Here is a 72089-nt window from a genome sequence, read left to right on the forward strand (position 1 = left end):
AAAGGGGTAACAACTCGATCTTCTCTTAGAAATATTTGTAATTATGTTGCATTTATCTCATGCATAGAGCCTAAGAATATTAAAGAAGCATTAAATGATGAACATTGGATTATGGCTATGCAAGAAGAGTTAAATCAATTTGAGAGAAGTAAAGTATGGACATTAGTTGAAAGGCCTAGTAATAAATCTACTGTAGGTACTAGATGGGTATTTAGGAATAAGCTTGATGAGAGTGGTAATATAGTGAGAAACAAGGCTAGACTTGTTGCTCAAGGGTATACTCAAGAAGAGGGCATAGACTATGATGAAACATACGCTCCCGTAGCTAGGATGGAAGCAAATAGAATGTTATTAGCATTTGCATGTTTCAATGAATTTAAATTATATCAAATGGATGTTAAAAGTGCATTTTTAAATGGTTTTATAAAAGAAGAAGTGTATGTGGAACAACCTCCAGGTTTTGAAGATTCAAATTTTTCGGATCATGTTTTAAAATTGAAAAAAGCTCTTTATGGTTTAAAGCAAGCTCCTAGAGCTTGGTATGAAAGATTATCAAATTTTTTAATTGAAAAAGGTTTTTTAAAAGGGAAGGTTGACACTACATTGTTTTTGAAGCATAAAGGTAAAGATTTATTAGTAGTTCAAATTTACGTTGATGATATAATATTTGGTTCTACTAATGATGTTCTTTGCCAAGAATTTTCTAAGCTAATGCAAAGTGAGTTTGAGATGAGCATGATGGGGGAGCTCTCATTTTTCTTGGGACTCCAAATCAAGCAAAGAAATGATGAAATCTTCTTCAATCAAGCTAAGTACGTCAAAGATATGCTCAAGAAGTTTGGACTGGAAAATGGGAAACCTCATGACACTCCAATGAGCTCTTCAACAAAGCTTGACTTAGATAAAGGAGGTAAATGTGTAGATGTTAAATTATATAGGTCAATGATTGGATCTCTACTTTATCTAACTGCAAGTAGACCGGATATTATGTTTAGTGTTTGCTTATGTGCTAGATTTAAATCATGTCCTAAGGAATCACATTTACTAGATGTTAAGAGAATCTTTAGATACCTTAAAGACACTCCTAGTTTAGGACTTTGGTATCCTAGAGACTCTAGCTTTAGCTTGCATGCTTTTTCTGATGCGGATTATGGAGGATGCAAATTAGATAGGAAAAGCACCTCCGGTACTTGTCAATTCCTTGGAAATATGCTAATTTCTTGGTATTCAAAGAAATAAAATTGTGTTGCATTATCTACCACTGAAGCCGAATACATTTCAGCTGGTAGTTGCTGTGCACAAGTTTTATGGATGAAACAACAACTTTTTGATTATGGAATTGAAGTAGGTACCATTCCTATCAAGTGTGACAATACTAGTGCTATTTGTGTCACTAAAAATCCCATCCAACACTCTAGAACTAAGAACATTGAAATAAGACATCACTTCATTAGAGACCATGTCACTAAGGAAGATGTAGTTCTAGAATTTGTTGATACTTTGCACCAATTAGCGGATATCTTTATAAAACCTTTAGACAAGGAACGATTTTGGACACTTAGGAGAGAATTAGGTTTGACCAATCTATCTTCACTGAGTGTTTAAAATAATTTTAGCACTTTTAATAATAAATGAAAAATGCTTATAATAGTAATTTTTTGATTGCATTCATTGCTATTAGTTAGAGGGAGTTTATGATTCTTGATGAAAAATTAATTTTATGTTCAAATATCGTTTAAAGATTAATTGAATTGTTTGAACATGATTAATTTTTAATATATGAGTTGCCAATACCACTAGAGGAAATTAATTTAGCATTTTGGATGTTTAAAATCGGATTTTAGCATTTTGGTGCAGAGGGAATCGATCCCCCCATGAGGGAACCGATTCCCCCTTTGAAGGGGAACCGATTCCCCCCACAGGGGAATCGATACGCCCCTAGGGTTCTGGTTTTAACACGGGCAGAACCCAAAATTTGCTCAAACCCTCTCTTATTCCTTCACGCCGTTTTCTTCCCTCTACTCTCTCAAATCTTCATTCTTGCCTCAAATCAATGTTTTTAATCGGAATTCACTTCAAATATCATCCTCTAAACCTGTTGGAATCATCAAAAACTTGCAAACGTCATCTAATCTCACTCAAATCCGAAATCATTCAAGGTATTTTTCCAAAACTTCTTTTTATCAATTTATGAACATAGAACTAGTTTTAATTAGTTCTAGGTTGAATTTTTGATCGGGCATTGATTATTTAGTGATTAGAAACTAGATATTACAACTAATTTCATCAAAAACACAAGATTTTTTCAAAATTTTCTAAATTTTTGAAATAAATTTTTTTAAAAAAATTATTGTGTTTTGATTAAATTATGTTGTTATTATGAAAACTATACATATATTGTTTCTCAAAACCATATTTTTCAAAAGTTTTTCAAAAACTTTGCCCATTAGGATTGATTTAGAGAACCTTGAAATATTGAGGACTCAATTGAGTTTTGGGATTGATTGAATTGCATACATGTGTTTTCTAAATTGCAGGTTATCAATTCTATTATGATTTCCTAAACCATGTCCAATCCTAAACGCGTTAGGTCTTCATCTAGTCGTTCACACCGTCAACCAAATCCACCTCCAAATCCTCCTTCTATTCCAATTTCTAATCCTAATCCCATTGATCCTAATTTGACTATCCAAAATTCATGTTTCAATCATCCTGGTCCTATAAATCATCGTTTTTGGTATTATCAATATTTCGGCTCTTACAAAATCCGGGAAGAACGTATTCCTTCTCATCAAGCTATGTTAGCTATCAATTTTAAATATCTTTCTCTTTTAAAAGAGTGGAAATTTGATAAACTCTTTGACCTTGAACCCATCGTTTACCATCAACTTGTTCGTATTTTCTATTCTAATGTCGTTTGTGTTAAAAACCATAATGAAACCAAAACCATAGGAATTCATTCCTACCTTCTAGGACAATTCTTATATATTGACTCGGCTTACATAGCCAATACATTCAGATTAGATAATGATGGTATTTCAAATGAAAAATAGGTTTTAGGATCTCGTTATAAAAGAAGGGATAGTGCAAGTGTCCTAGACCTTCATGAACGTTTTCTTCATCTAATAATTTCTTGGTGGTTTTGACCATCTGGAGGTCGTTATTCTACTCTTAGAGCCTTAGATCTTTGGTGGTTACATTGTTTCAAAAACAATATTAAAATCAACCTAACTCAGATTATTTTTGCTGAAATTGTTGAAACCGTAAATCTTGTTCCTAACAAAAAAACTATGTTCATCTCTTGTTTACGGTTGCATTTGGAGTAATCTGCTTTCCAAAGCTGGGCTTAGAGTCGGTCTAGATGTTGTTTTTCCCCTTAAGAAACAAATTAACCTTCTTTCTTTAACGAGAGAGGGATGGATTAAGGATAAGGAAACCGGTGAATGGGTTCGATTTTCTGCAAATACTCCGGGAGCTAGTTTTCACAAGCTCCACCCGAAGCTGACGAAGATCTCGAGCTTGAGCAATTAATGCAAGACATCGATGAAGCCGAAGATGAGCCTGAGCATCCCGAAGAGCAAGCACAACAAACGCATCCAATGCCTCCATATTTCCAATCCTTTATGGAGACATTCGATTTTCGATACGCTACTATGGATTCGCGCTTTACTTCTATAGAGTCCCATTTATCCATAATGAGAGCTCAACAATTAGAAATTCTTTGGGAAATGCGTGCAAATAATGAAGCAACCAACGCACATATTAATGACCTCACTAACGAAATGGCCGCTATGCGAGCTCGTTTTCCTCCTCCTGATCCGGATATGTGATTCAATGTTTTGCTTTGAACTCCAAACTTATTGTTTTAACATTTTGAATATTTTGGAATGTTTGAATTTGTGGATTGATTGACTTTGAATTTTTTGGATTTATGAATGGTTAGAAATTATCTATTTGATGTGATTAAATTTATTCATTATTGCATCATTTACTTCATGATTAGATATATGACCAATTTTGCCATTTCACATTAATTATGAATATTGATTATGAAACTAATGGCTAACGTTTCTCTTGCTTGTGATCTTAGCAGCTTATATTATATATAATCAATTGGCTAACTGATTTCAAAACCTTGTTTAAATTCTTTAAAATGTCTTTTTGATTTAACAAAAAGGGGGAGAAGTGTTAAAGTGTTTTTAAATGATAAATGGGAGAAGTGTTAAAGTAAGGGGGAGTAATTTCAAAACTTGATTTCAAAATCTTAAAATTACTAAAATGTTTTATTATATCAAAAAGGGGGAGATTGTTGAAAACATTTTGATATTTCGATATAACAAATTAAGTTAAATGAATTTTAAGATTTTCCAAATGATTTTCTAAGTATATTCGATATAATTATTCGAATATCAAAACATTACTCCAAATCTTTCAAAGATCATTTTTAATCCTTACTCAAAGTGTAAAATTAAGTTTTAATCTTAAAACAATTTCAAAATAATTTTACAAAGTATTCTGAACCATGTCAAAGCCAGAAATTCCAGATTGCTTAGAGGGAACCGATTCCCCCCCTAAGGGGGTATCGATTCCCCCCTGAATGGTTTGGCTCCGAGAATTCCAGTATGCTCGGAGGGAACCGATTCCCCCCCAGGGGGTACCGATTCCCCCCTTGTATAACGGTCGAAATATTTGAATTATACACTTAGGGAACCGATTCCCCATATGGGGTACCGATTCCCCCCACGCTCCAAGCTGTTTTATTAATTGTTTTCACACTAAAACGGCTATATGATCTTCACTAATCATCCCCAACGTTTAGAAGTGATTCAAGGTGTATTTAAGCAAGCTTAGAAGCCATTGATCAATAGCAAGAAACATCAAGCAATTAGAATCAAAGAGAAAGCATCAAACCTCAAGTTTGAGCATTTCAAGCCTATTTTTCATTCAATGTTCATTTTGCTTTCAAGAACACTTATTGTGCTCAATTGTTTTATTCTTGAGTGTTCCTTCTTTGTTCTAGAATTGTGCAAACATATTTTCCTTGTGAGGTTTTTCTTGTAAGTCTGCAAATTTGTATTTCTCTTTGAGAAAAGAGTGTTCTCAAGAATTGGGGTATATTCTTGATGGAGTTGTAAGGTTATCTCTTTGGCCTCAAAAGGAAGAACAAATTAGTGAATTTGTTGGGAAATCCTTAGTGTGGATAGCTAAGGTAGTGGACGTAGACTTTGGTTGATAAAGTCGAACCGCTCTAAATCGTTGTGCAATTTCTTTCAATTTTCTGCAAAAGCTTCCACCAAAATTTTTATTGCCAATTCACCTCCTCTTGGCCAATTCAGTCAATCGATTAACTCAACACTAATGCAAAGTGAATTCGAAATGAGCATGATGGGGGAGCTCTCATTTTTCTTGGGACTCCAAATCAAGTAAAGAAAAGATGGTATCTTCATCAATCAAGCTAAGTACGTCAAAGATATGCTCAAGAAATTTGGACTGGAAAATGGGAAACCTCATGACACTCCAATGAGCTCTTATACAAAGCTTGACTTTGATGAAGGAGGTAAATGTGTGGATGTTAAATTATATAGGTCAATGATTGGTTCTTTGCTCTATCTAACTACAAGTAGACAAGAAATTATGTTAAGTGTTTGCTTATGTGCTAGATTTCAATCATGTCCTAAGGAATCACATTTACTAGCTGTTAAGAGAATCTTTAGATACCTTAAGGACACTCCTAGTTTAGGACTTTGGTATCCTAGAGACTCTAGCTTTAGCTTGCATGCCTTTTCTGATGCGGATTATGGAGGATGCAAATTAGATAGGAAAAGCATCTCCGGTACTTGCCAATTCCTTGGAAATATGCTGATTTCTTGGTTTTCAAAGAAATAAAATTATGTTGCATTATCTACCACTAAAGCCGAATACATTTCAGCCGGTAGTTGTTGTGCACAAGTTTTATGGATGAAACAATAACTTTTTTATTATGGAATTGAAGTAGGTACCATTCCTATCAAGTGTGACAATACTAGTGCTATTTGTCTCACTAAAAATCTCATCCAACACTCTAGAACTAAGCACATTGAAATAAGACATCACTTCATTATAGACCATGTTACTAAGGAAGATGTAGCTCTAGAATTTGTTGATATTTTGCATCAATTAGCGGATATCTTTACAACACCTTTGGACAAGGAACGTTTTTGGACACTTAGGAGAGAATTAGGTTTAACTGACCTATCTTCACTTAGTGTTTAAAATAATTTTAGCACTTTTAAGACTAAATGAAAAATGCATATAATAGTAATTTCTGATTACATTCATTGCTATTAGTTAGGGGGAGTTTATGATTCTTGATAAAAAAAATTAACTTTATGTTCAAATGTAGTTTAAGGATTAATTTGATTGATTGAACATAATTAAGTTTTGATATATGAGTTGCCAATACCACTAAAGAAGATTAATTTAGCATTTTGAGTGTTTAAAATATAGATTTTTGAATTATAGGGCAGAGGGAATCGATACCCCCTTGAAGGGGAACTGATTCCCCCTTTGAAGGGGAACCGATTCCCCCTAGGGGAATCGATACCCCCTGGGGTTCTGGTTTTATCGAGCAGAACCCTTGTATTTGGCTCAAACCCTCTCTTTTTCTTCCTTTGTCACCGTTCCCCCTCTCTACTCTCTACCTATCTCAATTTTGCCTCAAATCAACGTTTTAATCAGAATTCTCTTCAAATATCATCTTCTAAACCTGTTGGAATTAACAAAATCGTGCAAACTTCATCTAATCTCACTCAAAACCGAATTTCTTCAAGGTATTTTTCTAAAACTTCTATTTCATCAAATTTTGATTTTAGAACTAGTTTTAGTTAGTTCTAGGTTAAACTTTAGATCGGGCATTGATTGTTTATTGATCAGAAACTAGATTTTACAACTAATTTCATCAAAAACACAAGAATTTTCCAATTTTTTTTTGAAATTTTCGAAATAAAAAAAATATTTTTCCAATTATTGTGTTTTGATTGAATTATGTTGTTGTTATGAAAATTATACATATATTGATTTCCAAAAACCTCATTTTTCAATAAGTTTTTCAAAAACACTTTGCCCATTAGGATTAGTTTAAGAGAACCTTGAAATATTGAGAACTCAATTGAGTTTTGGGATTGATTGAATTGCATACATGTGTTTTCTAAATTGAAGGTTATCCATTCTATTCCGATTTCCTAAACCATGTCCAATCCTAAACGTGATAGGTCATCATCTAGTCCCTCAAACCGTCAATCCAACCCACCTCCAAATCCTCCACCTATTCCTGAAATTCCTATTCCTAATCCTGTTGATCCTAATATGACTATCCAAAACTCGTGCTTCAATCATCCTGGTCCTAGAAATCATCGTTTTTGGTATTATCAATATTTTGACTCTTACAAAATTAGAGAAGAACGTATCCCTTCTCGTCAAGCTATGATAGATATCGATTTTAGATATCTACCTCTTTTACAAGAGTGGAAATTTGATAAACTTTGTGATCTTGAACCTATAGTTTACCATCAACTTGTTCGCATATTCTATTCTAATGCTGTTTGTATTAAAAACCGAGCTCAAACCAAAACCATATCAGTTCGTTCCTATATCCTAGGATAATTCATCCATCTTGACTCGGCTTATATAGCTAATGAATTAGGATTAGATAATGATGGTATATCAAAAGAAAAATAGTTTTTAGGTTCTCGTTATAAAATAAGGGATAGTGCGAGTGTCTTAGATCTTCATGATCGTTTTCTTCATCTAATGATTTCTTGGAGGTTTTGACCATCCGGAGGTCGTTACTCTACTCTTCATGCTTTAGATCTTTGGTGGTTACATTGTTTCCAAAACAATATTAAAATAAACCTACCTCAGATTATTTTTGCTAAAATTATTGAAACCGTAAATCTTGTTCCTAATAAGAAACTCTGTTCATCTCTAGTTTACGGTTGCATTCTTAGTAATCTATTTTCTAAAGCCGGGCTTAGAGTAGGTCTAGATGTCATCTTTCCTCTTAAGAAACAAATCAATATTCTTTCCTTAACGAGAGCGGGATGGATAAAGAATAAGGACACAGGTGAATGGGTTCGATCTTCTTAAATTACTCCGGGAGCTAGATCTTCTCAAGCTCCACCAGAAGCTGACGATGATCCCGAGCTTGAACAATTAATGCAAGATATTGACGAAGCCAACGAAGAGCCAGAACAACACGAGGAACAAGCTCAACAAGAAGATCATGTGCCTCCATATTTTCAATCATTTATGGAGACATTTGATTTCCGTTATGCATCCTTGGATTCTCGCTTCACTTCCATAGAATCTCACTTCTCGACTATGGAAGCTCAACAATTGGAAATTCTTCGGGAGATGCGTGCAAACAATGAAGCAACCAACGCTTGTATTAATGAACTCACTCATGAAATGGTAGCTATGCGAGCTCATTTCCCACCTCTCGATCCTCCTACGGATGCTTGAACTTTGATCTTTGCTTTACTTGTTTGGATTGAACTTGGATATTTGCATTATTGTTAAAACATTTTGAATGCTTTTGGATTGTTTATTTTTGGTTGTTTGAACTTATGTTTAATACATTTGATTTGGATTTCATGTTTATTTTGCATCTTTAGACATATATGACCAATTATCCATTACATGTTTATTGATTATGGAACTAATGGCTAACGTTTATCTTGATTGTGTTCTTAGCAGCTTATTTTTATATATATAATCAATTGGCTAAATGATTTCAAAACTTTGTTTAAAATCTTTTACGAGTCTTTTTGATTTAACAAAAAGGGGGAGAAATGTTAAAAGCGTTTTTGAAGAGGAGAAGTGTTAAAGTAAGGGAGAGTAGTATTTTTCAAAATCAGTATTTTTCAAAATCAAAATTCATTTTGAAATTAGAAAATCTTAAAATGTTTTGTTATATCAAAAAGGGAGAGATTGTTGAAAATATTTTGATGTTTCGATATAACAAATTAAATTAAAAGAATTTTTAATTTTGAAAAAGATTTTTCTAAGCATATTCGATATATTAATCGAATATCAAAATATTACTCAAAGTATTTCAAAGTTTATTTTAAATCCTTACTAAAGTGTAAAATTAAGTTTTAATATTAAAATAATTTTAAAACAATTTTACAAAGTATTTCGAACCGTTTCAAAGCAAAAAATTACAGTTTATCCAGAGGGAACCGATTCCCCCCAAGGGGGTACCGATTCCCCCTGAATGGTTTGGCTCTGAGAATTCCAGTATGCTCGGAGGGAACCGATTCCCCCCAGGGGTATCGATTCCCCCTACTGTTCAATGGTCGAAATATTTGAATTTTACACTTAGGGAACCGATTCCCCATGAGGGGAACTGATTCCCCATTAGGGGTACCGATTCCCCCTATGCTCCAAGCTGTTGTATTAATTGTTTTCACACTTAAACAGCTCCAAAAACTTCATTAATGATCCCCAACGTTCAGAAGTGATTCAAGGTGTATTTAAGCAAGCTTAGAAGCTATTGATCAACAACAAGAAACATCAAGCAACTAGAATCAAGAGAGAATCAAAGAGAAAGCATCAAACCTCAAGTTTGAGCATTTCAAGCCTATTTTTCATTCAATATTCATTTTGATTTCAAGAACACTTATTGTGCTCAATTGTATTTATTATTGAGTGTTCTTTCTTTTTTCTAGAATTGTGTAAACATATTTGCCTTATGAGGTTTTTCTTGTGAGTTTGTAAATTTGTAATCTTCTCTTTGAGAAAAGAGTGTTCTCAAGAATTGGGGTATATTCTTGAGGGAGTTGTAAGGTTATTTCTTTGGCCTCAAAAGAAAGAACAAATTAGTGAATTTGTTGGAAAATCCTTAGTGTGGATAGCTAAGGTAGTGGACATAGACTTTGGTTGATAAAGTCAAACCACTCTAAATCGCTGGGCAATTACTTTCAATTTTCTGCAAAAGTTTCCATAAAATTTTAATTGCCAATTCACCCCCCTCTTGGCCGATTTCGTCAATGATTAACTCAACAAAAGGTATTTGAAGTCAATATCTATCATGGCTTGAAGAGAAGGAATACTCTCTTCCCGGATTCTATAGGATTGGAAAGAATTTATGTACCTAGTGTACAATTCTTCTCTACGACGTTCGGGCATATTGAAACAGGATCCTATAAGAGATATAGGTGGAGGATGAATGAGATTTTGAGGTCGGTTAGAACGACTAGACGAAGTCCTAGGGCGTTTAGGATTAGACATGGATAATGAATCAGAATAAGGAATGTAACCTGCAATTTGAAACACATGTATGCACAATAATCAATCCCAAAACTCAATTGAGTATGCAATAATTCAAGGTTCTCTAAACCGAATCCTAATGGGCATAGTTTTGAAAAACTATTTAGAAAATAATATTTGAAAATTATAATATGTATAGTTTTTCATGAAAACAACATAATTGAATAAAAAACATCAAATTTAAAAATTAAATTCAGATTTTCGATTTTTTTTTATTTCAAAAATTCAAAAATTTATTGAAAATTTTTGAGTTTTTTGATGAAATTAGTTGTAAAATCTAGTTTGTAATCATCAAACAATCAATGCCCGATATAATGTTCATCCTAAAACTAATTTAAAACTAGTCCTAAAATCAAGATTCAATAAAATAGGGGTTTTTAGAAAAATACCTTGAAAATTTCAGATTTTGTGAGAATGAGAAGTTGTGTTGCACGATTTGATGATAAAGGCAGGATATAGAGATGAAAAGCTCGAAGACTCCGATTAATTCTTGTTGATTTTGAGAAAAAAATGGATATTTTGGATGAGAGAGGGACAAATGGCGCAATGGAGTGTTTTGAATAGTTTTGAGAAAATGATGAAAATCAAGGTTTTTATCCAAAAACCCGACGGATGCATCGATGCATATTCAAGGCATGAATCGGTGCACCTTCATGGTATATCGATGCACATTCAAGGGATGCATCGATGCACTGTTAACTGTATCGATGCACTAAGCACAAAAATGTCAAAAATATGTTTTAAACACTCAAAATGCTAAATTAATTAGCTCTAGTGGTATTGGCAACTCACATATTGAAAATTAATCATGTTCAATCAATCAAATTAAACCTTAAACTACATTTGAACATAAAGTTAATTTTCACCAAGAATCATAAACTCCCCCTAACTAAAAGCAAAGAATGTAATAAAGAATATTACAAGCATTTTTCATTTTATCTTTAAAAGTGCAAAAATTATTTTAAACACTAAGTGAAGATAGGTCATTTAAACCTAATTCTCTCATAAGTGTCCAAAAACGTTTCTTGTCTAAAGGCTTTGTAAAGATATCTGCTAATTGATACAAATTATCAACAAATTCTAGAACTACATCTTCTTTAGCGACATGGTCTCTAATGAAGTGATGTCTTATTTCAATATGCTTAGTTCTAGAGTGTTGGATGGGATTTTTAGTGAGACAAATAGCACTAGTATTGTCACACTTGATAGGAATGGTACCTACTTCAATTCCATAATCAAAAAGTTGTTGTTTCATCCATAAAACTTGTGCACAACACCTACCGACTGAAATATATTCCGCTTCAGTGGTAGATAATGCAACACAATTTTGTTTCTTTGAAAACTAAGAAATCAACATATTTCCAAGGAATTGGCAAGTACCGGAGGTTCTTTTCCTATCTAATTTGCATCCTCCATAATCCGCATCAGAGAAGGCATGCAACCTAAAACTAGAGTCTCTAGGATACTAAAGTCCTAAATTAGGAGTGTCCTTAAGGTATCTAAAGATTCTCTTAACAACTAGTAAATGTGATTCCTTAGGGCATGATTATTGGAGTATCATGCGGTTTCCCATTTTCCTATAAAATTTAACATCCACACATTTACCGCCTTCATCTATGTCAAACTTTGTTGATGAGCTCATTGGAGTATCATGCGGTTTCCCATTTTCCAATCCAAACTTCTTGAGCATGTCTTTGACGTACTTAGCTTGATTGATGAAGATGTCATCTTTTCTTTGCTTGATTTAGAGTCCCAAGAAAAATAAGAGCTCCCCCATCATGCTCATCTTGAATTCACTTTGCATAAGCTTAGAAAATTCTTGGCAAAGAACATCATTAATAGAACCAAATATTATATCATCAACATAAATTTGAACTACTAATAAATCTTTACCTTTATGCTTTAAACACAATGTAGTGTCAACCTTCCCTTTTGAAAAACCTTTTTCAATTAAAAAGTTTGACAATCTTTCATACCAAGCTCTGGGAGCTTGTTTTAAACCGTAAAGCACTTTTGTCAATTTAAGAACATGATCTGGAAATTTTGAATTTTTAAAACCTGGAGGTTGTTCCACATACACTTCTTCTTTTATAAAACCATTTAAAAATGCACTTTTAACATCCATTTGATATAATTTAAATTCATGAAAGCATGCAAATGCTAATAACATTCTAATTGTTTCCATCCTAGTTACGGGAGTGTATGTTTCATCATAGTCTATGCCTTCTTCTTGAGTATACCCTTGAGCAACAAGTCTAGCCTTGTTTTATACCCATCTAGTACCTACAGTAGATTTATTACTATGCCTTTCAACTAATGTCCAAACATTACTTCTCTCAAATTGATTTAATTATTCTTGCATAGCCATAATCAAATGTTCATCTTTTAATGCTTCTTTAATATTCTTAGGCTCTATGCATGAGATAAATGCAACATAATTACAAATATTTATAAGAGAATATCGAGTTGTTACCCCTTTGGATGGATCACCTATAATTTCACCATCCTTGACATAGTTGTACTCTCTTGGGTAAGATACTTCCCTTTCTTCAATGGTTGGAATCTCGAGAGGATCTTGAGTTTCCTCATCTTTCGTTTCTTCATTTGATAATGGTTCTCCAACGTCATGTCTAACGTCATTTGTATTTATAACACCTACATCATCTTTCAAACAAGAATCCTTCCTCGGAAGGAGATTATCATCGAAAACAACATGTATAGACTCTTCTACAACCAAAGTTCTTTTATTAAATACTCGATAAGCTTTAGAATTTAAGGAATAACCCAGAAAAATTCCTTCATCACTTTTAGCATCAAATTTGTCAAGATTGTCTTTACCGTTGTTTAAAACAAAACATTTACATCCAAAAGGATGAAAATAACTAATGTTAGGCCTTTTATTTTTAAAAAGTTTGTATGGAGTTTTCTTTAAAATAGGCCTAATCATTACTCGATTAATAACATAACAAGCGGTATTTGTGGCTTCCGCCCAAAAATATTTTGGCAAATTGTTCTCACAAAGCATGGTTCTAGCCATTTCTTCTAAAGTTCGATTTTTCCTCTCAACAACTCCATTTTGTTGAGGGGTTCTAGGTGCTGAAAAATTATGGCTAATACCATTTGAATTACAAAATTCAGTAAATCCAAGATTTTCAAATTCAGTTCCATGATCACTCCTAACACTAGTTATAGAGCAACCTTTTTCCATTTTGGATTACTTTTGAAAACATGATGAATTTTTCTAATGCTTCATCTTTAGTACTTAAGAATAGAACCCAAGTATATCTAGAATAGTCATCTACCAAGACAAATGCATATTGTTTTCCACCCAAGCTAGTAGTTCTAGATGGCCCAAAAAGATCTAAGTGGATCAATTGTAATACTCTACTAGTTGATACATCGTTAATGGATTTAAAAGAAACTCGCTTCTGTTTTCCTTTAGCACAAACATCACAGATTTTATCATTATCAAATTTTAATTTAGGCAACCCTCGAACTAAATCACCTTGAATTAGCCGTTGCAAAACGCACATACTAGCATGTCCTAGTCTCCTATGCCATAACCAACTATCATGCTCATCCTTAGCAACTAGGCATAAATTAGTCATATCAATAGAATCTAAATGCACCATGTAAATGTTTCCTATTCTATGACCAACAAGCATAATCCGATTAGATGCAATGTCAATGACTTTACAACCATTAGTTTCAAACATGACATTGAATCCCTTATCACATAATTGACTAATACTCAAAAGATTATGCTTTAACCCATTCACATATAAAACATTTTTAATTTGTATGGAAGAGGTATTACCTATTATACCTATACCTTCAATGTGACCTTTTGAATTATCACCAAAAGTCACTTCTCCTCCATTTTTGGCGTTAAGCTCTATGAATCGGCTTTTGTCCCCGGTCATGTGTCTTGAGCATCCACTATCAAGGTACCATGAGTTTGAATTTGTTTCCCGTGCCTTGTAGCAATGCTCATTTTCCTACAAACATAGATTAATTTCTAATTTTTGGTACCCAAATTCTTTTTGGTCCATATTCATTAGTTTCCAAAATCCTAGTCCCCTTAGGTATCCATTTGTGTAGGATATCCTTATCTTTAGTAGTAATGAGTCCTTTAGGAACCCATATACTTCTAACGATTTTTCCATTAGAGGTTCTTCGGGGACCTCTATGATTGTAGTTTTTAAAACTTTTTCTAACAAAGTTGGATTTTGAATTTTCTCCATTTTCAAAACGTTTTGTTTCAACTTTATCAAAAGAAGCTTTAAGATCATCAATTTTCTTTTGATGATCATCATTGACCTTTGAAAGTAAATTTTGAAAATCCGAATTTTTCTTTTCAAACTCTTCTAGTTTGATTTGTAAATCTTTGATTTTACTTTCAAAATCATTGTTGGTCTTGGATATGAGCTTATTTTCATTTTTGAATTTTGAGACATCATTTTTATATTTTAAAAACAATTTCTCATAATCCGAAGCCAACCCATTATATTCCTCTAATAACTCATCATAAGATAAATCATCTAATTCAAATGAGTTAGATGTTACCTTAGAATCTTCCCCGAATGCCATCAAGCACAAGTTTGCTACTTCTTGTTCCTCTTCATCGGAACCTTCTTCATCGCTCCATGTAGCCATATGAGCCTTGTGCTTATTCTTTGATTGACCATTTCTCTTCAATTGTGGGCAATCATATTTGACATGCCCTAGCTTTTTGCATTCATAGAAAATGATAGGGTCTTTCTTTTTTGGTTCATTTTTGAGGTCTTCATTTCGTTTGAATTTTCTTCCTCGGTAAGGTCTCATCATTTTTCTGAACCGTTTGGCAAACAATGACATTTTCTCGTCATCGTCATCTTCATCCGAATCACTCTCATCTTTTGTGGATTTGAGAGCAACTCCAATGTTTTTCTTCTTCTCCTTCTTCTTTGGTGTCTCGTCAATCTTATCGAGGTCCACCTCATCTTCAAGCATCATTTATGAGTGAGGAGGGAACCGATTAGCTCTTCAAGAGTTAAGGACTTTAGGTTCATAGCCTCGATGATTGTCGTCTTCTTGGATTGCTACGATTTTGGAAGTGAGTAAACTAACTTCCTCACAAGTTTTTCGTTTGGAATGATCTCTCCATATGACTTGAGACCATTGACAATTGTTGAGAATCTATCCGTCATAGCTTTGATATATTCATTTGGTTTCATCCTGAAAATTTCATAGCTATGTGTTAGTAGACTAATTTTATATTCTTTTACCTCGTCGGTGCCTTCATGAGTGACTTGTAGTTTATCACATATTTCTTTGGCGGTTGTATAAGATGAAACTCTTCCATATTCATCTGGTCCAAGAGCACAAAATATGATATGGATGGCTTTGGAGTTGAGCTGGAACATTATTGTCTCTCCTTCACTCCACAATCTTGGATGAGTGAGAGGCTTGATATATCCGTCTTTTACAACATTCCATGCTCCCATGTCACTTGCTTGAATGAAATACATCATCATATTCTTCCAATAGGCATAGTTAGCTCCATTGAAGTTAGGAGGCTTGTTGACGGGCATCGAATCGAGACCGGAGTCGACATTTGAAGTAGAGGCCATTGATGACTTGATAATCGATGTAACTCTTCCCTAATCGACTCAAGAGGCGATTAAACCTTCAAATTAGTGAGGCTCTAATACCAATTGTTGAGTTAATCGATCGATGGAATTGGCCAAGAGGGGGGTGAATTGGCAATTAAAAAGTTGGTGGAAGCTTTTGCAGAAAATTGAAAAGATTTGCACATCGATTTAGAGTGGTTCGACTTTCTCAACCAAAGTCTATGTCCACTACCTTAGCTATCCACACTAAGGATTTTCCAACAAATTCACTAATTTGTTCTTTGTTTTGAGGCCAAAGAGATAATCTTACAACTCCCTCAAGAATATACCCCAATTCTTGAGAACACTCTTTCTCAAAGAGAAGATTACAAATTTTCAAACTTACAAGGAAATCCCCACAATGTAGATTGTTTGTACAATTCTAGAACAAAGAAAAGAAAACTAAAAAATGAATACAATTGAGTACACATAGTGTTCTTGAAAGCAAAATGAATATTGAATGAAAAATAGGCTTGAAATGCTCAAACTTGAGGTTTGATGCTTTCTTTTTGATTCTCTCTTGATTCTTGTTTCTTGTGTTTTATTGTTGTTGATCAATGGCTTCTAAGCTTGTTTAAATACTCCTTCAAATGATTCTGAACGTTGGGGATGATTAGTGGAGTCAATAGAGCCGTTTAAGTGTGAAAAAAATTAATTAAATCAGTTGAGAGCATCAGTGCGTCGATGCATACCCAAGGTGCATCGGTGCATAAAGTGTAAAATTCAAATATTTTGACCGTTGGACCCTTAGTGCATCGGTGCACTAAGAGTGCATCGATGCATAAAATGCATTCGATGTTTCAAAATAGCTTGAGTGCATCGATGCATCAAATGCATTCGATGTTTTCATAAAACTTTGAGTGCATCAATGCATAGTATGTGCATCGATGCATTCGATGTTCAATTTATTCCATGGTGCATCGATGCATGGATTGGTGCATCAGTGCATCACTTTGAAAAATTGATTTTAGGCTTGATTTTGGTTTAAAATATTTTGTGAAAATTGTTTCAAAAATATATTAAGTATAAAACACAATTTTACACATTTAGTAAGGTTTGAATTTGATCTTGAAAAGACTTGGAGTAATTGATTTGATATTCGAATAATTGAGTCGAATATACTTATAAAATCATTTGTAAAATCTTAAAATTCATTTAATGTAATTTGTTATATCGAAACATCAAAATATTTTCAACAAGTTTGATCTGGATTAATCATCCAATAGATCATGATTATTTCAAAATCATGAATAAAATCAAATTTCTTTTTTCACTTTTTATAAATGTGGTACAAATGTTTCTTTTATCTAATTAAGTACCTATATATTTAAAATATCACATATTTGGTACATGGATTTATCAATTTTAGAAATATGGTACATGCGTTTTATTTTTAAACAATTTGGTACATATATTTGTCAAAGTTACACATTTAGTATATGTATTTATTAAATCAATGTCAAACATTTAAAATATGATATGAATTTCACGCCACAATTTGTTATAATTTAAAATAAGTAATTCAATTTAAACTTAATTTATTATTGCCTTTTGAGTTATTTAATACGAGTATTTTGCGTAATTTTTGAAAAACATAAAAACCCAAGTACCACAGTTTTGAAATGTTACAAATTCAGATATCAAGTATTTAATATTTATCAAATAAAAATAACAAATAAGTTCCAAAAAAACACATGTACCATATTTATAAAAAATGACAAATTAATGTACCAAATTGAATATTAACATTCTTTTGGGTTTTGAGTAGCAGTATTGGACCTGGCTCGATCCACTCAAATATTTTTCGAGTACAAATTTCATTACTAAATTTTACTTTTTCTTCTATTTTACTCACTAATTTTAAAAACTTTCAACTTTTCACTGAACTTAATACATTAGATTCTTTTGTCACTCGCCATTAAATAATTAACAGCTTTAAAATGACAACATTTAATATTTTCCCTAAAATGAGATCATTTTTCATTTATATAACAACCCATTTATAATGCCGTTAGTGAAAAAACGGCTGAGTGATAAAAAAATCTAATGTATTAAGTTTAAAGAAAAAATTGAAAATAATTTAAAGTATAGTAGTGAAATAGAAGCGAGAGTAAGGTTTAGTTACTAAATTTGTAATTTACCCATATTTTTAAGTCAGAAGAAAAAGTTTGGCGGGAAAATACTTGCCCTGATAAAGAAGATGGCTACTGATACTGAGCGAAGATCCAACTCAGAAGCAAGCTTATGAACTGAAAATGCCTCCTAAAACCAGAAGGAAGCCTAACCCTTCTTCATCAAAGAAACATAATGTTTCCAACAATCAATCTCAAGTTCAACCCTCCAAGTTCGGCATCCAGCATTTCTTCGAACGCCATTCCCAAAACGCCTTTTTAGCTTCCCAGCACAAGAACAATCACCCTTCTTCTCCTCTCGTACCACCTTCCGCTAACTCTCCCACTAATCCTATATCCCCTCCCAAATCCAGTACCGCTGCTTTGCCTCTCGAAGAAGACCCTGCAAACGGCGTCGTTTCCATCCCGCGAAACCCTAACATCCATTCCGATTCGTCTCCGGCGGTGGAGGTTGCTGATGAGGTGTCGCCTTTGATCACAAAGTCTACCTCTCTCAAGCGCTTCAGTTTTTCCCCTGGAATGGTAAACAGTTTCTCACTCGCCTTCTTTTCCCTTTTCTATTTCTTTTTTCATCATCGTCTGTTGAACCAACGGGAAAAATTGGAGTTGCAGTTGATAAAGCAGAGCCAAGATGATGTAGGGGATGAGGTTACATGGAAGATATCTCCGGTCAACGAACGTCTTCTAACAGTCTCAAAGTACATGCCCGGATTATCTACTTCCTCAAAGAACAACACTTCCACAATACAACAATGCTCTCAGACCAAGGCATGTTTCTCACCTTCCTTTCCTGTTTCTGTGAACCCTTATATTTTGATTGTTCTTATTTATTAACTACAAAAAAACAAGCCAATGCATTTCAGGGTACGAATACGGCTGCTAAGGTTGACAAGTGGCTTTCATCGCCATCCCCCAAAGGCAAAGCTGACAGAAAGCCTTTGCTTCAGGCCAATAGGGTTGGATTGAAAAGATTGAACCCTTTTCAGGATAAAGGGGTCGATGAGAGCAATACAGATGAGAATACTTGTTTGGCTAGTAGACCGACTCCATTCTGCACTCCACCTTCTCTACCTTATTGTCCTAATAAGGTAATTAGGCATTGCATTATAACCATATGTAATGGGGTTATGTAATTTGACTTAACCTTATTTATGTCATAACTGAAATGCAGCTTACCAGTGGTGTTGCATCTCATCACCGGGGTTTGAAGCAGCACAAAAAGGTTTCACAATGTTTTCTTCTCAATATTAATCTCTTTATCTTAGAAAACTTCCAATTCTTTCTTTCACATATGATTATTATATAACAAAAGTGGAGGCTTTCTTAAGACTATATTTTACTTTTATGTATACATGTTGTTGTAGCACAGATTACAAAATATTTGCCACAATTCCTTTTTGCATTTTGTATTCAATTATTCTCCAGTTTTTGTTTTTGTTTTTGTTATATTTAATCTTCATTTGGTTTTTTTCGTTTATAGGCATTGCTTGAACTTCTAGATCAAGTAGAAGATGTCATATCTGTTGAGGATTTTGTACCCATTGAATCTGAGCCATATTTATCTAAAGTGCAAGAGGGACAGTCAAAAGATATTCCTGTAACAGCTAATTCAATAGGTAATGATGTGGTAATGGACACAACAAACAAAGTCTCCGGGACATCTTCTAATGATTATTTCCTAGTATTGGAGGTATGCTTTCTCCTTGCCCCATATTTTAGTAAATTATGCTTGAAGAAAACAGTATGTTCTTTAATACTTCTATTGTTGCTTATATATCTCTGCTGAAGGTATCTGAGAAGCGAACTTCTCCCGAGCCTGGTGGTTCTCTATGCCAATATAAGGTTTTTTCTGTGCCTAAATCACACACTTCTGAATGATTCACTGGATTTTTAAGGGGACTAATAACAGTTGCTTCTCAGGTTCTTCGCTTGGTAAATGAGAAAAGTGGGGAAGAACGTGCTGTTTATTTGTGGGAAGAGTGGTATGTTGTCCAGTCATCTTCCTTTCAACTTCCAATAAGTTTAACGCTATTTCAAAATGACAAAATTAGTTCATTTTATTTCACTAAGATTGATTTCTATCCAGGAAAATGCCAAGTACATCCTTCCAGACATCTTCACTTTCTTACAGATTTATTAGTTAACTTGTCCAAGAAAAGCTCTGTTGTAGATTTAATAGGCTAAGTAGTGGTAAGGCTTTACTAATGTAGCCTAATTTCATGTCTGATCTATGCTCTTGTTCATCCATTTCTAGTGGCATTTCGCATGGTTCTTAATCAGTCTTTCTGTTTTAATGGTTATCACGCACTTGGTCTTTTGATGTAAACCTTAAAGTATTAGTTTGTGCTTTCCCAATGGTTGATTGTCTACTGCTGCTGATATAATGTTTCTCACTGTTCCTTGAAACAATTACCTCAGGTTCTATAGTATTATTGCCCCAGGAGACACTGTCAATGTCATTGGTGAATTTGATGAAGAGGGAAAGTGTAACGTGGATCATGAAAATAATTTTCTTATCATTCATCCAGATTTTCTGGTCTCTGGAACTCGGGTAAGTTTCATGCAGTTAAAACAGATTTGAGTTTTATGCATTTTCTTGTGACTTTTTCCTTGCCTCCTTTTGTAATCATGGCTACTCTTGGCCACCTTTATTATATCAATTTTAGTTGACCAAATCCATGTGGATATTTAAAGCCACTCTTTTTTTTTGCTTTCCAATAAATGAAAAAAAGGTTGCGGGCAGTTTTAGTTGCCCAAGGCGAACTGTTCTAGATGAGAGACTACGAAGCAATGAGCATTCAACTGCAGCTCTTATTGGCACCTTGCTCCACCAAATTTTTCAGGTCTTGTGATTGGAAAAAGCTATTGTAATATGTTATTAAATTTTCTAATAGTTCATATGAAGTACTCCATCAATAAGCTAGTTTTTAAGAATTTCTTAACTGTGTGCATCTCAATTTTCTACAGGCAGGACTTGTGAAGGAGTCCCCTACAGTATGTTATTTGGAAGAATATGCAAGAATAGTGCTTCAGAAGAACATGGAGAGCTTGTATGCATGTGGAGGTGGAGATTTAGATAAATTTCCTTTACTATTTTCCAATATGCCACTGCATGTTAATCTAGGTTCCTCATCATTCCATTGGACTTGTGAAGATCTTATTGATGTTCCATCAAGTCTTGCTTAATGTTCCAATGGCGTATTAGCAGCAGATCTTCTGGATCATTATCTGAAATTCTGTTATCTGGTTTTATGCTTCATTGCAGTAAATGAAAAAGAAATATATAGAACCTTGACTGAAGCTATACCGAAACTAGTAGACTGGATTGTTCTCTTCAAACATTCACAGGTGAGCTGATATTCTCTTTATTGTTACTCTTTCTTGTTGACTACCTGGCTGGTGCATCATTCCAGGTTTTCTTCCATACCCTTAAATTGTAGGGGGTTTGAGGACCCTGCTTCTCATTGCATAAAGGCAGATCTGATTCTGCCCCTTGTCAAGTTTTAGATTTATGGGAGATGGGGGTAGGTGGGTAGATGTGGAAGCCTGGCTGTCTGCTCATGTGGGTTGATGATTACCAGGCTGAAGAGTAGTTGAAATGAATATGCTTTTGTGATTGTATACATACACATATATATGTATGTATGTATATATGCATACCTAAATAGGTCAAGTATATTTCTTGGAGGAGCTTGTACTAGGAACCTTATACTTGCATGTTGTAATGAATTTAAACAAAATATCTTATTTTTTTTGCGTTTGTGATGGATTTCTGTACGATAACTTTGTATTCTTGAGTTAATTTTACTAATGGCAGGAGCCACAAGTTCCCACTGTGGATTTTGGATCTGATCATGGGACAAAAAGGGTTAGCCATTTCGAGGTTAGCATCTTCCTCAACAAATGATTGATTCCTTAATGAATTAGACATATATTGGCATTGGCCCCCCAAAGAAGAAAAACATGCATTTGTGGATGTGCATGCCTTTTGCTTTTTGTCATTTTTAAATGAGTTGTATCGTATGTGAGAAATTGAGAAAATGGGAAAATAAAAAAAAGGAAGAAATTGAGAGAAGAATTTTTTTAATCAAAATTCTTATTGAAAAAAATAGAAACCACAACCTGTTTTTATATGTTATGTATAGGATCTTATCTCTTACGAAACTTAATCCTAATCGTACAACATAAATAAATTATAAATAAATTGAACTTTATCTCCTAAAATAAGTTAAACTTCTAAATGAAATAAAATTCATAATTGTTAGCAATTTCCGCACATTCTATTTATGTATGCTCACTGAGGCAACCTGAAAGCTTTTGTGGATTGAGAATATTCTCGCTACTCTGTTGAAGATATATATGCATTTTCACCTATTTTTGCATTTTTCTTTGGGCTTATGTTTAGTTGCAATTGCTGATTCTGAGCATCCAAAATCATTTTCATTTATACTAAGTCTAAACTCATAAAATGTACACGAGGACTTAATTATGCTTGTAGGTAATCGATATCGAGGAATCAGCATGGGCCCCAAAGTATGGTCTGAAAGGAATGATTGATGTTTCAGTCAGAGTGAAATTCGAGTCAGGTGGAAAAGAAGGTGATGAGATGATCATGCCTCTAGAGTTTAAAACTGGAAAAATGCCTAATGGCCAGGCAAGTAATATGAAAAGCAGCTATGCGTGGATTAAATATTTGAAACATGCATATTGCATGTTCTATGCTACTTTCTTGATCTCATTGTCCTTGGATGCATGCTTGTCATTTATGCAGGCATCTATTGAACACTGTGCCCAAGTGATATTGTACACTCTCCTTATGTCTGAGAGGTATTATAGAATCTTATTCCTTCTGATTCTTTTTTTCCATTGTGTGTTTCGGATGCAGTTATGGTGAGGGGTTGTGCTGAGTAATTGTTCTTTTCTTCACTTTTTACTTGTTAGGTATCTAAAACATATTGATTCTGGTCTTCTGTACTATCTCCAGTCAAATCAGACACAGGTAATGAAGCTACCTTCTGTCCGTAGATCTCTCTTTTCCAATGCCACTAAGCATCTGTTGGTGTTGTGTGTAGGGGATTGTAGTTCGAAGATCTGACTTGGTTGGGCTAATCATGCGTCGTAATGAGCTTGCAAGTGATCTTCTTAAGGCATTAACAACAGAACAATTACCCCCAATGTTACAAGTACGCCTGTTACAAAATAATCAATACCATATGCCTGTAAACATTTTTTGATAGAATGAGAAATTCAATTTATTATTGTAGATTCCTAGCTTGTGCAAAGGCTGTCGGCATCTTGATGTCTGCACCCTTTATCATAAGGTAAACGCATTTCCTTACTGTAGTCCAGGGAGTGAAGTGCTGTCTCAACTGGTATATTACCATCCTGTCAAATTGTTGCATAGAAAGGTCAAAATAGAGAAAATTTAAGCGGGATTTTCATTTATTCTTTTGTGGGTTGTGATTGCTCACTCTGGATACCAAGTTTTTATAATAGGCCAATTTTGTTTAATTTCTGCAGGCATTTGGTGGGGATACTGAAAGTAGCGGATTAGGTGATATATTTGATTCACGTGTACACCATTTTTCAAATGCTCACGGTGTTTTCCTCCGACATTGGGATCAATTGATTGACCTAGAAGCTAAAGAGATGCAGGTGATTGATTACTCCAAAGCAGCACCAGTGATAAACTAATAGTTTTTTGTACTGAACGACCTTTTTTTCTCTCTACTTGTTGCCTATTTCAGCTTGCGAGGAAAGAATTATGGCGTTCTCATAATCTTAAGAATGGGGACTCTACTGGTCGCCTTTCTTCTCTTGTTCTCGATAAACTTCCACAACAGGAACCTCCCAAAGAAAACAGATTCATCTATCATTTTGTGCGTCGACATTCGCCTGCTTCCAATTTATGTGGACCTGATAGAAATTCTAGTGCTGCCACTTCTTTGACCAAAGATTTGGATTGCACGCTTAAAAGTGGAGATTATGTGGTACAATTACTCTTGTCTAACTAGCCTTTAAATCACAAATGTGCTGCTAATATTAGTGTCTTACGGTACGAAATGAGTTTCCCATACTATTCACGTTCAGGTTTCTCTTTAATGAGCTTCCAAGGTTTTATCAAGACTATTCTCTTTCAAATGTTTCCAAGTAATTATCATGTCACGTTAATAAACCATTTTTGATGTTTACTTGCACTATAATTCTGACTTATAGCATTGGTACACAGGTGTCTCATACATTGCTTCTGCTTCTGCTTTGTCATTCCTGTCTTCATGTATTCCTTTTTAAGTTTACATATATCTGATATTGCAATGAATATAAACACGATTGTTACAACCATTTTTGCTTTGCTGGGATGTATTATAGTTTCAGTTTTCTATTAAACCTTCTTGTTGCTACGACTCCAGCACATTCTGAAACACTGTCCATGTTCTTCTGCTATACCTTGGTTGTCATTGACTACACTTGTGGAGAAACCTGGGGAACCATTGACTTTTTCTTCTAATATTTAGGCTTGTGATGGCTATTGACTCTAGAGAGGCTACTACACAGTAAATTTACATGTTTGTAGCTTCTAATATAGAATTATAAACCTTGATCATTTATAGCTCCAATAAATAGTTTTAGCTTCTATCTTTTGATACTTAGCTATTAGCATTGTCCATATGCTATATCTGATAGTTTTTCATTTTTATTGTTTCTTGATTCCGCAATAACTTGCTCTGTGTGGGTGTGTTCCGATAGTGCCAATACATAGCTAACCCTTATTTCTAGGCCCTATTATAGCAGTTAGGTTTTCCCCTAAATGTAATTAGAGTTATACTTCAGGGATGGCAGTTAATCATTTGGTTATCTTTTCTGCTAGAACTATCATGATCTCTTACCAGGTACAGTTTTCATTGTTGGAAAAATTGATATTTACTTCAGTTATAACTTCTTTATGCTCAATCAATGAGCATTTCCTTCTATAAATTGTGTTTTCCAAGAAGTTCTATATATTTTCTTCTATTATCTTTGTTTAGTTATTTTGCTGTTTCTGGTTTTTAGATACTTCGCACTGAATCTGGCCACCAAATTGTTGCAACTGGGGTCATTGCGGATATCAGTCCTGACCGTGTTTCTGTAAGTTTAAAATTTCCTTAAGTACTTCTTTGAAATTGACATATTAGCTGGGAACGCATCCACAAGATGTCATAAGATGCATGCTAAATCGGATCAGAACTTACTTATTGTCCTTAAAACATTCAAAATAAATATGTCTAATGGTTGAGGGGTTGTCTTTGGTGAAAATCAGGTTTCTTTTTCTAAGGGTTTAAGGCTTCCAGGGGGTAATTTTTCTTCGATGAAGGAAAAACTATTCCAGGAGGTCTGGCGAATTGACAAGGATGAAATCATGAACTCCTTTCCAATTATGCGGTAATTTCCATATTACAATTAAATTTTGACCTTTTTATTACTTCTGTTTGTTTATGTTCATTATTTTCCTTGTTATTGCTGAAGGTTCAACCTTATCCAAATGTTTCTAGAAAATGAGCGAAGCTCTCATCTGAGGAAGATGATTGTTGACCTTGCGGTGAATGCTTCTTGCTCACTCATATTGTTTTCTAGTGTAATCTTTGCTTTTCTTCTCCTGTCATCTTTATAAATATTGTTTTGCATAATACAGCCTCCTAGATTTGACAGTGGGTGCATATTCAGTCAAGATCCAGCAATATCTTATATATGGTCTGAGAAGAGCTTAAATAATGATCAGCGTAGAGCTATTCTCAAGGTTTCATTTTCCTGGTTAACAACAGTTTACTGAACAGAAACATTCTCAGTGGACCTAACATTTTCTAGAGAAAGTGCAGTATTACTTATTCTGCAAATCCATTTTTTTCCAGATACTTACTGCAAAGGATTATGCTCTAATTCTAGGAATGCCAGGAACGGGTAAGACATCTACAATGGTACATGCCGTAAAAGCCTTGTTGATGAGAGGTGCATCCATTTTGCTTACGTCCTACACCAACTCTGCAGTTGATAATTTACTCATCAAATTAAAATCTCAGGTCCACTTTATTCTCTAATTGGCTTGTTATGTTTCAAGGGTATTAGGTTTTCCGCATTACAATTCACTGAAGTATGCAATTCCATCAATTAAAACTCTGTACATTTTGAAATCAATGTGCATATAGCATAGCTACACTAGTTGGCAAAATAGGTACACATTTCACGTGTCTGCATGAGAGAAAAATGATTTAGAGAAAGAGAACTGCCATGCCTTCAAGGAAACAAAATAATAGTAAGACTCGTACAAACATGCATCACATACACACACACACAACATACATGTTTTTTTCTTTATTCAAACGTTATTTTGAGACATTGCTAAAAAAGTCTTTTGAATGTTCTTTTTATGTAAAGATCATATTGAAGTTGCAGGAATTCAATTCTTCAGTGTATAAATCGAGTCATCAGCTATCTTATAAGACTCCTTTAACATTTGCATTGCCATTTATGAAAACAAAAATTAGCATTTCAACTTTCTAAGCTTAGAGTATGATGCTTGGGATTTTTTAAGATTGAAAATTAGAGAGAGAATGGGAGAGAGAAAAGTAGAGAGAGAAAAGTTAAAAGGGAAGATAGATTCCGGTGAGGTCTGGAAGGCTTTTGTCGATAATCTCAGCAGGAGAATTTCTCGACGTGTGCTAAGGGAAATTTTTTCGTCACATGGAGTTGTGGAGAGAGTTTTCATCCCAAAAGAAACTAGGAATCCTAAATATAGATTTTTGACTTTTGCATTCGTTCAGTTTGAGAAGGAATCTGGTTTGAAGAGGGCAATAGATATGTTAAACGGTTCACTGATAGATGGAAGAAGGATTACAGTCAGAGTTGCTAAATACAATGATGATCATCCAATGAAAGCGGTAAAGTATAGTCTAGTTAAGTCGGCTACAAATTCGACTACAACAGTACCTATGAAGTTGAAAGATATAGATTTTTCCAGCAGGAGTGTGAGAGATGACAGAACGTATAAAGATGCGTTACTGACTGAAAGTATGAGGAACAATGCAAGGAGGTATAAGGAGTTAGATGTTGAAGGGAGACACAGGGAGATAACAAGGAAGAATGTTCTGGAAATGCATATTCCTTCTGAGAGTTTGAGTTGGGTCAAAAGATCTTTAACGGGGATTATGAAGCTTTCCTTTGATTTTAAGTCAGTTCAGGAGTCTTTTATTAATGATGGTTATGAAGTTCAGATTTTTGGTTGAGGTTATGCCCGGAATTCCTGTGCTATCATTTTCAAATCTCTCGAAGAGATGATGCAGGCATGGATAAAGAAGAAAGATGAAATAGGCTTCTGGTTCGATAGATTGGCCCCTTTGCTAAATGAAGATGGAGTTCCAATGGCTTTTTGCCAGGTTGAGTTAATTGGGGTTCCTCTATTATGCTGGAACGAATCCTTCTTGGAACGAATAGCTGGGAGATGGGGAAATATGGTAGAACTCCATGATTCCACTAAGAACAGGGTTGATCTCATATCTGCGAGAATTTTAATGAGAGTAGCCAGCCATTTTGATGTTCCAGAATTCATTACTCTTGGATCCTATGGTAGATCGTACAGAGTCAATATCAAAGTTGGATCTGATTGTGAAGATTCAAAGCCTTTTTTCAAAAAATTTCTGGTGGACGGAACAGTTGGGGAACACTTCGGTGAGTTGAGGTTTGAGGAAGAGGAAGACAGGGAAATGTCAGAAAATGAGGAAAGTTCAGTCAAATCAGTAGAGAAATTCAGACAAAAGGTTAACTTATGGTTTGATGAGAAAGTTTCTTACTGCTCAATAGAAAATGAAGGGGGAACACACTTTCCAAGTTTTACTAAACATGGGAAGGATAATAAAAGAGGTTTGTCAAGTTCACAGAACATTGTGAATATCAAAGAAGGTGAGTTTGCAGGTTTAGGGATTAGAATTTCAAATAATCCGGCTGTTGGGCCTCAGGCCCAAGCAGATGAAGATGAGATATTTGGGTTGGAGGTTTCTAAAGTAATTCCTTCTAGGCCAGCTTATACAGTTAATAAGTTTGGTAAACTTGTTCAAAATAGAAAAGGTAGGCAGTGTTAAAAAGCAGTTTAAGGGGCTCAGTAACAATTCTGATTCGTATCGCAGTGAGGATACTAAGGCTAAAAAAACTAAGCTTATGATGATAGTTCCTAATTCAGAAATATCAAAAAGCCAATCAAGAGGTCGATCGTTGGTTATGCATAAGAGATCTCTTTCTTCAAAAAGTGAACCTTTAAAGAGGAGGAGAATGCCCAGCTATAGAAGAGTTTATAGAAGAAGTAGAGAGAGGAATTACTGGCATGGGAATGACTAGAATGGAACTATTGTTACAGAGGTTGTTCTAGATTCACAGAAGGCTAAAGATCAGTTCTGCTCATCTGTTTAACAGAATCCTACAACAGCAGAGTCTAATTTACAAGGCAGTGAGGATCCAAATTTAGTCAAAGAAGCTGGTGTTAGAAGTTTGGATGGACAGTCTGAAGAGTGTGTTTCGGAAAGACATTCTTATTCTAATTTTGGTTTAACCAATAGAAGAGTAAAGAGATTATTGCTAAGGGAAGTTTTAGAACAAGTCAATATTTCTACATCTTCTTCAGTATTCTCGGTCCTATTAGACGAAGCAGTAGCTACATGGCAAGTGAGTTAGATTTTGGGGGTTTCTTTCAAGTAGGGGAAGGAATCTTTTATGGAAAAAATTATTAATCTAGAGAAAGACTTTAATATGACCAATTGAGGAGCCCTATTGGGGAATTGAGGTTTTTCAATTATCATTCATGAAGGAAAAATTAGCCATTATTTCATGGAATGTAAGGGGTTTGGGAAAAAAAGAAAAACAGAGAACGGTTCAGAGATTAGTCTTTAATTCTTATCCTTACTTTCTTTAGCTTCAAGAAACTAAAGCTGAGAAGATACAAAGATCTCCAGCTATTGGTTCATCAGGGGGTTATTATATTGTTGGGATGATAATGTATTTGATATGGAAGATCACTGCATTAACAGAAGATTTATTGCTGTTGTGGGTAAATTCAGTTTTAATCAGTTTAGAAGTGTTCTCATTAATGTTTATGGGCCTTCAGTGAAGGAGGAAAAAGAAAGTTTTTTTGAAGAACTTAGTGTGTTCATTTCTGGACAGAATCTGGCTGTGTGTGTTGGAGGGGATTTTAATGTATACTTGAGTGAAGATGAGAAGGTGGGTAGAGCTCAGAACATATTCTCAATGAGGATTTTCTCTTAGTTTATTCAGTCTACTGGTTTAATTAATCTGCCTTTGGATGGGGGCAGGTTCACTTGGTGTAATAACCAAGATGATCCCACTTTTGTTAGATTAGACAGGTTCTTGGTAGATGGTCAATTCTTGGCTACTTTTCCTGAGATTATTCAATCACTTATACCTAAATCTATCTCAGACCATAATGCTATTTATTTACAAAATAGAGGTACTAATTGGGGAAAAAAGCCTTTTAGACTTTTCAATTATCTGATGGAGGAAGAAGGCTTCGAGGATATGGTCAGTCGAACAATTACAGATTGCAAGAAGCAAAGGAGAAAAGCTGGAATTCTAAGTATTTTGAGGAACTCTAAATTAGCTATCAAAAAATGGGCAGGGAAGAAAAACCAGTTTCCGGGAGTTGCAATATCAGATTTAGAGAAGAAAATTCAAAAGCTAGAGGAGGATGCCCAGCATTTGCATGACAGTTCGATTCAGGGGATAGTTGATGAGTTAAATGTTTGTAGATCAAAATTATGGAGACTTAATAGAATTGAGGAGCAAATTTGGCATCAAAATTCTAGAAAGAAGTGGGTTAATGAAGGGGATCGAAATACAAGATACTTTCACACTTGTGTCTCAGTTAAGAGAAAGCAAAATGCATTGAATGTTTTAAAAGTTGATGGGAATATTTCTCATGATCCATATGTTATCAAGACCACGGTTAAAGAACACTTTTTTAAAATATTCAATGATAGGTCTACTTTAGATGTTGAAGATATTGGGCGGACTTTTTCTACAATTTCCCTGGAACAAAGTGTTCTTTTAGAGAAGGAATTTTCCGAGGAGTAAGTTTGGGAGACTTTAAAGTCTTGTGATAGCAACAAAGCTCCGGGGCCTGACGGATTAAATTTGGGATTTTTCAAAAGGTTCTGATTTGTTCTAAAGGGTAACTTTCTGGATTTTTTTCACAAATTCTATTTGGGGAAAGATTGGGAACATGGTATTAATCATATTTTTATCACCCTTATTCCTAAGGGTTCTAACAATGGGAGCCTTGATGATTTTAGACCTATAAGCCTAGTAGGAGTTTACAAGATTTTATCCAAGTGCCTTTCAAGGAGGCTTAGAAGTCGTATAGGAGATATCATCAGCCCGAACAATTTGCTTTTATACCCGGTCGACAAATTTTGAATTCTTCTCTTATTGCTAACGAGGGTATCGATTATTGGAGGAAGAAAGGACTAAAGAGCTGTGTATTTAAGGTTGATTTCAAGAAGGCTTATGATACTGTTGACTGGCCTATTTTGTTCAAGGTGATGGAAAAGATGGGTTTCGGCTCTACTTGGATCAGTTGGATCAAGAGATGCTTTACTACAGCTTCGATTTCGGTGTTAGTCAATGGGGTTCCATCGGAGGAGTTTCCAATGGCCAAGGGCCTTCGACAGGGCTGTTCACTCTCACCCTTATTATTTAATCTAGTAGGGGAATTGTTGAATTTATTAATCCTAAGGGTTGTTTCTAAGGGATTATTTTCGGGTATGACTGTTGGAAAGGAGGAAGGGTCTTTTAATCTTACACACTTGTAATTTGCGGATGACTTAATAATTTTTTGTGGAGCTTTACAGACTCAGATTATGAATGTGAAGAGGGTGCTTAGAGTTTTTGAGGTTATGTCAGGGCTGCAACTAAACCTCAAGAAGAGCAAACTGTTCGGAATTAGTATTTCTCAAGAATAGGTTCAAAGTTAGGCTGATTTCATTGGCTGTGCAGTTGGAAGTTTCCCCTCTAACTATCTAGGCCTTCCCCTAGGTGCTAGTAAGAATTCATCAGTTATTTGGGAACCGGTCGTGCATAATTTTCACACAAAACTAGCAGGTTGGAAGGCAGCTACTCTTTCTTTAGCTAGCAGATTGGTATTGATCAAATCGGTTTTGTGTTCACTACCTACGTACTTCTTGTCAATGTTTAAAATTCCAGCTTCAATTCTTAAGTCTCTAAATTCAATTATGTCTATTTTTTATGGGGAGGGGGCAATGGAATTAAGAAAACACACTGGGTTAATTGGGCTGAAGTGTGTAAATCGAAGAATGAGGGAGGTTTGGGAGTTCGGAATCTCAATTCTATGAACAGAGCACTGCCAGGGAAATGGCCTTGAAGGTTTGCAAATGAGAGAAGTTCTGTTTGGAGGAAATTTATTTGTAGTAAATATAACATTGATCCATCAAGGTTATTGTTTGATAGCAAGATTTCGCCTACTACTTCTTGGCAGTGGAGAACAGTGGTTAATAACTATTTCAAGAAAGACTCCTTTGGTTTTAAGTTTCGTAGTCTTTATAGTTTTCATGTTGGTGATGGTAAGCATATCCATTTTTGGCAAGATATTTGGGTTGCAGATTATCCGTTACAGGTTCTTTTTCCAAGACTGTTTCAGATTGCTTCTAATAAATCTGGCAAGCTTTGTGAGTTTGGGGATTTTCATCCATCGGGTTGGATTTGGGATGTGAAAACAAGAAGGAATTTAAATGATTGGGAGCTGGAACAATGGTGCAATTTGATGAGCATGATTTCTTCTGTTTCTCTGTCTAAGGATTTAAGTGATAACTTGGTTTTGAAAGGCAGTGGGGATAGTGTTTTTACAGTTAGTTCTTGTGTTAAGAGGTGTGTAACAAGTTCAGAAGAGGTTCGGTTTTGGAAGAATATTGTTTGGAGTGGATTGGTACCCACAAGAGTTGAAACATTAATGTGGCAAATTGTGCTTCAAAAACTTGTTGTTAAATCAGAATTGGTTAAAAGAGGAGTTCAAGGCATTGAGGATGATTTATGTCTTCTTTGTAAAAAGGTTGAGGAGCCTTACTCGCATTTATTCTTTACTTGTTCGGTAGTGTGGTCCCTTTGGAACAAATTTTTAAAATTTTGGATGTTCAGTTCTGTTTTTCATGAAGATGCTAAAACTTTTCTCCTAGCTTAGGACGAGTTGAAATCAAATTCGGCTATATGGACATTCATTCCTGGGGCAGTCATTTGGACCATTTGGAAAATCATAAATTTTATTGTTTTTGAAGGGGGGAAGCTTGATCAGACAGAATTATTCTTCTTAGCAAGAGTTAGGCTTGCTACTTGGTTCTTAGCTAAGCATAAGGATATTTCTATTCCTAAGGATTCCTTAATTTTTGACCCTTCAATAGGGGATTCTTATTCATCCTACAATTTCCTGAAGTCTTCTATTATTCCTTGGTTACCTCCTCCTATGGGCTTCATAAAACTGAATGTGGATGCTGCCACTAGCGGTGATTGGAAGAAAAGTGGTATTGGAGGTATTTTAAGGGATCATTCAGGTGCAATACTAGGATCTTTTCAGGACTCTGCGGGTTCGAGACCTCCAACATTGATGAAACTTAAAGCTATTCAAAGGGGTTTTTCTTACTTTGCCTCTATCCAAGGGATGGTTAAAGATCGGCTGATTGTTGAGAGTGATAGCATGGTAGCAGTAGACTGGATTAACAATGTTGATTCTTGCCCAGTTGTGTATGCTTCTATTGTTAGAGATATAGTTGTTAAACTTGGAATTTTTGGGGGTTGTTAGATGGGCTGCAAGGACAGCTAATATGGATGCTGATGCTTTAGCAAAGGCGGGTATAGGCTGAATTTTATGTTATAAGCGCGGTTCGGTTCGGTTTGGTTTTTGGTTATTGTTCGGAAGGGGGTTATTGCTATTTGTAAGGGTTATTTGTCTTATCTTATGTTGGGGTGTAATTCTTATTTTCTTTAATGAAGTTTTTAAGGCACTCTTTTCCTCCTTCCGCTGATTAAGGAGCTTCCATAAAAGCTCCATTAATCAAGAAGGAGATTTTTAATGAGGCCTTCAAATATGCTTGGCATTATTGCTACATCTCCAGACAGACACTAACGTTGGGATACATTTACACTTTTGCCATCCAATTCTACTGTGGCCTCTAAAAGCTAATCAGGAGTATTGACTTATGATGAATAAGCAAGCTTTTATCATCTATGGGATCTGTTTGATGATATTAATGTGATATCCCTGAGATTTCTTTTTCTTCCACCAGTATTATTAAAGTTTATGAAAAACAATTGCAGAGCATTGATTTTGTGCGCATAGGAAGACATGAATCTGTGCATGATGAAATTAAGGGCAATTGCTTTTCAGGTCAGGAAGTATATTATTATCAATGTTGCAGTTGACATGCTACTTAATATCTTCTTTATGTGGTAAGTTGTTTGTGACAGGGATGAACCTAAATAGTGTTGAAGAAATTAAACTGAAATTTGACCAAGTGAAAGTTGTTGCCGTCACTTGCTTGGGCATCACTAGTCCCTTGCTCTCTGGAAAGAAATTTGATGTTTGCATTATCGATGAAGCTGGACAGACAAGCTTGCCAGTATGTACTATATGCATTTTGATAATTCATATTTATGGTATAAAAATTTCATCTAGATTATGATTTATGCTCAATTATACTATATCTGGATTTCAAACCTAAATCATTGTTCAATGATACTATATCTAGATTGCTTACTTAAAGTGGCAGGAAAATGAATAGTGGAACTACAAACAAATGATTTAGCCATTACTTTTTGGGGGAGAATGTAGGTAAAACTGAAAAAACGAAGTAGGGAAAAAGGGCTAAGAGGATCCTAAAGCTACATGATGAAGAATCTGTATATTGAGTTCCGTTGTCCAGTAAAGTATAAATCTAATTGACCCAAAATTGCATCTTAAATTAGACAAGGATGCTTTCATGTAATATATTGTATAAACTACTTTCAGTTTCAAGGTATAAAGGTGTTAGTTTATCTTTATAAAAACAGTAAGTCAAATGTTATGCACACTTTGCTTTCAGTTGATGAAAGATCTGTCCTATCAGGTGTCACTTGGACCCTTGATGTTTGCATCTACATTTGTCCTAGTTGGAGATCACTATCAATTGCCGCCCTTGATTCAGGCATGTATACATTTATCGTCAGCTCTAAGTATTTAATTTACCGAGAAAAACTTGAAGCTCTTTCACAGTGTTAACACCTATTAATTTCCAGAGTATTGAGGCTCGAGAAAAAGGGATGGGAATAAGTTTGTTCTGCAGGCTATCAGAAGCACATCCACAGGCAATTGCACCACTGCAAAGCCAGGTTTCCGCTTAAGATAACTAATTTTTTTTGTATCTCAATTATTTTATTGTTGTATGAATTTATTAAACCTTTTTCCTACAGTACCGTATGTGTCAAAGTATCATGGAACTGTCCAATGCATTGATATATGGCGATCGACTATGTTGTGGTTCTCCTGAAATAGCTAATGCAAAACTGAAGTTCACAAAACCAATCTCTTGTTCACCGTGGCTAAAAACTGTAAGAGTGGTTTTGTAATTTCCTTGTTTGTAAAGCTCTATTTATTTTGTATGTTTCTAAAGTCTATGTGGTTTGTGCCAAGGTTGCTTTTGTGATCAAAATACTTCCACATTCTGTGATACTTGGCATTCGTCCACTTACATTCACTCATGGTTGCAGGTTTTAAATCCATGCAAGCCAGTCATTTTTGTTAATACAGGTTTGATAATAATTTTATTTTACTTACGGTATGTTGTATACTTGCTTGTCTTGAACCCTTACGGTAGCATTTTCCGTGCTTAGATATGTTGGCTGCTTTAGAGGCTAGAGACCAGAGAACTGTGAATAATCCGATGGAAGCTTATATAATTGCAGAGGTAAGATCCACATTTGACTAAACTATTAGTCTGGAACTTATTCTTTTGTTAACATGACTAGTAAGCAACTTGATGCATGGCACGACATTTACTTCTTGGTTCATATAGATAACAGATGGATTAGTTAACAATGGAATTGAAGGCAAAGATATTGGCATCATTACACCTTATAACTCACAGGCAAATCTCATCAGACATGCTGGCAAAGCATCCGTGGAGACTCATACTATTGACAGATACCAGGTTGGACTGAAGCAAAGCCTTTTTTGTATTGTCTTAGTTGCTGATGTTAATTCGTCATCCTAATGACCGCGTTTGTTGCAATTTTTTACCATTATTGTACAGGGAAGAGACAAGGACTGCATACTGGTATCCTTTGTTAGGTCTACTGAGAATCCTAGAGACTGCACTACTTCACTGCTTGCAGACTGGCATAGGATTAACGTTGCTCTAACACGACCCAAGGTATTACAGGTTTTGTAGCTGTTTTTTGTGTTAAATTCTTGTAATCTCATCATATGGTTTATCATTGGTTGTTGAGTACAGAAAAAGTTGATCATGGTGGGGTCATGCAGAACCCTGTCGAAGGTTCCAATGCTTAAGCTTCTTATTGACAAAGTTGATGACCAATCTGGTATTCTGAGTTTGTCCAACGAGGATATCAACCACCAATCGCCGACGCTTCAAAGATGCTCTCAGTCGTCGATCATATAGGTTTTAAAATTTTTGACCCCATACATTTTTCTTGCAAAATGGGCATTTTTAGAGTATTAATTATTTTTGTATATTTTAACTGAGAATAGTTTTTCCCATATCCTCTTTTGTATCATAACGCAAAAATCCGTTTCAAAGAGTTCAGTGAATTAATTCAAGACTGGATTATATAAGAAAATTAAAATGAAAATCTAATTTGAATTAAAAGAAAATATTTGAATTATTATTTGTTATTTATGTTCATGTTAACTATAACACGTGCTTGCAAGCAAGACTGATAGGGGTAAAGGTCTAATTCTAATTAATTGGAGATTAGATAAATTAAAAGGCTAATTATATCTTTATTTCTTTTTTTTTAACTTTTGAAATTTAGTCCCTTTTTAATCTCAAGAATTTAATATTTCAACTTGTTTGAACTAAAAATTAAAGCCCAATCAATAATATTATTAATACATTTATATTAAATAATTTTTAATTTTTAATTTTTAATTTTTAATTAGACAAGTCTCTATTAAAATTAAAAAAATTAACCATCTAAATGGTTATACGAGTATTAATACGTTTTTTGTTCAGCCACTTCACTTTAAAAAAAGTTATTTTTTATAAGTTATTCTAGATCAAGTTTTCGAATTCCGACTAATTAGCATATTGATGCAAAAAATCTTATCATATAGACTGCTAATTATGGATTGAATAAAAAGACTATTTAAATTATTTTGTGACAATAAATTTATAATAATTTATTTCATATATAAAAGAAACATCTTAAAGTCTAAGCATATGCACATTATGTTTTTGGTTGTCAAAATAAAATTCAAAGTGATATGTGTTTATAGATAGGGATAGACATGGGTTGGGTTTAGGCTAACCCGACTCGACCCGAGAATTTTACATCATTCACCCGACCCGATCCGACTCGAAAATATATATCCTATACCCGACCCGAATTCGATCCGATTTTTTGAGATAAAATCTGAACCTGATCCGATCCGAAATAATAAAAAAATATTTTTATTCAATAAAAATAGTGATTTAATTGGAAAAAATAATATATAGAGGGGATTATTGTAATTATTCTTAAATATATATATAAGGTAAAATTATATTTTTTCGGGTCAAGTTGGGTCGGATATTTTCACCATAAACCCAAACTCGACCCAACCAAAACCTAATTTTTTATAATAAAAAAACCCGACCCGATCAGGTCGGGTCAGTCAAAACCCGTCGGGTTCGGGTCCCATACTCATTCCTATTTATAGAGCATATTGATACAAACTTATGATTGTGCGCTTACTAAGGAATTATCACCTTAGGTTTTTCATGAGCACTCTACTCATGTGAGTGTAATATCATTTAACGATATTCAATTTAGTAGAAGTTTGTAATTTTAATGCTCGTTTGTTTTTGTTTATCCACACTCTGGTTTTGGAAAAAATTTAGTTATCTCAGTTTAAAGATATTTATTTTGAGATTATTTTCTGCATAAATAAAATTTATTAGACCACACTCAGGTGTTGAAAAAAAATTGATCTCATTAATGTTTAAAGATGATTAGTTGAAAATAGACATGTTTAGTTAACATTGCATGTAATTACCATAATTGTAACCCCTTAGACCGATGCGGGTAACCCAATCCGATCTGGAGTGTCACATTAGGGCCACCGGAGCGACCCAATGTAAAAATAGCAGAAAATTTAAAACTTTTATTAAAACATGTAACTTATAAAATGATTTATCAGTATGCAGAAATAAAACAGATTTTCAGACTCATATATAAAACAAAATATAATTACATGCCCCCTAATCACATGTATCATACTCTGCAAACAACGCTAGAAGAACTCCCTGACTAAAGTCGATAGCTGCACCGGTACAATTCTTTTAACCTGCAATGGTGAGTAATAGAGTGAGTTACGGAAAGCTCAGTAATACAGAACTACCAGATGATACTGAAAAACGTACAGATACAGATAAACATATATTTCCTTATTGGTTCAAATATCTACAGATTTTTATGCTGAGTGGAGATCTTACTGCTATTTTAGGTGGTAACATACAGTGAGCTTTCAGTTCAGATGGAAATATTTGGGATGTCTAGGTTCATGAGATCAGAATAGATTATCTAGTGTGTTCCCTCAAAACCATTGAAAAGATACAAATCTTTTTAAAACATATTTTTATTTATCAAAAACCAAAGTAATCCCTTCAACCGAACACAACATAATGTGTACGTACCATACAACCCATGCACAACAGTTAGGCCCTAAGCACAAAGCTGAGGAGCCTGCATATATTCTTCCTCCAACAATACCCCCAATAAAACATTTTTTCGTCAATAAATAGAGATATCAGAAATTAAAACAGAATTCATATCATATATCATAACATAATCCAGATCAGAAATCAGAACAGAATTCAGATCAGAAATCATAACCGAATTCAAATCGGAAATCAGATAAAACATTCATGTAATTAGGGAACATACTAGTGTTTACAAATATTATTAGAGATACTGGATAATCTTATCGGGCAGAAAAACACGGATCTTCAGTTTACCGATAGAATGTCGGAAGTTAGAATCACTGTTGAAAGAGTTCATTAACTGACAGAATCATAAGTTATTCAAAATATGATTTATCAGGATCATATCTTATTCGAACATTTTTCGGAAGCTTAACGTAATCATAAGGGTATGTAGAATCCTTTATAATCTTTGTCGATTGATTGGATTATCGAACAACTCCAGATGAATAACTCCCAGAACTAATGCTTGCTGACTGGTCAATTCATTATCCTTCTAGGGTATTTACTTTTTAATACCAAAAATTCTTATCCATAGATCATCTTCGGAATCATCGCTGAATAGATCTTAAGGAAACTAACAGATATTCCAATACTCTTTATTTCGTTTACACGCTTTCACGACATCATGAAATGCTGATGTGCTTGATTTGTAGTTCATGACCCATAAGAACATTACATCATTTATGTTCATTAACGTTTCCAGACTCATCCAAATCACTTATTTAATCCTCAGTCATTGAGGTTACTTATTTCATTTAACAGCCAAGTCTATCCTGGTTACTTCAGAGTTTTCCAAAGTAATTCAGACGTTTTCTAAATTTCGAATACATATTGTACCTTCGTTCAGTTCAGTTCAGTTCAGGTCAGTTCGGTCTTCGTGGCTGATTTGTCGAACAAATATACAATTTTTAGTACTGAATGAGATCTAGAGTTGAGTTGAGTTGAATACTTCCAAAATTATCATCGAGCCAAACTTGAGAAGATGAACACGCATTCAAGTAATATCTATGTCCTTCAGGTACTGACATATCATTAAGATTGATCAACTCACTTAAGTTGTGTTCCATAACTTTTAAAGGTAGTCCAACACCTATGCTTATTTGATTATTTAATTAATCCAAGACATTTACTTAGTATAAGCCATAAGGGTATTTTGGTCATTTTGGTGTTCAATTTTATTCCATTCATTACAGAGCTCAAGGATATCCAATCATTCCTGAGCTTGGTGATATTCTTGGGTCATTTCCATTACAGGGGTATTTTGGTCATTTTACAGATCTGGTGTATTTCAATCTTTTCCTTCCATATGATCTTATTATTTAATTCAAATGTATCATCTTTTCTAGAACTTTCAAACAATTCTGACAAAAGAGCATCCTCGATAATTTATTCTTAACTCGGAGATTTTCAGGTCAATTATCTTCTCAGAAGTTACCAACAAGTTATCAGGAATTTTCTGTACAAAGACAGGATCTTAACAATTAAATCCATAATTTATCGAGTTAAGTACGAATCCTCAAAGTACTTTCTCATTCCAGGTCAACTCGGACTATTTTTACCTCTTAAGGGCATTTTCGTAATTTCTTAACCATATAACTTCGGTATTAACTCTTAACGAAAATAATATAATATAGAGATCCTATGGTTAATTGCTTTCCCGAACATTCTCTGATCTTGAAATGATTACTTAACAGACTTCTAGTATCAAGTGTATGAATTAATTAAAAACCCAAATGAAACCAAACATGTTCATTCATGCATTTACCAATACCAACATTTTCCATAAAACATGAAAAGGTAGTAATGTATTACATCGATTTCCGTAAAATACTGATCAACCATTAAATTTCATTCGAACGCCTTCGATCCTTAATTCAACTTTCAATAATTCCTCAAATTCATAACAATATAAATTTCATAAAAAACGGGGATTAATTCTGAAAAACGGATTGAATCGGATGATAAATCAGTGAAAACAACTTACTGGGTTCGAATTTGGCGAAACGGACCCCAAAAACAGACTTAGGACATCAAAAAAGTCAGGATAGGTATACCTAGAAAAAGTCAACGGCTGATCAACACCAGTCAAAGTTCTGGTCAACGGCTATCAACAGTCAACGGGTCAAGTTGGATAATCGGGTTGGGTCGAGTCGGACCGGGTCGGGTTAGACCGGTCAAATCGGTTTTTTTTCCTGTCCACACACACACCAGACCCTTCCCCACGTGCGGCGTCGTGAGTATCCAAAAATTTCTGGAAAATTTTCTAAAAATTAATTTAAGGCATTTTGAAACACTTACCAAGATCGGTTCACAATTTTGAACGGCGGAGAGCTCGATTCCGAAACATCAAAAAATTTGACTTTCTTACCCCTCCACGCGCCGGCGACGACGGAGACACGGAGTACACCGGTGGACTCGGAACGATGCAATGAACACGATGGTGTGGGAGGTGTTGAAAACAGGTAGCTGGATCGACGTGAATCAACGAAAAACCAATGAAAATAGAGTTAAAACCGACGATACTTGCAACTGAAATTAACGACAAACAACTCCGATTCACGACGAGAGATTTAAGGGGTTTTGTTCATCTTTCGACAACAAACACGATGGTGGTTTCGGTTCGTCGAACGGTGACTAGATCGGAGTTTAAAGTGGGTTGATCGGATGAGAAAAATGGGAAACATTTCTGGGAACTAAGCACGAAAAGAGGTTTATAAATTTTCTCTTAAAGAAAAATGTTTAAACTATGAGTTTAGCCACTGAATTTCCTACCCTTTATAAAACGATCTGGCAACTTTGAAATTTTACAATTTAATCCTTAATTTCGTCCAAAATACCAATTAAATCTAATACTTTATAATTTCTTAAATTTTAGCCCCTAAATTGGGGTATTACAATGATCCTCTCTTTAAAATAATTTCGTCCTCGAAATTCATTCATGTCCCATAATTGCAGAAATGAAACTTCCATCAGTTCTTTCATAGCTTCACATAGCTTTTACAAAAGTACGGATCCTCTATAAATTCTTAACCAGCTGAGTATACATTCTCATCAGAACTTTCCCACAGTCCAAATAAATAATCAGAACAAATTTATCCTTGTAAAATCAATTCAGCCTTGGTTACAAGTATAGGCTCATAAAGCGATAACATATCACAATTTCATTTCTGGAGTTGGTTTCGGAATTTATCAGATGAGTAACTTTCACATGGCTCATGATGAACTTTACAAAATTCAGATAAACATTACTGATATTCCTTTATACATAGGTAGAGCCTTAACGGATAAAACTTAGGTTTGCTCGTTACAGATAGGGACTCAACCTTGGAGTTCTGGCTCAGAGAAGTACGATTGTAGTATAGGGGTATGTACTGATTAGACATTTTTTTGAAATTCGACCGGTCAGTCTATCTTGAAAAATTTGACTCAACCATAGCTCTGATACCACTAAATGTAACCCCCTTAGACCAATGCAAGTAACTCGATCTGATCTGGAGTGTCACATTAGGGCCACCATAGTGACCCACTGTAAAAATAGCGAAAAATTTAAAACTTTTATTAAAACATGTAACTTATAAAATGATTTATTAGTATGCAGAAATAAAACAGATTTTCAGACTCATATATAAAACAAAATATAATTACATGCCCCCTAATCACATGTACCATACTCTGCAAACAACACCGTAAGACCTCCCTGACTAAAGTCGATAGCTGCACCGATACAATTCTTTTAACCTGCAATGGTGAGTAATAGAGTGAGCTTCGGAAAGCTCAATAATACAGAACTACCAGATGATGCTGAAAAACGTACAGATACAAATAAACATATATTTCCTTATTGGTTTAGATATCTACAGATTTTTATGCTGAGCGGAGATCCTACTGCTATTTCAGGTGGTAACATACAGTGAGCTTTCAGTTCCGATGGAAATATTTGGGATGTCTAGGTTCAAGAGATTAGAATAGATTATCTAGTGTGTTCCCTCAAAACCAGTGAAAATATACAAATCTTTTTTAAAAACATATTTTTATTTATCAAAAACCATATTAATCCCTTCAACTGAACACAATATAATGTGTAGGTTCCCCAGAACCATACAACCCCTGCACAACATTTAGGCCCTGAGCACAAAGCCAAGAAGCCTGCATATATTCTTCCTCCAATAATACCCCCAAATAAAACATTTTTCCGACAATAAGCGAAGATATCATAAATCAAAATAGAATTCATATCATATATCAGAACAGAATCCATATCAGAAATCAGAACAAAATTCAGATTAGAAATTAGAACATAATTCAAATCGAAAGTCAGATAAAACATTAATGTAATTAGGGAACACACTAGTGTTTACAAATATTGTTAGAGATACTGGATAATCTTATCGGGAAGAGAAACACGGATCTTCAGTTTACCGATAGAATGTCGAAAGTTAGAATCACTGTTGGGAGAGTTCATTAACTGACAGAATCATCAGTTATTCAAAATATGATTTATCAGGATTATATCTTATTCGGACATTTTTCAGAAGCTTAACGTAATCGTAAGGGTATTCAGAATCCTTTATAATATTTGTCGATTGATTGGATTATCGAACAACTCCAGATGAATAACTCCCAGAACTAATGCTTGTTGACTGGTCAATTCATTGTCCTTCCAGTGTATTTACTTTTTAATACCAAAAATTCTTATCTATAGATCATCTTCGGAATCATCGCTGAATAGATCTTAAGGAAACTAACAGATATTCCAATGCTCTTTATTTTGTTTCCACGCTTCCACGATATCATGAAATGCTGATGTGCTTGATTTGTAGTTCATGACCCATAAGAACATTACATCATATATGTTTATTAATGTTTCCAGACTTATCCAAAACACTTATTTAATCCTCAGTCATTGAGGTTACTTATTTAATTTAATAGTCAAGTCTGTACTGGTTACTTTAGAGTTTTCCAGAGTAATTCAGACGTTTTCTGAATTTCGAATACATATTGTACCTTCGTTCAGTTCAGTTCAGTTCAGGTCAGTTCGGTCTTCGTGGTTGATTTGTCGAACAAATATACAATTTTTAGTACTGAATGAGATCTAGAGTTGAGTTGAGTTGAATACTTCCAAAATTATCATCGAGCCAAACTTGAGAAGATGAACACACATTCAAGTAATATCTATGTCCTTCAGGTACTGACATATCATTAAGATTGATCAACTCACTTAAGCTGTGTTCCATAACTTTTAAAGGTAGTCCAACACCTATGCTTATTTGGATTCTTTAATTAATCCAAGACATTTACTTAGTATATGCCATAAGGGTATTTTGGTCATTTTAGTGTTCACTTTTATTCCATTCATTACAGAGCTCGAGGATATCCAATCATTCTGGTGTATTTCAATTCTTTCCTTCAATACGATCTTATTATTTATTTCAAACGTATCATCTTTTCCAAACCTTTCGAACAATTCTGACAAAAGAGCATCCTCGATAATTTATTCTTAACTCAGAGATTTTCAGGTCAATTATCTTCTCAGAAGTTACCAACAGGTTATTAGGAATTTGGCGCAACAGACCCCAAAAACGGATTCAGGACTTCAAAAAACGTCAGGATAGGTATACCAAAAAAAAGTCAACGGCCGGTCAATACCGACCAAAGTTCTGGTCAACGGTGGTTAACGGCAGTCAATGGCGGTCAACGGTCAACGCGATCAACGGTCAACGGGTCGGGTCGAACAGTCAGGTTGGGTCTGGTCGGACCGGTCAAACCGATTTTTTTTCCTTTCCACACGTGCACCAGATCCTTCCCCACGCGCAGGGGCGGCGCGTGCGGCGTCGTGGAGTGTCCAAATATTTCCGAAAAAATTTCTAAAAGTTAATTTAAGGCATTTTGAGACACTTACCAAGATCGGTTCACAATTTTGAACGGTGGAGAGCTCGATTCCGAAACATCGAAAACTTTGACTTCCTCACCCCTCCACGCACCGACGACGACGGAGACACGGATGACACCGGTGGACTCGGAACGTTGCAAGGAACACGATGGTGTGGGAGGTGTCGAAAACGGGTAGCCGGATCGACGTGAATCAATGAAAAACCAACGAAAATCGAGTTAAAACGACGATACTTTCAACTGAAATTATCGACAAAAGATGCTGATTTACGATGAGAGGTTTAAGGGTTTTGTTCATCTTTCGACAATGAACACGATGGTGGTTTCGGTTCGTCGAACGGTGGCCGGACGGTGAGTAGATAGGAGTTTAAAGTGGGTTGATCGGAGGAGGAAAATGAGAAACATTTCTGGGAACTGAGCAGAAAGGGGTTTATAAATTTTCTCTTAAAAAAAATAGTTAAACTATAAGTTTAGCCACTGAATTTCCAGTACTTTATAAAACGGTTTACCTACTTTACAATTTTACAATTTAATCCTCAATTTCCTCTAAAATACCAATTAAATCTAATATTTTATAATTTCTTAAATTTTAGCCCCTAAATTGAGGTGTTACAATGATACACTCTATGAATGATCTATGTCATTTGAATGTATTAGTATACATGATCATTGATGGGTCTAATCATGATTGATACGATGAAGATCGCTTTGATCCTACATGAATGTTGTTGATAGATGAGATTATTATAAAATACGTATTATATATAATAAAATTTGAGCTGAAAAGGCATGAACGATGATCGTCATTGGTTTGTACAAAAAGGAGAAATTGAAAAGTATTGGGGAATGAGGGTTTTTTTGGAAGTCTAAATAAAAGGAAGGATAGAGGAGGCCGAGAGGGTCACTCCAAAACCATTTGGGTCGAAGCAATCGTAAGAAACGATGGATGTTGAGTAGCGTGGAAGGGATGATTCGGCTAATAGGATTTAGGGATGCTATTACAGTTTGAGGAAGAGAGATGAGATTAAACAAGTAAAATAAAAAATAAGATTACTTAATATACCCACCTCTAGATTTAAGATATATATAATATATTCTTAGAGAAAAACAATTGACATAGAAAAAGAAGAATGATTGGGAAAAGATCTAAATTAGCTTAAATCTATTAATTGAATCTCTGTTTCTTTAGATTTTATGTTGTTTGACGGATACTTTTGAATTTTCTAGAATATGATGAAATTGGCACATGTAAATTTGTTCATAAATTTTTTAAAACTAAAATCGAAATGACATAATGTGTAAATTTTATAGATTAAATTTATATATTTTTTTTAGTTTAAGACATCATCGCCCATTAGTGACTTAACATAGATGAAAAAATCCTTTTTAAAGTCGAGTGACTAAACTAAAAAATTACTAATAATCGGGCGACTGTGTGGATAGTTTACCCAATTATAAAAGTACGAAGAATACAAGGCGCAAGCAACCCTAAAGTAAAGCAAAAGAAGGTTAAATTTGAGCTGGCCAAAAAATAGTTGGCACGAGTAAAAAAAATACATAAATTTCTTTAAATAGTCACTTCAGTTTTATTTTGAGAATAAAAACGGTCTTATATATAGAAATAATTGGTTAACAAATAACTTATTTTATTAATATGAGGTAAGTATAAGATAATATTTGTTCAAAGATAACTCTTAACCATTTGACATTGCATACTTAGACATATATATTCATGGTGTTACCTCAAAGAATAACAATAAATTTTTTACCACCATTGTCGCTTAATTCGTGCGGTTAACAAATAATAAATGCTTCAAAATAAGGGCATTTTTACTCTAAAATAAAATGTTGAGGGTGAAAATACTCTATAAAAAGAATAAGAGTTATAGTGACTATTTAATTAAACATCTAAGACTTCTATCTTAAAATAAAACATTCGAGACTAAAATACTTTAAAAAAACAAAAATTAAAATAACTATTTTGATAAATATTAAAGATAAATTTTGACATTACGCCAAAAATAATTGGAGCTTATCTTTCTTTTATATATATATATATAGAGGACATTATAAACATGTAATAAATAAATGGGTAAATTATTTAAATGATCACTTAATTATAGAATTAGTGTCGATATGACTATTATTTTTAAAATTTCGTTAATATGACCACTTAACTATTTAATTAGTTTCAATATATTCACATAACATTAAAATTTAATAGAAGTGCTTACATGATAATTAATAAAATTAATATAATTACATATGATAACCACCACCACCACCACCACCACTACTACGTCGGCGCAAACAAGTAATAAATGAATGGGTAAACTATTTGAATGATCACTTAATTATAGAGTTGGTGTCGATATGACTATTATTTTTAAAATTTCGTTAATATAACCACTAACTATTTAATTAGTTTCAATATATTCACATAACATTAAAATTTAATAGATGTACTTACATGATAATTAATAAAATTAATATAATTACATATGATAACCACCACCACCACGACGTCGGCGCCGTTACCCCTTCACTCTCCCAGCTGAAACTTACACTGAATTGCTATAATCCACCATGAAATCCCCACCTTTCTTTTGGCTACTATTCTTACCCTCTGTATCTGCGCCTCTTTCCCTGATAACCCTCCTCTTCCTCAAATTATTGCTCCCTTTAGGCCTCCAGAAACCCCCCTTTACCACTCCATCAACTGATGAGCCAACGCCTCCCTAGTACGATTCCTCCGACGAGACGACATCACGGGGAGAGAGTAACTTTGTCGGAGTCAAACGACAGTTGAACCGATCTCTGTTACCTCGAGAAGTTGATCGTTTTGTTCAACAACTGCTTTACGGCCACCCAAATTAATAGGTGAAGCCTCTATAGCACTTTGCACTGAACATGCCATTTCAAATTCCACGAAACCAAAACAAAACCCTCTTGGCTTTGAACTTGAATACCGCCACTCTTAATAGGTTCAAACTTCTTAAATTCATTCTCCAGCACGCTTGGTGTAGCATTCAAAGGTAAACCTTTGATGTAGACAGAAGGGACCTTCGGCTTCCATACCTTGATTATTTCTATTTTCTACAACATTGTTGCTAGAAATTTGTGAATCAGATGTTATTGCAGAAGCAGCCGGTGGTGCAGTTGCTCGTGAGGTTTTGCAGAAGATTTCACAGGGGAATGTTTTGGGATTGATACATGGATTACATTCTCCTTCTTAACCTTTCAGAATAGATGCATATGATTTCTTTGGCACTTCTTCGCTTTTGGAGTTAGAATCAACAACCATCTGTTAATCGTCAAGAATCTCATCAAGAATCTCAATCACTGGCGCTTCCTCTTCTTCGTTAGAACCATCACCGGCGTTTCAGCTGGGAGAGCGAAGGGGTAACGGCACCGGCATGGTGGTGATTATAATTCAGCAGGAGCTGTAATTCTCAAGGACTTGCCGTGTAGAAGTCCCGGTTTAAATGTTTTATTTTTTAATGATTAAAATATTATTTATTCTACTTTTTATAGATTTTCAGATTAAAAAAGTTAAAATTAAGTGGTAACATAACATGTTGATTTATTAACGGGTTGATTTATTATATTAAATTAAAATTAAAATCAAATTAATTAAATGTATGAGTATTGAAAATTAAATATGTGATTATATCAATTTTGTTAAATATCACGTAAATATTCCATTAAATGTTAAATATAAATGATTATATTTAAATCAATTAAATAGTTATATTGATAAAAGTTTAAAACTGATAGTCATACCGATATCAATTTCATAATTAAAGTGATCATTCAAGTGTTTTACCCTAAAAAAAGGTTAGTTATATCCTTGTGCTGCGAGTTAGACTTCGAGTACCAGCAGAAGAAGGAAGCTAATTAAAAAAAAAAATCTGACTTGAATATCCATGGCAGCGGCGTCAACGGCGATTCTGCTCATGGCCCTCCGATCGGAGAGTCGGAAATCCAACGGTTCTGTTCCCCTTTTACTCCCTAAACCCACTTGGGTTGTCAGAACCGAGGTCACTTTTCTTTTCTTTTCTTTTCTCATTCACCGTCTTTCATTTCTCCAATTTCGTGGAAGAAATACAATCACACCAAATTTAAATTTCGTTTTCTGCTGCTAAATAAGGATGTACTTTGCGACTCTCGTAGGGTGACTTGTTGAAAATTTTATCAAGTATTGTTCTTGTTCCTATGTTTTAATTTAATGTTTCTGTTCATGTTCTCTTTAATTTTTTTTGTTCAAAGCTCAAACCCACGTCACGTACATAGTTCGATTCCGTTATCAATTAATTAATTGTGATGAAATCAGTTGCTGAGTTTTGGGAAACAATTAAATGATTATTAATAAAATCTGGGTTGGCGGTGGATGTTAGTTTCTTTTAACTTATGTTTAAAGCATGTTGTTTGTGTCATCAAAGCTGAAATCATGTTTGTGGTAAATTACGCAAGCAAAGGAATGAAAAGTTGGAGGTCAGTTTGGTTCATTGGCTTGTGGTATTTTGCAGTCAAATGTTGGGCGAAAGATAATGAAGAAGCCTGATCCACCATGTGTTGTCTGCAAGGGGAACGGCAGAGTGGATTGCTATAATTGTTACGGAAGAGGTCTTTCTCTCTCCTTCTCCTCCCCTAGATATTTCATTAGGGTTTATCTCCAAACACCATTTTAAGTAAATAAAAAGGGCAAACTACACCAATTACCACCGAACTTTAGGTGATGTATCATTTATACCACCGAACTTTCAATTTTACCAATTATAGTACTAAATTTTGATTTTCATTTCAATCATACCACTAGGCCATTAAATTGTGAGTAGCCGGATCAAAACGATGTCATTTGAGTGAGGTGTCTATGTCAATAGCCGTCAGTCGCACATTATGTTGTTAATGATTTAAGGGTTCAATGGTATAATTGAATATGAAAATCAAATTTTAGTGTTATAATTGACAAAATTGAAATTCAATAGTATAAGCAATACAATACTTAAAGTTTGGTGGTATCTGATGTAATTTACCCTATAAAAATGTATCCAGTTTGTACTTTCTTTTTTACCAGTTCTGTTGCTTCGATCATAATATGCTTCTCTGTTTTGATTTGATTCCCTCTCTTGGATTTTTTGTTTTGTTATAAATTTACTGTAGGAAGGACAAACCATGTTCATGTAGAGATGCTTCCCAAAGGAGAATGGCCAAAATGGTGAGGTATCAATAGATATATTATAGGAACTGCATATTGAGTGGTGGTAGGTAATGGTGCAGCCAGCAGCACAACTGAGCTTATTGAGACTACATGTGCAGGTGCAAGAGTTGTGGTGGCAGTGGCCTCAGCTACTGCTCTCGTTGCCTTGGAACAGGAGAATACAGGTATATAATAGGCTTCAATTTCATGAAGCGAGATGATGATGGCACCCAAGGTACCAAGTATCAGATTAAAGGTGACCGTGATTCACAGAGTACAGCCGATCGGTTGCTTCATCATGAACAGACTGATGATTCAGATAATTAGATATAGAGGAAGGAAACAAACATGCATGACTACAATCAAGTCTGATGAGATTCCCATAGCAAGTTTGTAACCCAAGTAGTGATTGGATGTTGTCCATGACTTCTCATTTGGCTATGCAAGTACTTAAATTGATTAAAAGAAAACATTTACTTTTATTAACACTGGAAATTCCATTACATTTTTTTATTTAAAACCAAATACAACCATATACAAACACATAATCCGAGGAAAAAAATAATAGCATTCGATTGCTGGATTTCATTCATTCCAACTTCTGTGAATACATAAGACTACCTACCTACGCACTGTAACACTCCTTCCGAGTACAAAAGATAATGGTTTGCAGGCAGATTCCCACGCAATTCCATAAAAACGAAATTGCCATTTCCAGAAATCAATCAATGCCCAAGGTTGAATAGGGTTCAAACCCTCCCTGCCAATCATAAATATTTCAATATAAATAAACTCTCAAAACTCAGATTAATTCAGATTAGAATAACTTGAATAGAATTTAGAACATAACAAGCAACAACAAAATACATTTCCATGAAATCCACTAAACTGAAAAGGCATAACTTTGAATCCTTCTAATATATCTTTTATATATTTATTTAAGGTAAGCCTATTGCCCACGATGCAGCAAAGCAGATCCATTCAAAATTAGCTATCGAAAGACATTAAAGCTTATAAAAGAATTTGCAACAGATCAACACTTGTATCAAGAGATGAATCAATTTTGCTTTTCAATTTTCATGTAAAGAACAAAATTTGATTGTTTATGTTATATTATAGATTATATATAAAGGTACTACTTACAGAGCAGTCATCATGAACACGCCATATGGTCTCTCCCAGAAGGTTTGCCACAGAGAGGACTGTCAACTGAGGAAAATAGTTCTGCTCCAACACTGGGATGGTGTTTGTTATGATTACTTCTTGGAAAAGACCACTTGACAACCTCTCTATTGCAGGAGGACTGTGAAACCAGGCAAATGAGTCGATACAATGATGAACATTTACAAATATGATAGGAGATAGCAATTTTTCCTGTTCTTTTTTCTCAAAGAACATACAAACAAAAAGGGTTAGTTACCAAAATCAAGCCATATTGCCTAAATAGCATCTCAAACACAATTCATTAATAAACACAAAACCTTAATAGTTTTGAGCAGAAAAAACCTTCTAAAGCTGCTCCAAGAGTATTTAACAAATTCTAACTTTTAAGAGATGTCCAAAACCTAGCCCAGGTGAAATTGCTTAAACATGTATTTAAGGAAGCAACTTCGGCTAACAAGATTTAAACCCTAATAAAAGAACAACCAATTCCCACATACCTAAAGACAGCATGTGTAGTACACGCATACACTTCCCGGGCCCCCTCTTGATGTAAAAGAGCTGCACCTTTGGCGATTGTTCCTGTGAAAACCACAATTCGATAGTTAACATCTTATGAAGACTCAGTAACTAGCATTCTCATGTTAATGCTGATAAAGCAGAAATAATAAATGGAAAGGCTAATAAATTTTGATTTTTAATATACGGTCGCAGAAAGAAATATGATTTGAAATCACATTCTTCCCAAGAGATAAAGAGAAGAATACCAGCAGTGTCAATCATGTCATCTACCATCACTGCAACCTTTCCTTTCACATCACCTATCAAATTCATGACCTATAAGATCATATTTGTTCGTTAATTTCTAGTTCAATTTGAGAATGCACCATATTACTTAACAACAGAAAAGTGTATCGAGAAAGAGAAGCTTGAAAATAGAAGCAAATATTGGACAAAAGATTGTTATTCTAATCAACTTCAAAATTTTTCCATTTACATACAAGTGCACAGCGACTACTTTACATTATTTAAAATGTTAACCTACTGAGATTATGCATAAGACAACTCTGATAAATTAGATCCCACCTCTGCAACATTATGCCCATGACGCCTTTTATCAACAATAGCAAGAGGTGCATCAGATAATTTTTTGGCAAAAGCACGTGCTCTAGCAACACCACCAACATCAGGCGAGACTACCACCAAATCATCAGAACATATTGTCTTGCTAGCAAGATAATCTAGAATCACAGGCTGGAATTGCAGAGTAATATTTGAAGTGAGCAAAAAGTTTATATTGAAAATGTTGCTGATGTAAAACAGGCCAGTGTCAAGAACTGATACAGGAGTAGCTAAAGAAACAGAATACAAATATGAAAGAAACTCATCATAGCAAGATTACATTAAGGCTTTTCATAAGTACTAAAGTCTAGATTCTTGAATCATACAGTATTTCTGCTAAATACTTATGTCTAATATTGATTAGCACCTCTAAACATAGAACATCAAAGTAGTACAGAGAGCATGTGCAAAAATTACCAGCCCATAAACATGATCTACTGGGATATCAAAGTAACCCATGGATTGCCCTGAGTGAAGATCACAAGCAAGAACACGATTTGCGCCTGCTTCAGTAATCAAATTTGCTACAAGTTTGGCAGCAATAGATTCACGCCCCTGAGTCTGGAAGAACAGTGGATAAAATAACAAATCAAGCAGTATCATGTGCTCAGTGAGGAATGCGTATGCAGAGCAAAGCTATCATCTCAGGCTGTGCCTTTTTCATTTATAGGACACCTAAAGTTTCATAATATTTCTTACTTTCATTTGGATTCAGGGAAATGGTTGAAAGGGAGATTTGAAAGTTCTGAAAAAACAAAGCCATTATGTTGTACTTGAACAACAAACCCACAAGAAAATAATTCAACTAAATTGTTTCCGTACTTTAATTGAATTAGCATTTTTGGAAATAATATGAATAAAACATAATTGGACTACTTGCTATTGTTTAGAACAGTAAGAAAGGATTTAGAATTTTACAATTTAAAACCAAACTAGAGAGAATAATAAATAATAACTCAACTAGAAATCTGGAATTGAATTCCATTTGATCAAGCATTCCATAGTGTAGAAGTGCATAATTTAATTGGTCTTGGTTGAGTTACCTTTCTGTCTGCCCGGGCATAGCCAAAATAGGGAATGACAGCAGTAATGTTCTTAGCAGAAGCCCTCCTACAAGCATCAATCATAATGAGAAGTTCCATAAGATTCTCATTGGCAGGGGGGCAAGTGGGTTGGACCAGGTACACGTCGCAACCTCTCACACTCTCTTGCAACTGGACATAAATCTCACCATCAGCAAAACGTTTTATCTTGATTTTCCCAAGCTCCAGACCCATATAGCGTGCGATTTCCTATCCAATATAGATATAGCAATTACATAACTCATGTTCCTGTATACCTAGATGCTAATTAGATATATAACCTAAGCAATCTGAAAGAAAGAAAGAAAGAAAGAAAGAAAGTGTTTTGAGTTGAATCTAGAACCTGAGAAAGAGCAGGATTAGCAGTGCCAGAAAATATACGGAGCCTCGTGTCGTTTTTGTTGACATCACTTTGGAAATGGGAATTTCGGGACAAGAAGGTTGGCAATGCAGGGTCAGTGGTGAGGAGAGGAAAGTAAGGCTTTCCATTGTCGAATTTCAATGGCTCCACCACATTACATCTCTATAAGAAAGGGAAAGTCAGAGTTTAGGCCCGAAGATTTTGTTAGATAATTAAGGGAAAACAAATAGCAGAAACTCTAAATTGAGAGAAAAAGAGAACTCACGAAGCGGTGCCGGAGAGGGAAGCGGGGGTGGGAGTTAAGGAGAGTAGCGGAGGAGAGTAGCGAATTGGAAGAACAGAGGCCGAGCAGAGACGACGCCATTCATTCACCCTTATATTTAGTCAAATCAAATCCTTTTAGGGTTAGGGTTTCAATTTGAAAGGATCATCATCATCTTCTTCTCATACCATATAATAGTAGCAATAATTCAACAGTCAATTGGTGATTCCGAGTTTAGTTTATAGCAGTCGGTGTGGGTGTTATGGTGCAATGTGCTTGCCTGGGAGATGTTAGAGATTTTAGGTTATCAGTTATCCCAACAACAAAACTAAGATATTTTTTGTTTTGTTTTTGGGAGGGGCATATGTTATTCAATTTAGTCCATTCAGTCTCAAAAGTGTAAGAGTATGCATAAAAATGTAATTTTTTTAAGATTTAGAGGTTGTTTGTTTACTTCAGAATGATTAAGTGTTGAATGATTCAAATTCAGTCTGTATGAATTAGCTCTGAATGTGACATGCTGTTTGATAATTGCTCTGAATCATTCAGAATGTACTTCTAAACTATACTATACTTTTTCTTCATTTAGGTACCTAAATTTTTTTCGATCAATTTAGGTGATTAAGGTTATAAATATTATCATTTTAAGTGTCTCGATCGTAACAGCCATTAAAATATTTCGTTAAATGACACGTCGCATTTATATAATTTTAAAATTTTTTATTTAAAATAAAAATTAAAATGTATTTTTTAATAAATTCCTAAATTTTCAAAAAAACTTACAAAAACTCCAAAAATTTCGAAAACCCTAATTTCAATCCCTATATCCACATCGACCGCCGCTTTTACCATCGTTATCGTTGACCGAATCTATCCTCGACCGCGAGTCCACCTGACAAATAGCCTTACGAAACCCCACCCGACGTTAAACCCGACGAACCAAACTGCTACAAATTACGACACACAAATACTATGGCGGTCATTTCGACAGCAAGGATAGTGACGACCAACAAGAGAGACGACAAGAGTGGCGGCAGCGGTGATCATGTTCAACAAGGGATATTATAAGTTTAGGATTGATTTTAAGGATTTTTAGGGATTTAATACTTTTTGTAATTTTAGAGAAATTATAATTTTTTAAAATACAATAATATTTTAAAGTTTTTTTATTTGTTTAAAAAAATAATCAAAATTATTTGAATGCGACATGTGTCCTTTAATGGACTTTTCAAAACACTTAAAATGGTAACGTTTGTAATATTAGACACCTGAATTGATTGAAAAAAGTTTAACCACCTAAATAAAATTTTTTGTATAGTTTGTGCACTTTTTATACTAAGCATTTTTTAATAGTTTAAGATGATTACAATATAGTATATGCTCATAATGTTTCTTAATTATTGACAAGGCACACTCATCCTATAAAAGTAATTATTCAAACCTAGGACTTCGAATGAGAACGACACTCTTTTCAACTACTGCTACCACTTAACGAATTCACATATAAATGTGTTAAGACACTGAACATTAATTAAGTGCAAGTTTTACATACTTTAAAATATATGGTATATTTGTGAATGTGATAAATTACTAAAATGATTAAATTGTCCTTGTTGGCCAAAGTGAATGAAATGATCTGCGATAATAAAAGAAATCAGTTTGGCGCTTGAGCAAGGATCTTCGATTTAGGGTTAACTCGGCTTACGCCAAATTTCTTGAAGATGACTGGGACATGACAAACAGCATTTGAAACAGTTTGGAGTTTACGAGTTCCTCAAAGAATCAGGTTCTTCATCTGGCTCGTCCTCAAGGAAAAAATAAATGACCAACTATGAGAGTGGCAAGCGTATGTTAACGGATAATTTGGATTGTCCTTGTGGTGCCTCCCTCGAGACGGTTCTCCATGTCTTTTGGGACTATGTTCAAGCCCGCCAGCTGTGGGATAGGGTTATGCCTCCCATATTGAGCCATACCTTCTTTACTAGTGGCCTTCGCCAGTGGATTGTGAATAATCTCAAGGTTACAAAACCTTTGAATAATGATTATCCATCTTGGTCATCCTTGTTTATTTCGATAATGTGACAGTTATGGAAGCAAAGAAACGAGCTCGTCTTCACTAATGTTATACATCCCACTGTTTCAATTCTCCACCGCAACATTAGTTGGACGAAATGTTACGATAGCTTCTCCTTTATCCCTTACAGACATGAGTCACGAATGGTGGATCAATCATGGAGCAAGCCTCCCACAGGTTGGTTGTGTTTAAACTCTGATGGAGTAGTGTCTTCGTCCGCTGGTGAAGGTTCGGTTGGATGTGTTATCAGCGATTCGGATGGAGGTTGGATAGTTGGTTTCAATAAAAATATTGACATAAGTTCGATCCTCCAAGTTGAGCTTTGGGGCATATATGAGGGTCTTATCATTGCTCGGAACTCTGGCCATTCCAGAATCATAGTGCAGTCGGACAACTCTCAGGTGATCAAGATGTTCAAAGAAGAGAATTCTGATCGGAACCAATTTCCACTCATTCGTGCGAGTTTACGTGCTTCTGCATAGGAGCTTCAATTCCAATGGATACCACAGTGCAAAAATAATTTGGTTGATTTTATGACCAAGCTTGCCTCGAATCATCATTTTGACCTAGTGCAATATGTTTCCTGTCTTGTCGAAGTCATGGATCTTCTCGCTTGAGACGCTGCAGCAGTACAGCCGGTTGCTACAATCTAATATTTAGACTAATGTTACTCCCATCTTCAATTAAAAAAAAGAGTTTACATGAGTAAGAAACGTTGCTAGTACTGACGTGATTAAGGAAATGATTAAAATATCCTTATGAGTAGGGGTGTGCAAAAAAATCTAATTCGATCGATTCTATACGTTGATCCAATAATCTAATCTAAAAATTTTAATATTCGATCTATTCTTTAATTTTTAGATAATTCAGATCAAATATATTGGAAAACAGATATTTTGATTAGATGCATAAAATTTAATTTTAGATTATCTAAAAGTTGGATAAAAAATAAACCTTTAGAAGATTTTATCCAAACCGAACTATCCCAACCAACTAGCTCGCCCCTAGCCAAAAATGTACAACGCCCTGGCCTTGAGCCTTATCTTGCAGGATTTGATTATAAATACAACGATCTTTATAAGGTTGAAATGGGTCTTCACTTATCGATATGAAGTTTAAGCATTTGGTTTTTTAGATCTTTAGGCAACAAAAAATTCATTATTAATGCTAATGAATACATAATTTGTACTAGTTACATTTTACGCGTAAACACTTGTAAGAATGTTATTTCTCTCTCTCTCTCTCTCTCTCTCTATTTTGGCCTTACCTTTCATCTTCGTTTATATTATTTTGCCATGCAGGAAGATTGATCAAAACTTCTCCTCTGATCCTTTACCAACATTCATTGGAATGACACATCAATAACTTGTTTTGGGATTATTCCAGTATGTTTTGATAAATATACATAACAGAAATAGAAATATAGAATATGCTGTACAGAGTTACAAAGTATTAAATTGGCATAATGTCAAAATTAGCCTTCAATGTTTACTAAAATGATCATTTGAACTCTATTCTTTTTTTTTTTTAGCATTTTAGCCCCCAACTATGGATGGAAAAAAGATCCTCTATGGATGAAAATCGTTAGTTAACAATGGTAAACGCTCCAAAAAAATGGGTATTTTTACCTTAAAATAAAATATTGAGGGCCAAAATACTCTAATAAAAGGAATAATGGCCAAAATGACTATTCGATCAAATGTTTAGGGTCTTTTGTCCTAAAAAGAAATGTTGGTGGCTAAAATGCTCCAAAAGAGAATATGGACTAAAATGATCATTTTGATAAACATTGGGAGTTAATTTCAGCATTATACCTAAATTAATTTGAGTTTCAAAAAGTTTTCAAATTAAAGTTTACATTCAAATTGGATACGATTTTAGTGATCCAAAATTTTGAATATATGAAATTGAGAGACATTTTATTCTCCTCCTTATTCAACTTGATAATCAAGAAATTGATCCACAGTATAATCCATTGTGTGGATTCTGAGAATTGGTCTGCTTTCAAGCTTGCCCAAAATGGTACACCAGTCTCATATCTCATTTTTGCCGATGGTCTTATCTTATAAGAGAAAGCAAATATGGAACGTGCTAATACTGTTGATGCACCACTGAACAAGAATTGGGTTTTACTCCAGTCATATGGTAAACAAACAGAAAACGTCAATTTTTTTTCTCCGAATACCCTTTCTCTATTAAGGAATGCTCGATGCACAAGATAAAGATTTAGGGAAGTTTAAATCTCGGAAATACCTTGGTGTACCCGTCCATCATTCAGGTAGAGCTAAAGAGGTTTATTGATTCATCATTGATAAGCTACGCAAAAAACTTGATGGGTGGTCAGCTCGTGCATGCGCTTTCTTTTGTTGTTCAGCTAACTCTTGTAAAACCGATTTTAATGAGCATCCCCTCCTATTTGATACAAGTGTGTGAGCTTCTGGCCACTATGTGTGATGAGATCGAGTAGATTGTCCGCAAATTTCTTTGGCTTCAAGAATCTCTCTAGTCAATTGGGAATCATTGAGCCAACATTTTGTGCATGGAGGACTAAGTATTCGGAGAATGCGAAATCAGAACTTTACGTACTTAATGAAGATTTGTAATAATCTGGCTCACTCCCCTAATGCTTTATGGGTGCGTTTCTTCTCAAAAAATATCATATGAACGAATGGTGTCCAGCATTGATTGCTCAGCGAAATTGCTCATCCTTTGGCATTCACTTGTTGGAATCTGACCTATTTTTTATGTGAATATTGTCTGGTCCTTAGGCAATGTTATCTCCATTCACTTTTGGCATGATCTTTGGAGCCCAAACCTTTGTTTAATAAGTAATATGCTACTTTGCCAGCAGACATTGGCGCCACACTGAAGGAAAACGAGATGATTAATAATGACGAAAATTGGGATTAGAACTAGCTTCAACAATTACTCAGCCCGAATGCATTTCCCATTTAGAAACATAGAACCACCAAATGCTTCTTTTGGTACTGATATTTGCTGTTAGAGAGGAGATGCAAAGAGACGTTTCTCGATCAAGAGTGCTATCTTCGCTTTAGATAGCCCGCATTGGGATGTTAAAGATCCTTATTGGCATGTAATCTGGAAGCACAAGGTCCCAGAGGGTATCCGAGATTTTCTTTGATTAACAACGAAGGATAAAGCTCTTACAAATCACAACCGATGTAAGTGTGGAACAGTATCAGAAATGCAAGTAAAATGGCTTCCACCTGGTCCTTGTTGGAAGCATGAATGAACACTCGGTAATTTATAACTTGCACACTATTATTAATACTAAACAAAATATGAATACAACACTAGCTTCAACTAGTTTACAAACACAACCCACTATTAAAGCTTTTCTAAGCTTCACTATCTCTCGTATTTTTCGCTCACATTCATATATTCATCCTAAACTAAGCTAGAACACATATATATAAGATCAATCAACTGCCTAAATTTGCCACTTATTTCTTCCAGTGATTATCTCCAAGTTAGCAACTTAATTGATAAGCCTTGCATGTGCTGCTGCCAAGTCAATTGGTTTGTTGTTGCGACTCTTTAATTCATTTTCTATTTGCCACGTTGAGCTGCTACATTTAATTTCTAAGCTTTGCCGCCTTAATCTTAATCTTTCGTATGCTGCCACGTTAAACTTTATTATGCATCTTATCAAGAGTAAAAACTGTTGCATAACACTTATTACCTTTCTTTCAATTTGCTTAATTTCAAGGAGCTTTTTGTTTCCATGTGGGCTGCCGACATATAATCAAGTTTATTTTCTAACCCTCCCCTCAAACCTGATTTTCCATTTCAAGCTTTTTTTCCATTTTCATCTTCAATTGTTTCTTCATATGTTATAAGATCACTCTTTGCAAATAGACTGAAAAGCGAGATAATTTGTAATTTGTAATCATTGTACCTTTTGGTATTCTTGTCTCCCTTATAGATCTTTAAACTTCTGTTCGAAGTACGTCAGAACTTTCTGTTTTGCTACTACTGCTATTGTTGTTGCTTGATGACAGTGATTTAGTTGAATTTTGTTGAAGACTTTGATCATCGTCTTGTTCATCTTGATCAATAAGATTGTCATCATCTTTATCTTCATAAAAAAAGTCCTTCAACTTTCTTTTCTTTTTTACTCCATTTCCAGTATTCTACCTCATCGAACTCAACATCTCTTAAATTATTACCTTATTGGTAAGAGTATCATATAACATATAAGCTTTTCTTCTTTCATCATAACATATAAAAAAATACATTTTCTCCTTTGTCATCAAGCTTCTTTCTTGTTTGTTTTGGAATGTGGGCGTATGCGATGCACCCAAAAATCTTGAGGTGTCCAACTCTTGGTTTCTGACCATTCCATGCTTCGTTTGGTGTCATATGCTTCACACATTATGTTGGACATTGGTTCAACCGGTAAACTGCACATCGTACTGTTTCGGCCCAAATATTTCTTGGTAGATGCTTACCTTTTATCATGCTACTTACCATGTCAAGGATTGTGCGATTCTTTCTTTCAACTACTCCATTTTGTTGGGGTGTATATCTAATTGTCAGCTGATGGATGATGTCATACTCTTTATAGAAGTCCTCAAATAAATTTGATGTATACCCGCCTTCTCCATTTGATCTAAGTATCTTCAAATATTAGTTGTTTTGCTTTTCTGCCATTGCTTTAAACTCTTTCCATTTTTCCAACGCTTCTGATTTTTCTTTCAAGATGTAAATCCAACATTTTATGCTAAAATCATCAATAAAAGTTAGGTAATACCTGTTACCGTCAAGCGATGGTACGTTTAAAGGACCAGCTATATATGTATGTACTATCTCCAATGGCCTTCAGGCATGCCAAGATCTACCAACTTCAGAGCTTTGTTTGTGTTGCTTTCCTTTAATACAAGCCTCACATAGTTGATTTGGAGGGTTAATCTCTGGCAACCCTTTCACCATATTTGTTCTCGATAATAGTTTCAAGCCTGAAAATCCAAGATGTCCATATTATAGATGCCACAACCATGAATCATCTTTGATCGCGATCTTCATGCACCTGACTTCTCCCGACTTGATATCAATGGTAAAGAGGCGATTATGAGTCATATGAACTTGGGCAATCAATTCTCCATCTTTATTTTTGATGGCAAGCGAGCGATTCTTCATATGCAGTTCATATCATTTTTCAAGAAGTTGTCCAAGGCTAATGATATTGCTTTTCAAAGCCGGTACATAATACACATTTGAGATGTATTTATTTTCACCATTTCTCTGAGTAATCATGACATCACATTTTCCTTTGACTTCTGCATGCGAGTCGTTACCAAATATTACTCGTCTATGGATTGTTTCATTTAACTTCACGAACAACTCCTTTCGATCACACATATGGTTGCTGACACAATTATCGATGTACCAAATATAATTCTTGAATTCTTCATTTTCCTTGTAAGTGAGGAATATATGAGATTTTTCAATTTTTTCTTCTTCAACAACTGCTACGTTTTTTCTTTCTTCTTGTTTAGGAGCTAATCGACACTCATAACTATAGTGACCATACTTTTTGCAATTATAACATTGTACCTGTGATTTATTTCCTTATCAACATCTACCTCTGCATCGACCTTTAATTCATCGTCCATGACCTAATATCTGGTAGTGGTGTCATATGATCAATGTCATAACCATTTTTTGAGAATATTTTTATTTTAAAAACAATTATGACTTTATTACAAAAATTTTAGGATTTTGAATTATTTTGAATTGGAGCCTCCATCGACCTTTGGATTAGGTAGGTTGAATACCTAAAAACACCTTTTAAAATATTTAAAGGACATAAATCGGTCTCGTTTACCAAAAACTCAATTTAAAGGGTCCGAGATTCGATTACGCGTGGGGAAGAAAAGTCACCACAACTGCGCCCAATATTGGTACCAAATCGCTTATACATTGTCGATGAAGTAGAATTAGGAAATCGAATATAAAGTTATAATATGATCTATTTATTAGAGTTTAATTAATTTACTTCGAATTATTTATTAGGTAAAATCCTTTTATTCGAAAAAAATATCGAGATTCGCACATCCTCCAATGGGAAGGCTACCTCTTCTATTTCTTGTGTGCGAAAGAATATTTCTCCTTGAATTGTTAAAAATATTAAATTGATATCGAAATCTACATGAAATAATTTATTACTTTTTACCTAAAAACGTAAATTGTCAATAAAATAAAAATATTACTATCATTTAATAAAACTTTTCGATTTATTTCAAAATTACCATTCGTTCGAATGTTGTATGAACACTACCTCTATAAGATGGTTCTTTTCACACACATTCTACGTCGAGTGTTTCTTGAAAATGCTCAAATTAGCTGCTAAAAATTTAATCTAATATAAAACACTAATACAAGATTAATTCATGCTAATATAATATATAAGGATAATCAATATAGAAACATACAAGAATTATGGAATATTATGCAAATATATTTACGTATGTAACATAATAATAAAACATTAAAAATGAATAAACAAAATATATTACTTAAAAAGTTTAGAATAATCAAAAAAGTAAAATAAAGCTACATAATAAAAGGATTAAATTATAAAAGGACAAAGTAATAAAGCATAAATATGTAATAAACCATGCAATTCACTTGTAAAACCAAAACCATGACCAAAATGAATTCACATTAAAATCTAAGATCTATAGTATAAACTAAATATTTATTCTCTAAAATAAAGCTTAAGGACTAAAACAAAAGTTAAACAAATCTAGAAACTGAATCATAAATATCGATAAGTTAACTAATATAGAATCAATGATAAAAAAAAATTGAATAATAAGTTATAGGACAACAATACAAATTAACCAACTATATATTAAAGAACATGTAATGACTAGAATGCAAATACAGGGAAATTCAAGGCTCGAATCAAGTGAAAATAATTCCATTAAGTGATTAAAATGTAAACCTTACAAAAACTAGAATCCCTCCCCGCGATTAACCCACGCACTAAACTCATGTAACCCTAGCACCAAAACGATGTCACTCCATTTGGTACCTAAAAATAGGTAAAAACTCATTCTTACTTCATTCCACTTTTTGCTGTTGCTCACCTAAAAGGCTCCCACCTCTCTCTCTTTTCTTCTTCAACACGGAGAGGAACTACTAAACAACAGCCGCCGTATGTGGCGCTGATGATGGGGGAACGAACCCGACCTAGATCCCCAAAACTCTCGCCTACTCCTCTCATAACAGAGCCAAGACTATAAACTACCCTTTAGCACCCAAACAACTCCTTTTCTTTTCCATAAATCGAAAACAAAGCCTAAATTCCATAAAAACACAACTCTTTTTCCCTAGATCTAGCATAGTTCCGGTGATTACCTCAAAAGTTGGAGGCTTTTATCAATGGGGAACTAGGACTGTTGTTTTAAGGGTAAAGGGAAGTATTTTTCTCTCTTCTTGGCCAATTTGCTTTGTGTTTGAATATGTTTTTTTTGTTCAAAAATCTCGACTTTGGTTCAAATATGATACTTTTTCTTCATTCCATTCCTCTCCTGTCCGAATCCTCTACCGAAAATGTTTCCCCCTTTGATTTATGGTCGGTTTGGGTAGGAAATCATGAATCTTTTTAGGGAATCATTTCCCTAGATTGATATCCCAGATTTAACGGGATTTTAAAAATTTTATATTGAGTTTTTCTGATTTAGTTAGTATTTGACTAACTTTTTGGATTTGGTGACAGTTTGGCCGTATTTAATGATGACGGCGACTTAGAGAGCTTTTGGCAGTGGCTCACACGACCAGGAGACGAGCGGTAGGGCGCGTGTATCACATGCGCCGGTTGTCCGCTATGTGTGAGTACTATAAATGGGTGCGGATATGTTTGCAAGTATACAAAATTGAACAAGTAATAAAGTGATAAGTCGAGTATCGTCTCCACAGGGAATTGGGGAAATCAAATAGGTTTGTCAAAGCGCTTTACTTTGTCACCTAAGTAAAGTTAGTGATGGTATATGCAAATGAGAATGCTGTGGCAAAATGGAATAGCTGATGTGGAAATGGAATGATGGTAGAGCGATGGTAATTGAAAATGCTGTGGCAAATTAAATTGTAATACGTGCAAGCAAATGAAAATGTCAAGGCAAAATAAAATGTAAATATACAATTTAATAAATATAGGACTTTTAGCTTTCTCAAATGACAAGCAGCAATGGGAATGAGTGGAAGGAGTGACAAGGAAAATCTAAGTCTATGTCTCTGAATGGTGTTTCTTCTAAGCTTACCCTGCCGACAGAGTCTACTGAAATGCTATATGCTATCTCTAGTAAGGGACTTGACAGATTAAAGATGCCCTGGAAAAACTGATTGGAGTAAGCTCTTGCAGTGACCCTATTGGTTCAGTTAATAGGATATGTCTCAGTAATACCTTTTTGCGGCATCATTAACATATAACCTATCGTTTATACACAAATCCTTTTAGTCGAATGAAATCCTATCCTTATCTCTAAGGTGGATTAGGCCTAGTTACTATCTAGAACCCCTTGTTTGTGTAGTTCCTCCCTAGCTTCTCTCAAAGACTAAAGATATTTTGCCATGGCATTCTCTCGAACCCTAAGCACCTTCTAAGGAAAGGCTACTCTCGTAGCTCCTACAACCTTAAAGCATTAACTCTCACAAACAAAACAGAATAAAGCATAAAACAACAACCATTCATTAAAATAAAAACTTAAACATCCAAGTGAACTCCCACCAAATAGGATTAGTTCATGGTGGGGTTCGAAATCAACAAGCACAAAGCAAGATTCATTCGTTCCTTACAACCCAAAAACAAAATATAAAAGCAAATGACTAAGGGGAGGAGAGAAAGCCTTCGACGTGCACTGCCCAATGCTTCCCTCGGCCACCAAGATCTGCTCCTAGCGAACTGGCTCCTCTCGGATGCTCAGAACGCCACTCCCTTCGGCTTGTCAAGGAGAAATGCCACGGCAAGTGGGATTGATGGAGAAAGATGAGACCTTTTCTCTCTAACTTTTTAAACTCAAAACAGTGGGGAACTAAAGTCTTCTTCATTGTGGCTTCCTCTTCTATTTATAGGGGAAAATTAACCCTAAGACTTGGTGTTAACCATCCTAAAAACCCCAAAACCATGGTTGATTTACTAGGGAGTCGGGCAAAGCATAGCAGTGATCCAGCCTGGGTTGCTGGCTAAGATCCGACATAATCCCGTTGCAGGCGCCCAAGGACAGATAAGATATGCAGGGTCAGACGACATCATCAGTAGGACCGGTGGTTGTAGCACCGATCCCTCTAGGCGTATCTTCGAGGTGGATTTCTCGGGCAGAGGGCACGGAGAGTTGGAGACATCTGGCTAGAAAATATATTCTTTCACCTTTTGCGTTCTCGAAATGCTAGTCGAACTCGACATTTTCATTTAGCTCAGCAATCTCCTTATGCCACGTCATTTTCTTTCCTCTTTTCCTTGCTTTCAGCTTTCAATACCTGCACATCATCAGACAAGTACCTTTCCCATAAAGCAGCACCGCTTGTAAAAATAAATGCCACGGCAAACTGGAATCCACCACATGTAACTAAATGCTTCTATATGGTTCTAAATGGGCCTTTAGACATTTAATAACTTAAGTAAAAAGGTACAAAGATGTGACCTTTTACGGAGTTATCACACCCCAAACTTAAGCTATTGCTTGTCCTCAAGCAATGGATAATAATAGCAAAACAAAAATACCATGACAAGTTCAGAAGCAAAATAATTTTACGGAATAAAATTTCAGCCCTCAGCATTTGGCTTCAACAAGTTAGACTAGGTTTGAGAATTCAAGTACTTCCCCCTAGAACAAAACTCTTTGTGTGGGTGTGTGCGTGCTTGTATAAAATCCATGCTTAACAAACCTACAAATTTTCTAAGCAAGCTTTCTCAATTTGCCATGACATTTTTAAAATACTCCCACCTTGCCTTTCATTTCTTTTATTAAATCGGCTACGAGGGGAGTCAGCCCATCAGTCTACCATCCCACACTCTAGGTGAAAGGGAGCATACCTTCCACCCCCGAGCTAGTCAGGTAGAGTCATCCCATGACATCTTTCATTCACTCATATGCCATGACATAGCGGAGTGTCCCTCTACATATATACCGAGGCATTTATTCATACTTCATTCATTTTTCAATATTTTTTTAGACATATAACTGTGGGGTTTCAGCAGTCAAATTTTTATGCCACGACATTTTAAGAATTTTCTTATAAAAAATTTCTAAGTTTCTCAAGCATAGAAAGCATACAATAGTGTATTCAAGGGTTTCAAAGAAGCAAGTCTTAGAGTTGGTCCTATCATCCTCAACCAGTCATGTACATTCTATCTTGGTCATCCACAATTCATCATCATCGGGCATCCTTAACTAATTCCAAAAAACTATTCAGCAATTACTAATGTCATGGTATATTTATTTTACTACTACTATCATGCAGTGATGCGAGAACCCTACTTCCCCAAACCTGAGAGAAGCATTGTCCCCAATGCTTACTAAATCTAAGGAAAATGAAAACTACATGCTATAAATGCAATGCAAGGTACCTTGGCTTTATGGTGGTTGTACAACGATTGCGTGGCGAGTGCGCTTGCGGAGTTTGACGGGGCTGGAATGTTCGGAGTCAGACACGGGTACGGATGGAGGAGTGCTAGGTCCTTTGGGAACAACTGGGACCGGGGGCACCTCACTGAGATGCCTTCCTAAGGCGACGTATTCTCCTACGCAAGGGAGCTTACCGTGGCATCTCGGATTGTGACTCCTCGGTTGACTCGGTGGGTTGTGGTACAGTAGGATTATCGGCTGGCATTGGTGCGGTCGGTTGCGACATATCAAGATGTTCAGCCGCCAAAGGTTCAATAATTTGTGCGGTTTCTGGGAGATTAGCGAGTTGGAGGTTGGCTTCTCTGTCTACATCGAGTGACACTTCATGGATTGGATCGGGATCGACGGGCTCTTCTGCCGCAGCTGGCTGGTGACTGTCTTTACTAGATGAGTGTTGAGCAGCTGTTGGAGCAGGGTGAGGTACTTCTGCAGATGCTCGGCATCTTCATTCGGTGGCACAAGCACGGCAGGAAAGGTAGGAATGGTAATGTTAGTGTGCGAGAAGAATCCATCAAGGCGCTGGTGAGAAATGCATCTCGTCGTTGGGCATAGGCAAAATAGACCATCAATTTGTCGGACAACTGCCCGACATGCTCTTGAGTGCGCTGGACTGCCTGCTCCAGGGCGTTTGAAGTTGCCCTGACATGTGAGATGGTGTAGCGTGATATGTGGTTGCCTCACGTTCCTTTCCTTTAGCTTCCTTGTAGCCCAACAGAGGGATTTTTACTTTATTGAGTCCAACAATGCCCGATAAAATCTCATCAAACATTTCTTCTCTAACCTTCTTTTTCCGGCATAAAGCAGTGATGAGATTTGGGAATACTAAGGACTGGCCGGTCGTTTCAAGCATAGATGAGCCTATTCCACGATAATCTTCCCTACATCGATGGTTCGTCCGGAAATGATCGAGTATAGCAAAAGCATCCGCTGGCACAATACGATTGTATTGTGGGAGGTTGGTAGAAACTTGTGCTTCATGAAATGGTTCCACAACTTTACATGGGGGAGCAGTCTATCCTATCCACGGTCTGTCGTCTTAGTTGCTGACTGTTCCATTGAGTATCGGGAAGACACAGGTTTTCCAGGATGCCTTGGTAGGTTTTTTTGTCAGCGTCTTGGGCGAAGCTTGCATGGTGGTCATCAGTAACCTGCAGTTTAAAATATCAGTTAATAGCGATAGGAGTAAAATGAATAGAAATGCCGCGAACCATCACAATGATGATTTGGCTCAGTAATGTTAGAATAAAACTCCTTCACTAATGTTGCGTTGACACCGACAGGGTGCTTGGCAAATTTCTTCCACTTATACCTAGTGACCACATCGAGCACCTCGCTGGCCAAGTCGACATCCTCCTCCTCGGAGAAGATAAAACCCAACTCGAAAAAGACTCGGTTCTTGATTGTTTGGTACCGTTCCTTAGCAGCCTCATCCATAAAGCGTGGTGGTGAGGGCGGTGAAAGGGGTCGTGAACGAACCATTGTGAAAAAGTAAAAAGAAAAGAAGGATGCAAGCTTTGAGCTACAGTGGCAATGGCAATTTTCGTCAAATGGAAGGGAGAAGAAAATGATAGAAAGTAAAAGTAAAAAGATAGAAAGTGAAAGGTGAAAACGTGGGGTAGGGGAGATAAAAGGAAATGTTTTTCTTGGGGGAAATGTTAATGAAGGTGGGGTAGGGAGGGAAAAGAGACAAAATAAAAAAAATTAAAAATCAATTCCTAAGTCAAAATAAAGTTTCCCTCATTTTCTTTTTGTTTTACCGCCCAAAATTTACTCATCTTCCTTAACTCGCCTCGTGCGTGGGATCTCCCTTGTAAAAATAAAATAAAAATGATTAATTAAAATGAGAAGTATTAAAAATAAAGATAAGATACAAATATTTTATGTATAGAAGTGAGTTAAAAATGCCACGGCATCCTTAAGATGCCGGACCAATGTCAACGTCGTGCAAAAGCAACGCTGACTTGTCACGCGCATGTGGGACTCCTGGTATGCCTTAAGGCATTGGCCATTGACTTTAAAGATGGATCCATCGTCCATGTTCTTGATGTCAACAGCGCCATAAGGGTAAACATGGTGAACTTCAAATGGTCCTGACCAACGTGACTTTAATTTGCATGGGAAGAGTTTGAGCCTGGAGTTGAACAACAGAACTTTCTGACCCACATGAAAATGCTGTGGTAAAAGCATTCTGTCGTGCCACTTTTTGGTTTTTTCCTTGTAGAGCTTGGCATTTTCATATGCTTGCGCTCGAAACTCCTCCATTTCATTCAGATCGAGCAATCGTTTCTCCCCAGCAAGTTGCTCGTCGAAGTTTAATTTTTTTATTTCTTAGTATACCTTGTGTTCTAGTTCAACCGGTAGGTGGCAGGCTTTTCCATATACCATCTTAAAGGGTGACATTCCTAAAGGTATTTAAATGCCGTCCGATATGCCCATAATGCTTCATCGAGCTTGGGGGACCAGTCTTTCCTCCGAGTGTTCACCACCTTCTCAAGGATTTGCTTGACTTCTCTATTGGAAACTTCAGCCTGTCCATTCGTCTGAGGGTGATATGCCGTGGCAATTTTATGTCGCACTCCATATTTCTGTAATGCCTTGGCAATCAGCTTGTTGTCAAAGTGAGTGCCATCATCACTGATGATGGCTCTAGGGACTCCAAAGCGAGTGAATATGTTCTTATGAAGGAACTTGAGCACCGTCTTGGAGTCATTTCTTGGCGTAGCAATTACTTCAACCCACTTTGAAACGTAGCCCACCGCAAGCAAAATGTATGAGTCTCCAAATGAAGATGGGAATGGTCCCATGAAATCAATGCCCCAAACATCAAAAAGCTCAATCTCCAAATATTTTGCAGCGGCATTTCATGGCGTCTGGAAATATTTCCAGTTCGCTGGCATTTGTCATACGATTTGCAAAATGCGTGGGCATCTTTAAATAATGATGGCCAATAGAAGCCTGACTAGAGGACCTTTGTAGCAGTCCTTGAACCTCCAAAATGCCCTCCATAAGTTGATGTATGGTAATGATGTAAGATATCACTTTGCTCTTCTTCGGGGACACTTCGTCGAATCATTTGATCAGCACATTGCTTGAATAAGTACGGCTCGTCCCAAAAATAGAACTTGGCATCATGAAGAAACCTCTTTTTACCCTGGCTGTTTAGTTCATAAGGAAAAACACCACTAACAAGAAAGTTAACCAGGTCAGCTTACCACGGAATTGCCATGGCATATAAAATTTTCTCGTCAGGAAATTCTTCTTTAATATCAAATATGTCATGGCATTCTGAAGTGTTCTTTAGCCTAGACAAATGGTCTGCAACCTGATTCTCAGTACCTTTCCAATCAATTACCTCTAAGTCGAATTCTTACAAGAGTAATATCCACCTAATCAGTCTAGGCTTGGCATCTTTCTTGTTCACTAGGTATTTTATAGCTAAATGATCAGTGTGAACTATAACTTTGGTACCTATCAAGTATGGCCTAAACTTGTCAAATGCAAATACCACGGCAAGTAATTCTTTCTCAGTGGTTGTGTAATTTAATTATGCATCATTTAAGGTACGACTAGCATAATATATGACATGAAAGATTTTACCTCTACGTTGCCCAAGCACAGCTCCCACGGCAAAATCACTTGCATCGCATATTAATTCGAATGGGGCCGTCTAATTTGGGGGAACTACGATCGGCGTAGAGATAAGTCTTTTCTTCAGCTCTTTGAATGTGCCATGGCATTTTTGATCGAACATGAACGGTTGGTTCTGTTGCAGCAGGGTACATAAGGGCTTGGATAGTGTGGAGAAATCCTTGATGAATCGCCTATAAAATCCAGCATGCCCAAGGAAACTCCGAATGCCCTTGACAGAATTTGGTGGGGGAAGCTTTTCGATCACTTCGATATTGGCTTTATTAACCTCAATGCCCTTCTTAGATATTTTATGGCCCAGAACAATGCCTTCTGTCACCATGAAATGGCATTTTTCCCAGTTTAGCACAAGTCGGCCTCTTCGCACCGCTTCAGTACCTTTGCCAAATTGCCGAGGCATTTTTGAAAGTCGTCACCAGAAACAGAAAAATCATCCATGAAAATTTCCAAAAGTCCTCAACCATGTCAAAAAGATGGCTTGCATGCAGCGCTGAAAAGTTGTCGGGGCATTACAGAGTCCAAAAGGCATTCTTCGAAAAGCATAAGTGTCATACAGCATGTGAATGTGGTCTTCTCTTGGTCCTCTGGTGCGATGGCAATCTGGTTATACCCCGAGTAACCGTCCAAGAAACAATAATATGCCTTGCCAGCAAGCAGATCCAGCATTTGATCGATGAATGACAAAGGGAAGTGATCCTTCTTGGTGGCCTTGTTGAGCTTGCGATAGTCCATGCAGATTCGTCACCCGGTGACCGTGCGAGTCAATATCAACTCGTTGTCTTCACTCGTTACCATGGTCATGCCTCCCTTCTTTGGCACTCATTGAACGGGACTTACCCACGAACTATCCGAAATAGGGTATATTACTCTAGCGTCAAGCCATTTTAAAATCTCTTTCATAATAACTTGTTTCATGATTGGATTTAATCTTCGCTGTGGCTCTATGGATTTGTCGTGGCATTCTTCCAGCAGGATTTTGTGATGCAGATTGTTGGACTTATTCCCTTGAGGTCTGCCATAGTCCATCCTAACGCTTTCTTATGCTGTGATAAAACACTTAGCAAACTAGATTCTTGGTTACGAGTAAGGGCAGAGGAAATAATCATAGGCAAAGTTTCATTATTACCCAGATAAGCATATTTAAGATGTCGTGGCAAGTTCTTAAGTTCAAGGGTAGGTGCATGCTGTATTGAGGGCTTGGGAGGAACAAACTCTTCAAAATTCAAAGGTTCAAAGTTCGTAACTGGCTAGCTTTAAGGAAGCTAACCTGCTGTTCCTCAGATGAAAAGTCATAAGTCTCTTCAAGAAACTTCTCATCAATATCCACCTGAATGAAATTATCGCGGCAAAATTGATCTGCTTCTTTTTCAACTGCTGTATTTACTTCAAAAATGCTTTGGCATTCTTCAGAATCATCAATGTATTTGAGAGATCAAAATACATTAACGGTGACATGTTGATCGGCCACGCGCATGGTTAGTTCACCCCGCTCACAGTCGATGAGAATTTGATCGGTGGCTAGGAAAGGTCTCCTCAATATGATGGGTGCAGTGGCGTTGACCTAACAGTCCAGAATCAGAAAATCAACAGGAAAAATGAACTTGTCAACCTTCACGATGACATCTTCAATTCATCCCTCTGGACGCATGTGTGAAAGATCGGCTAATTGTAAGATGACGGAGGTGGTTCTCGCATTTCCTATCCCAAGCTTTACGAATATTGACTTAGGCATCAAATTTATACTTGAACCAAGGTCACATAATGCTTTCCCAACGAACTTGTCTCCTATCGAACACAGTATGATAAAGTTACCCGGATCATGTCTCTTTGGTGGTAGCTTGCTTAAGGAAGAGCAAAATTCTTTTGTCGTGGCAATTGTTTCGTACTGCTCAACCTTTCTCTTCTTGGTGACAATTTCCTTAAGAAATTTAGCATATGTGGCATTTGCTCCATTGCTTCTAGAAAATGGACATTAATTTGCAGTTGACTCAGTATGTCAACAAACTTTTTAAACTGGATGTCTTCGTTGTGCTTCTTCAGTCTTTGCGGAAAAGGAGGCGGGGGTCTGGCTTCCTGTACTGATGGGGTGCGAACAGAAGTTACCGCGACATTTTTGTTTTCCCCTTCAGTTTCTTTACTTGATGAACTTTCAGATTTATCCTCCTCCTCTGGTGCTTCTTCTAGCACCTCTTGATCAGTGTGACTGGTCTTAGGGGGTGAATCGTCCTTTGGTATTCCCCCAAACTTATCTTCAAGATTAATCTGTGTACCACTTCGGAGAGTTAGCACACTACATTGCTCTTTTCCATGAGGTTTCATGACTTCAGTGTCACTCGACAAATGTCCTGGTCTGCGTTCTTGTAATGCTACGGCAATTTGACCTACCTGACTCTCCAACGCCCTTAGTGATGAACTATGGCTTTGAAGTAAGGCTCCTTGATTTTTAATGGAGGTAGAATGGTCTTGCAGCATTGTCTTCATTGTTGCAATAAACTCTTGCATTGTGGCTTCCAACGAACTAGGATTAGATGAACATGGCCCTCCCTT

At 35.5% G+C, this 72089-nt stretch overlaps 3 protein-coding genes across 3 annotated transcripts; 2 read left to right on the forward strand and 1 right to left on the reverse strand.

The window, feature by feature from the left end:
- Nucleotides 1-18214: 18214 nt before the first annotated feature.
- On the forward strand, nucleotides 18215-35824 carry LOC120138503 (DNA replication ATP-dependent helicase/nuclease JHS1). The gene is made up of 34 exons (XM_039153952.1): nucleotides 18215-18613; nucleotides 18704-18859; nucleotides 18955-19179; nucleotides 19263-19313; nucleotides 19572-19781; nucleotides 19880-19933; nucleotides 20012-20073; nucleotides 20510-20642; nucleotides 20824-20934; nucleotides 21059-21155; nucleotides 21357-21439; nucleotides 21909-21974; nucleotides 22590-22745; nucleotides 22863-22918; nucleotides 23033-23090; nucleotides 23164-23274; nucleotides 23356-23412; nucleotides 23612-23746; nucleotides 23839-24081; nucleotides 25142-25216; nucleotides 25389-25510; nucleotides 25595-25667; nucleotides 25761-25865; nucleotides 25978-26145; nucleotides 33449-33518; nucleotides 33599-33750; nucleotides 34237-34314; nucleotides 34406-34498; nucleotides 34580-34717; nucleotides 34877-34916; nucleotides 35000-35073; nucleotides 35182-35316; nucleotides 35419-35538; nucleotides 35620-35824. Exons 1-34 carry the CDS (start codon nucleotides 18215-18217, stop codon nucleotides 35785-35787), a joined length of 4074 nt encoding a protein of 1357 aa, XP_039009883.1. The 3' UTR covers nucleotides 35788-35824.
- Nucleotides 35825-47844: 12020 nt separating this feature from the next.
- On the forward strand, nucleotides 47845-49790 carry LOC120138464. Its single transcript, XM_039153921.1, has 4 exons — nucleotides 47845-48020; nucleotides 48510-48606; nucleotides 49144-49198; nucleotides 49300-49790. Exons 1-4 carry the CDS (start codon nucleotides 47907-47909, stop codon nucleotides 49505-49507), a joined length of 474 nt encoding a protein of 157 aa, XP_039009852.1. The 5' UTR covers nucleotides 47845-47906; the 3' UTR covers nucleotides 49508-49790.
- Nucleotides 49676-53415, reverse strand: LOC120138463 (ribose-phosphate pyrophosphokinase 1-like). The gene is made up of 9 exons (XM_039153920.1): nucleotides 53172-53415; nucleotides 52889-53068; nucleotides 52507-52755; nucleotides 51881-52024; nucleotides 51428-51595; nucleotides 51109-51178; nucleotides 50842-50923; nucleotides 50324-50483; nucleotides 49676-49940 (listed from the first exon to the last, which is right to left on the reverse strand). Exons 1-9 carry the CDS (start codon nucleotides 53268-53270, stop codon nucleotides 49902-49904), a joined length of 1191 nt encoding a protein of 396 aa, XP_039009851.1. The 5' UTR covers nucleotides 53271-53415; the 3' UTR covers nucleotides 49676-49901.
- Nucleotides 53416-72089: the final 18674 nt, after the last annotated feature.

Source organism: Hibiscus syriacus, unplaced genomic scaffold, assembly GCF_006381635.1.
Source record: "Hibiscus syriacus cultivar Baekdansim isolate YM2019G1 unplaced genomic scaffold, ASM638163v2 tig00110694_pilon, whole genome shotgun sequence".
Lineage (NCBI taxonomy): Eukaryota > Viridiplantae > Streptophyta > Magnoliopsida > Malvales > Malvaceae > Hibiscus > Hibiscus syriacus.

Bases quoted from the DNA above. Each gene is read 5' to 3' on its own strand.
- LOC120138503 (XM_039153952.1), top strand. From the start codon at position 18,215: ATGCCTCCTAAAACCAGAAGGAAGCCTAACCCTTCTTCATCAAAGAAA. The intron at 22,746-22,862 runs GCAAGTAATATG...TCATTTATGCAG, and splicing joins GAAAAATGCCTAATGGCCAG to GCATCTATTGAACACTGTGC. The intron at 34,315-34,405 runs GCATGTATACAT...ATTAATTTCCAG, and splicing joins AATTGCCGCCCTTGATTCAG to AGTATTGAGGCTCGAGAAAA.
- LOC120138464 (XM_039153921.1), top strand. From the start codon at position 47,907: ATGGCAGCGGCGTCAACGGCGATTCTGCTCATGGCCCTCCGATCGGAG. The intron at 48,021-48,509 runs GTCACTTTTCTT...GGTATTTTGCAG, and splicing joins CTTGGGTTGTCAGAACCGAG to TCAAATGTTGGGCGAAAGAT. The intron at 48,607-49,143 runs GTCTTTCTCTCT...AATTTACTGTAG, and splicing joins CTATAATTGTTACGGAAGAG to GAAGGACAAACCATGTTCAT.
- LOC120138463 (XM_039153920.1), bottom strand. From the start codon at position 53,270: ATGGCGTCGTCTCTGCTCGGCCTCTGTTCTTCCAATTCGCTACTCTCC. The intron at 52,756-52,888 runs GTTCTAGATTCA...TATATTGGATAG, and splicing joins CTAATCCTGCTCTTTCTCAG to GAAATCGCACGCTATATGGG. The intron at 50,924-51,108 runs GTATTCTTCTCT...TGGTTTTCACAG, and splicing joins TGACATGATTGACACTGCTG to GAACAATCGCCAAAGGTGCA.